The sequence below is a fragment of the Coptis chinensis genome, chromosome 2 (assembly GCF_015680905.1).
Source record: "Coptis chinensis isolate HL-2020 chromosome 2, ASM1568090v1, whole genome shotgun sequence".
NCBI classification, from domain to species: Eukaryota; Viridiplantae; Streptophyta; class Magnoliopsida; order Ranunculales; family Ranunculaceae; genus Coptis; species Coptis chinensis.
The window spans coordinates 30613087-30684839 of NC_141457.1; the positions used below are offsets into that span (position 1 = coordinate 30613087).

Consider the following 71753-nt stretch of genomic DNA (forward strand, 5'->3'; position numbering starts at 1 on the left):
TAGCGGAGCGGGGATATCATCACTACCCCCAATTATTATTTCGCTTTAGTTTGGTCCTCTAAAAGTTTATAAGCCTCCAGGCTCCTTTACTTAAGAAACTACCCCCATTCATAATGTCAAGGACTTCTTTATGGTGATGTTGAAGTCCTTTGAAAAAGGCACCTAACTAACGGTCTTTTGCTAGGTTATGGTGTGGACACTCTATAAGCAGATCGGTGAAACGATTCCAAGCCTCCAAAATGATTCATGAGGATTTTGTCGAAAAGAAATGAATCTTGGAAAGCATCTCATCCGTCTTTAGGGGGGGTAAAATGTTCCATAAACAAATGAACAAGTTTAGCCCACGAGTCCACGTAATTAGCGCTTGGGCAGCTTAACCAAGACGCCTTTATCGCCTAAGGTGAAAGGGAATACCCTTTAATTTAATTTGTTCCGCACCAACCGTAGGGATGGTGGAATGTTGTTAAGACTTGTTCAATCCTACGATGTAGCCGATAAGGTTTTTCATGGTCTAAACCATGAAAAACGGGTAACAAATTAAAATATTTGGAGGGATTCTCAAATCCTCACTGGTCCGCTAAAACGATGCAAGATTGGGGCTATCGCCAAGGCTTTGTAGAAGTCCGGTAGAGGAGTCTCTTTTCTTCCCCATTATATCGGTGGTGGTGTGTGTAAAATAGTAGCTAGAGGTGTAGTGTGTGGTATACTAGATAGATTTGTTTGTTGGTGTTGTTGTGTATTTACGTTAGGTGTTTTGTTCTACCGACCTTAATCTCATGCAAGACTAAGTCGAGAGCTTAACTAAACATGCAACACTCCAAACAATTCGATATACTAGTATAAAACCTCTAACAGAGATCGCGAGGTTTGGAAGGAAGGAATACCTGATTGGTCCTTGCTTCGCTTTATAAATAGCGTCTTGTTTACGCTTTGTTCGTGTATATAGCAGGTTAGAACACTGAAAAATATGAAAGATCAAAGTTCAAATCAAACCGTCGAAAATCCAAAAAATTAACATAGAGGCCAAGATAGAAGCCTTCGCTCGAGGTATTTTCAATTTACATGTTTTTTAGGGCGGTCGCTCACATGGGGCGGGTCGCTCGTCCAAGAACATAGGCTGGTCGCTTCGAGAGGAGGGCCACCGATGTAAATTTTGCTCGGAATTTTTCAACTCTAAAATGGACAGCCACAGTATGATTCAAACAAGGGTGGGTGGGTGAAATGGGACTTTAAAAACAGTACTAACACTATGAAAAGAATACGAAAGTGAAACTAAGACGGCAGCGGCGCCATTTGATAAACGTGAAATGTTTAGTCTACCTACGAAATGAACGATGAATTCACAACGTAAGTAAACTAAAACTGGACTTTACGAATCTATTATCAATCTTATACTCTCGATGCGAATTGTACTAAGTGGAGTAGGAAGTTCGTTCCACTCCTAGTTCCCTAGCATGGATTGTCTTCTAAGTCTAAGAAATCAGCCTTAAGTCAATGAGAGCTTTACTTAAAGGGGGCAACTAAACTATGGTGCAACTACCCACAAGATGCAACTAGTCGACATCGGAGACAACTATGGAATACTACGTTGATTCGATGTTAAGGAGTTAGAGGGGATTGATTCCACCTTAACTCAACTTAATCCACTAGCGGCAATGAAGTCGTCAGAATCCGAATTGAACTCGCTACGCAACAATCGGTTCTTCCTAATCCCTAATTACACATGGCATTTCTACCAATTAATAACTAGCATGTGAACAATTAAACCCATTCTCATGGTGAACTAATTATTTCTCGTGGAATAGAAATTACGGCGACTCTTTCGACGATAAACGGAATCAAGCTTTCATCAAGGCTTCTCAACCCCCTCTAATGGAGGTTTAGCCTTGAATCATTCCGCAAATCATTTCCATTTAAATTAAAACTACACATAATAATAAGCATTAAAATTTACTAATTTAAACAATAATGAAATCTAAATTAATGACTAAAATGAAATAAGAACAAGAATTGAAATTAGATCTAGAAATGGAAATGACAAAATCGAAATTGATAAAAAATACTACTTTATTGATCTAATCAAATGAAGAACAAGATCCAAAGGTTTAATCTAATAAAGGATTTGAAACTAATTAAATAAAATAATTAAATCTAGATCGAGAAGCTATTTTAATGGCTACTTTCTATTCTAAGCTATCTACCTAACCTAACTGCCCTTAACAATGAGTTAAGTTTTTATTCTTATACATTCAGATCCAAAAATCGTGCATGGGCTTGGAGCCATGTTTTGGGCCAGAGAATCAGGCCCAAAACCCAATTCTTTCAGTCCAAAAAGGCCTCTTCAGCTGCAGTTAGCTTCCACAGACTTTTCGTCCACTTCTGCTCCTCTGATTAGGTCAAGGCTTGGACCATTGCAAAGCTCTTTCCGAGCCGGTCGTTTTGACATAAGGTAGGCCTCAATCCGAGGTCTGAGTCCAAAGATATGGCATTCGAAGTTCTCACGACTTTTTTGCTCCTTTATCTCGCTAAAGTGGCACATTTCTGCACATAATGGACTTTGAAGCCTGAAATGCATAAAAACACGTAATCAGTATTAACTCTTACTTATTATTCACATAATTGGTCTAACAGTATGATTATTAAGGGGTTAAAACTACAGTTTTGGGCTCTTATCATGATGTGTAGTTATAATTCAATGGGGAATGATGGGTTGATGACCCAAGGCTAAAACCTCCATTAGAGGGGTTGATGAAGTTTTGATGAAAACTTAGTGGTATAGTGTAGAAACGTTGTAGAATCTATTCCACTCTAGAAGGTCGTGATTCGCCATGAGAATGGGTGGACGATCTCACATGCTAGTTAGTATGTGGTAGAAATGCCATGAACACTAGGGATTAGAACTCGAAATTCTTGTCGTAAGAACGTAAGAATCGAGATACAAGAATCTATACTAGGTTATTAAGTTGGATTCGAGGTGGATTCAATTCCCCTCTAATCCTTTATCTAGATTAAAAAACAATCATATTTCCATAGCATTCGTAGTTTAAATTCAACATAATCAATTTCATATTGTATCGTAATAATAACACCCTTCGTAAAGCTCTCATTAGACTTAAGACCGATTAGTTATCTACGAAAGCATTCCATGCTAGAGAACTAGGAGTGGAACGAATTTGTTACTTCACTCTATTTCGATAGAATTGAGAATAGAAAACTTGATAAATATAGGCTCGTAAAAGGTTTTAGTTTACTTACGTTTTGAGTTCATCGTTCATTTCGTAGGTAAATTATCAATTTTATGTTTTATTAGATCCTAAGGCTGATAAGTTGAAAAAGAGTGTTCCTATACATCTCAAGATGCAAGCATATAATAGGAAAGGTAAGCAGATTTCTTCTGCTGAACTTTCCTCTGAAGCTGGTTTTGGGTATTCTGATAAGGTCTTAGTGGAGAAGATAATGGTAACAGATGAAGGTGATTTGTCGTCTTTGGTTAACGGGCTTATTCCCAATATGGATGTTATATTCTCTGAGGCATCTACTAATGATAACGTGCCATCTGGCAATTTGGTTATTCCTGATCTGACAAAAGATAGTCCTGTGAGAGATCCTCAATGGGAGTGCATCCAAGCTGAGCTGTTAACAAGTGGCACCTCTCTTGTTTCTGGACCAAACCTGGAAAGTGTCTGCTCAGACCCTTCTCCTGGGGATGCAGATCCAGTTTTGGTTCATATGGATCTTGGGCTCCACCCGGATCCCTTGGTTAATGGGCTTTATGAGGACTCAGTTTTTCTTATTTTGTCTGATATGGATGTTGGGCCCCCACCAAAAGTCTGTTACTGGGCCATCTATGTCCAGCATGGAAGTTAACTTTTCTAAACCTTCTTTGGACTCTTTACCTATTTCTATGGACTTTGTGTTTTCCGGCTTGGCTAGGCCCGCTCTAAGCCCAAAGCTTTTTTCTTCTCTTCGGCCCAATCTAAGCCCAAAAGCTAGAAAAAGCCTAGTTTCTCTAGCCAAGCCTCGTATCAGTAAGCATGCAAAACTCCATAATCTTGATCCCTTGGTTTCTGATTCCATATTCCGACCACCCTCAAAAGGAAAGTTGTCAGAAAATCTAGTTGATATTCTCAAAAGCTTTGGTAGCTCTAGGAAGCATGGGGTTTCCAAAAAAAATTCGGGAGTTGGTAGCTTTGTTTTATCTCAAGAATATGAAACGAAAAGTTGCATCTTTGAGACTTCACAAGCATGCATTGACATCTCTGAAGAAGTACATCATTATTCTCACAAAAGAATTGTGGTCTCTACATAAATTTTCACCTCTAAGTTTATAAATTCTAAGAGATAAAAAATGAGTGATAGTTCAGGACCCTCTTAGGGGAAGAGTCCTCTAAAGTTTGTTTCTACTACGGATCATGTTCCCACCTCACCTGACCTCTCCAAAGAGGAGAAAGGTAATGATAAGAAAGAAGCATGTGGGAGTGAGGAAAGGAAGATTTTTGTAAGCTTCAAAAATAAGAGGAAAGTTAATGGTTCTGTTGAGGAAGAGGATACAGTAAAGGGAAAGAGGTTGAAAAAAGATATCATGTCAAGTTCTGATGGTGATGGTTCTATGGGAGTCACTCCTTCCCCTTCTCCTTCTGAGTCAATCAAGAGTGACTCCATTAGTAAGGATTCAAGTAACCCAAGTGTCTTTTCTTATGGTCTAGGAGACTCTGATTCTAGGAGTTCAAAAAGTTTGGTTTCAGCAGATTCTAGTTCTAAAGATTCGGAAAGCTCTGAGTCTCATGACTCTGTCTCGAAGGGTTCTGGGTCTTGTAGTTCTGGTTCTCGGGGTTCTAGTGATAATGCTTATAGGGCTGATGGTTCACAAGGTTCTAGTTCTTTTGACTCTTGCTTTAATACTTCAGATAAGAATGCTGTTTTTTCTGGTTCTGGAGGTTCTTCTGGTTCAAATGGTCTCTCTCTCTCTAATGATGAGTATGATGGTTTTAATAATTCATCTAGTTATTCTGGTCCTGGCACTCCTAGCTCTTAGGGACTTAATGTGGCTGCTTCTAACAATTCAGAAGGGTTCGTGGTGACTAACCCATTTCAATGACCTCTAGAGCCATGACGACAACTGCATGGAATTGTCATGGAATTGGTTCAACTTCGACAATGGTAGCATTTAATAACCTCATTTTGGTTTCAGACCCTCATATAATATGTTTATCTGAAACCAAAGCAACAGGAAAAAAAATGGAGTTAGTTAGTAAGCAAATCAAGTACACTGGCAAATGTATAGTACCTGCAATTGGCATTAGTGGTGGTATGATTGTTTTCTGGAAGGATAATATTCAGCTGGATATTTTGGGAGCTACATCACCTAATCATATTACAGGTAAACTTTCCAATTACCATGCTTATTCTTATTGGTTCTTTTCTTTTATATACGGTAAGCCTCTTTCTTATAAGAGGAAAATAGTCTGGGATGAATTGTGTGACCTTGCTATGCTTATCCCTGGGCCTTGGATTCTCTTTGGTGATGTCAATTCCATTTCATCACCCTTGGAAAAAGTAGGAGGTAATGGTAATCAATATCGAAGTATGAATTCTTTTAATGATTTTATTAATGATCTAGGTCTCATTGATTTAGGTTTTAAAGGTTCCAAGTTCACTTGGTCAAATAAAAAATTCTTTGGTAATCATATTTTAGAGAGGTTGGATAGAGCTCTTGCCACCCCAGATTGGCTCGAGCTGTTTCCCCTTTCCCTCATTCAAAATATCACTATTCTTTCCTCTGATCATCTTTCTCTTTCTATTAATCTTAATCATTCCTTACAAAAAAAGAAAAAAGCTTTTAAATTTTTTGAGATGTGGACTAAGGAACCCTCATGCAAGGATACTATTGAGTTAGCTTGGAATGATATCTCTGGAGGAGATTGCTTTGGTTCTCTTACATTGTCTGTTTTTAATAGGATGAAAAATACCAAAGAAAAATCTTCATAAATGGAATGTGGAGGTTTTGGGGATGTGGAACTAAAGATCAAGAAGGTTAGAAGGGATTTAGATAACATCTTATCGATGATTTGGAGACTGGGAGAATTACAACAAGTTTCTTTCCCTTCAAAGTGATTTGGAGGATCTTTTGGATAAGGAAGCTAGTTTTTGGAAACAAAAAGCCACTTCAAATTGGGTGAAGGATGCTTTGGAAGGAATACTAGATACTTTCATCTTTCTACTATTTACGAAAGAAGAACGAATAGCATTGAAAAACTCAGGGATGATAATAATGGGATTTTGGGACTCGAGGGTTGAGGATGTAGGGCTTAATATAAACTCCTATTTCAAGAATATTTTCTCTTCTTATGAGCCTCCTATCAATAATGACATCCTGAATCTCTTTGAATCATGTATTACACCCAATGAGAATATTCTTCTTACAAAAATCCCCACTGATGATGAAATTTGGGTCACCATTAAAAGTATGGGGGCCCTTAAAGCCCCTAGTCCTGATGGATTTTAGGATATATTTTACCAAAAATATTGGGATATTGTTCATTCTGAGATCTCTAAAGCTGTCAAAGCCTTCTTCACCTTTTCCAGGCTTGCCCTTTGCCTAAATGAAACTTTTATCACTCTCATTCCTAAAGTAGCTAATCCTGAACACATCACTAAATTCAGGCCTATTAGTCTTTGTAATTTCTCCTATAAAATCATTTCTAAGATCATGTCCACCAGGCTTAAACCCCTCCTTCATAAATTCATCTTTCCTCTTCAAGGTGTTTTTGTCAAAGGAAGGTCTATTGAGGATAATATTAGACTGGCAAGTGAGATTTTGTTTAATATGAGAAAGATGAAAAAAACGTAAACAATGATGGATGGCTATCAAGTTAGATATGACCAAAGCATTTGATAGAATAGAATGGAGCTTTGTTGATCAAATTCTGGGAAAACTTGGATACTCTACCAAATGGAGGAAAATGATTCAATAATGCCTTAGCACAGTTTCTTATAATGTGCTTCTCAATGGCTCTCCTCTAGAAAAAGTTTATCCGGAAAGAGGAGTAAGACAGGGGGACCCTTTGTCCCCTTACTTGTTCATCATTATGGCAGAAGCCTTGTCAAGACTCATTGCTCAAGCTGAAGGTTCCAATCTGATTTTTGGGATTAAAATAAGAAGGAAGGCCCCTGGTATCAGCCATCTTTTCTATGCAGATGACTCAATTATCTTTTGTATGGCAAATACTCAGCAATCAGACTATATGATGACTCTCCTTAACACTTACTGTGAAGCTTCTGGTCAAGCAGTAAATTTTGATAAATCCAGGGGCCTATTTCAAATGGGAATGTGGCTATAAGTACTCAAAAGAGCATTATGAAAAAAATGGAAGATGAGAAAGTTTGATGATAAAGAGATCTACTTAGGGGTTCCAATTCTATTAAGCAAGAAAAAAAAGTGAAGATTTTGAGTACTTGATACAGAAGGTTCAAAGAAAGATTTCTGGTTGGAAAGCTAAAGTTTTATCTCTCTCTGGTATAACTACTTTCATCAAGTATGTAGCCCAAGCTATGCCTATATATGCAATGAGTACCTATCTTCTCCTATATAAGATTACTGATAAGCTGGATCAGTTGAAGAAGAATTTCGTGGAATAGCTCGCTAAATCTCAATTCTATCACACCATCACTGGGATTTTCTCGTAGAAGTAAGTCAAATGGTGGTCTGGGCTTTAGGAAATCAAGGGAAATGAATCAAGTTCTTATTAGTAAACACTGCTGGAGAATGCTGAAGGATGAGATTTCTAAATGGGCTCTTCTTTTTAAGAAAACTTATCCAAATTGGCAAAAGATGATTGAGATGGATGTCTTACCTAGGGATACTTCTTATTTCTTTAGAGGCATCATTAGAACTATGAAGGAAATCAAATGAGGCTTTTTATGAAATATTGGAGCTGGCTCTTCCATCTCTATCTTTAATGATCTTTGGCTTCTTTTTATGGGAAAGCCTCTTATCCTAAAAGATCTGCTAGATCCTGGGCCTGATCTTCTTAACCTTAAGGTCAACTCCCTTTTTCCCCCTGCACTTCCCACTTGGAATCAAAATAGATTGGGAGATTTGTTTCCCTTTCAGATTATTCAATCCATTAATAGAGTTCATATCAGACCTTCAAACTGTCCTGACCATATCATCTGACCTTATGCTAAGAATGGGAACATTTCTGTCAGTTTAGCTTACATCTTCCTTTCCAAGCAAGATAATCTCTCCTTCTCCTTCTCTTTCAATCCCCTGATTGTTAAAAAACTGTGGAAGCTAAAGATAGATGTTGCTACACAGCTGTTTATCTGGAAACTTTACTCTGGGGGTCTCCCTACTGGTGATGTTCTTCACAAATGTAAATTTAAAGGGGATATCACTTACTCTTTCTGCCAGAAATGTATTAAGACAACATTACACGCTCTTTTTTCCTGTTATTGGGTGAAGCTGATGTGGAATGTCTCTAATGCTATGCTGGATATTAGCTCTCATGATGATTGGAAAGTGAAGGACTGGCTTAATCTTTTTATCAGTTGGTGTTTTGATAAGGATGAAGACATAAGCAGAAGGGGTTATTTCTGTATTCATTTCCTTTATGAACTTTGGTTGACAAGAAACAAGGCACGAATAGAGCAGAAGCCTATTAATACCAAACTCATTCTGAACTTATCTGAGTTGAAAAGAGATAGGAATCACTTTGTTTTTTTTTATCTTGTCCTCCTTCTGAGCATATAGCCCTTGCATCATAGCCTTTATGTTTTAACTTTAATACCTGGTCTTCTCCTTCTGTTCCATAGGTTAAAGTTAACTTTGATGCTGCTTTTGACAGATCTCATTATAGTGGTGTAGTAGGTGCTATTGCCGAGATTCAAAAGGGTGATACTTGGAGCTACTTTTAGGAGATTTTTGCAAATGATCCTTAACAAGCAGAGGCAATTAAAGCTTGAGGTAGTCGTTCTTTTGGCTTTAAGGCTTGACTTAACACGTGATCTTTGAAGGAGATTGTCAGACTTTGATCTCTGTTTCTAAAGCTTGTAATAGTTCTCTTTTAGGATGGAACTCTTTTTCTGTCTTTTAGTATGTTTACTCTTTAGTTTAGTTACAGGAGTTGAGAGTCATAGTTTTCAGTTGGGTTTGTCTTGCTGGGAATGGCTTAGCCTATGGGCTTGCGCCTAATTCCTGGTGGTCACCCACCATGTAATCTTGAACACGTAAACTCTTTCTTGCGTCTTTTAATGTAATAGGGGATGGTTTTATCGTTAAAAAAAAAGGGTATCCAATTGCAGCGTTTTTCAAGAATTTCGTGGCAAATTGTTTTCCGCGCGTATTTGCTAAAACCCGCATAAATGTTTCATGGCGGCTTAATTTGATTTTCCAGAAAATATCACGGTCTCTTCCTCTCTCCGCTTCCTCCTCGTAGCTGCGAACTTTCCCCACCTCTCTCTTTTTTTTAAAATATTTATTTTTCTACCAATTACATTATTGAAACATTGTTTGGTAGTAGCAATGTCTCTATAGTTTTCTACCAATTTCCTCCATAGTTTTACATCCGACGCCTCTCTTTCTCTGATTTATAATTGTATTTTGGCTTTGGCGGGGAAACTTGAACTACCCAACTGGAAAAAGTGCTAAACCGAAGCAACCCAACTCGAAAAAGGTGCTAACTACGCGTTTGTTTGTTTTCGTTTCGATGAATTTTATACTTGTAGAGAACAACATTTAAAATTTCTTCTCTGTTCTTCATTATTTTGGGGACGTTGTATTTACCAAATCTTGGAGGAGAAGGAGGTGGTTTTGGGAGATTGTTGTTATTGGTGGTTGGGGTTTAGAATTTGGAGTGGTTTTGAGATTTTTGAAAAGAAGGTTTGGAGCCATTGAGGGTTGCTGATGCATAGTACAAAATATCCCGATATATCGCGATATTTGGGGATATCTATCCAAATTTCAAAAAAAGATATATAAATATCACGATATGTTCAGAGATATATACGACTGCAAATATCGACGATATTTAAACGATATTAGCGATATTTGAGATATTTAGAGATATTTAGAGATATTTGGCGATATTTTGTGTATATAACAATTTTATTTAATATTTACCATTATATTTCAAATAAATATAAATAATGTATCATGATATATCAAAAAATATCCACAATATCTACGATATTTGTCGATATTTTAGATATATCCACGATATTTGCATGTGAAACAATGTCAAATATCCTCAAAGAGGGGGATATATCCACGGTACATATCCATAAATTGAATATCGATAAATACTCATATCCTGATATTTTGTACTATGTGCTGATGTATCTAGTTTAAGTTTGGTATGACTGTTATAACAAATGGATAGCATGATCTCCTTCTTCGTTGGAGACAAAAATTCATTTTAGTTTATCTAGAATGTGTAAGTTGGCCTGATATATAACTTGCAAGGAGATGTGGAGATCCTATACAATTTTTTTCTTTGTAAAAGTAAGATTGTAGCCATGCTTGTATAAGTTGTATTGATAGGTTAGGGATTTGGTTCGTTTATTAAAAACATGTCTAGGTGATTGCAAGATCTCTAGATTCTAAAACAAGTATATATGGTTATAATATGAAATGATTATTATTATTATTTTGTCTTCCCATGACCTTTCTATTCAATATGGAAAAGAAGAAGGAACCTTTTTATGTCAGGAATATATGTGTGTGTATGCCTTGGACTCAGTATCTAGCATTGATAATTGAACTGTAGATAATGCTAGTGCAAACTGTATATATAAGTTTTTATTTGTTTTATAGGTCTCATGTCTTTCATCTTATTATTATTGTTGAAAGTTTTATTTTTCATGATTGAGTTTTTACGTGTTATTTACTTACTTCCTTATTCAATCAAGGAGCCAATTAAAAATAGGTTATCATTCAAAGGTATAGTAGTTTTCTTAGTGTTTGATGTGTAAGCATGCATACAGGGCCGGCCCTGAGCAGGTGCAATGTGGGCGACCGCATAGGGCCCCCAATATACAAGGCCCCAAAAATTAGTATTTGTAGAAAAGGCCTATTTGGCAAATCACAAGCCCAAACCAATCAAAAGCCCAAAAAATTGGAAATTTCACAAATCACAATAAACAACGGAAATATCCCCTCATATTCTCTTTCCTCATTAATTATTTTCCTAAAAATAGGAAATAAGATATATAATAAATGATCAGTATCGAAAAAAAGAAAAACATATTTCTTCTCAACGACTAGATACCTTATTAATTATTTGCCTAAATTAGTCAATTACTCAAATACAAAAGAAAGAGTAAAAAAAAAAAAAAAAAAAAACCCTCATTCACCATTTCACCTTCTGATCATCTAGTATCCTCTCATTTTCAAAAATTCTTTCTTTATAATTGTGGATTTGTATTAGTTTTCACTTTGATTATTCACCTAATTTTTTATTATTCTTCAAGTAAGTTAGAGATTAAAATCAATTTTCCCTTTCTTAAATATTATTTTAATAACTCAATTTAATTCCAAAGTAATCTAGTCTAATTTGGTGTTGTATATATATTTTAATTGCAGGCATTACAAATTGTCATGTGAATTGTGAAGTGTGTAGTGACTTCATCAAGGCAGACGCATACCACTATCTTTCGTCTTCATTTAAGCATTAAACATATCAGGTTCTATTGTTCTAACTCAATTTCTTGTTAATTTCATTTTTTTTTAAATGCTTCCTAGAAAGTGTCAATCTGGACATGAAAAACGTAAAAAGAGACAAAGACTTTTAGAACTAACTCAATCTCAAAAAGGAGCCCTTGATAAATTTATTCTTAAAGAACCACAAGGTTTAGGAACAAATTCAGATGAAAATGAAAATGTTGATGATCTAGATAACAATGGAAACGAAAATGTTAGTGATCCTGACCCTATTGAAAGTGATAACAATGAGGATGCTGGTGTTATGGGCCATACTAAAAATGAACAAGTCAGTAATTTTGGCAACGAACAACCAAGTCAATCCATTCCCTTAGACATTTATGACCCAAGAACTTGGGACAATCTTGACACATTGTCTAGAGATTTATTAGTAAAAAGGGGTCCTATAAGGGACCTATTAGTCGGAAAAGGACCTAAAGATAGTTGTTATAGACGTTTCTCTTCAACATTTTATACTCGACATTTACCGAATGGATTTACAGAGGATAGAAAATGGTTAGTATATTGCAAGGCAATGGATAAAGTGTTTTGTTTTTGTTGCAAGTTCTTTAAAAAAGGTTTTCAAAAAGGTTTGTTGGTAAATGAAGGGTATAATGATTGGGGGCATCTTAGTACTAGGCTTCATCAACATGAAACAAGTACAGACCACATCATTAACATGATCACTTGGAATGACTTATGTAAGAGATTGGAAAAAGAAGAAACTATTGATAAATATGTTCAACACCAAATTAACAAAGAGAAAGAACATTGGAAGGCAGTATTACGTAGAATAATATCTGGTGTGAAATATCTTGGTAAATATAACTTGGCATTACGAGGAACAAATGAAAAATTATATGAAAAAAACAATGGAAATTTTTTAGGCATAATTGAAATGATTGCAGAATGGGATCTAATAATGCAAGAACATGTTCGACGCATAGATAATAATGAAATTCATTATCATTATCTTGGTCATAAAATACAAAATGAATTGATAAGTATGTTAGCTTTTGAAATTAAAATTGCAATTATTCAAAAAGTTAAAGAAGCAAAATATTTTTCTGTGATACTTGATTGCACTCCAAATTTTAGTCACCAAGAACAAATGACTTTGATATTGAGATGTGTGGATGTTTCGACTTGTCCAGTAAGAGTAGATGAGTACTTTGTAGAATTTATGGTAGTGAATGATATATCTGGGCAGGGACTTTTTCTATAATTGCAAAATGTGCTTAAAATTCTTAATCTTAATATTGATGATGTACGAGGTCAAGGATATGATAATGGGTCTAATATGAAAGGGAAACACCAAGGTGTACAAAAAAAACTACTAGATATTAACCCTAGAGCATTTTATACTCCTTGTGGTTGTCATAGTCTTAATTTAACACTTTGTGATATGGCTAATTGTTGTAGTAAAGCAAAAGATTTTTTTGGGGTTGTACAACGAATTTATACGTTGTTTTCACAATCTACAAAGCGGTGGCAGATTTTGGAAGAGAATCTGAAAGAGTTTACTCTTAAGTCAGCATCGGCTACCCGTTGGGGAAGTCGTGTTGATAGTGTTAAAGCAATTAGATATCAAGCTCCTGAAATAAGAGAAGTTTTACTTCAGCTAGCTGAAACTGATAATGATTCTAAAATAAAGAGTGAAGCTGATTCTTTAGCTAGACATGGAATTGGAAATTTGGAGTTCTTGTTAGGCATGATTATTTGGTATGAGATATTGTCTACCGTTAATACAATTAGCAAAACCTTACAATCTGAAGACATGCAAATAGATATGGCTATTGATAAAATAAAATGGTTGATTACATATTTTAAAAAGTATAGAGAAACTGGTCTCACACAAGCCATGATAACTGCTAAAGATATTGCTACTGAAATGGAAATTGATCCTGTGTTTCAAGTGAAACGCGTCAAATTCATAGAAAAGAGACATTTTGATGAGAATGCCAATGAGGAGTCAATGCAATCAGCGGAAGACTCATTTAGAAATCAATATTTCTATTTTATTGTAGATCAAGCTATTAGTTCATTAGATAAAAGGTTTGAGCAACTAAAAGCATATGAGGATATTTTTGGTTTTTTGTTTAGATCAGAGAAGTTAAATTCACTAGATGATAATCAGTTGGAAGCATGTTGTGATCGTCTTGAAACTGTTCTAAAACATGAAAACTCTTCTGATCTTGATGGGAAAGACTTATATGGAGAACTAAGAGTTTTAAGAGAGGTGTTACCAAAAGATAAAAATAAAGCTATTGATATATTTGATTTCTTGAAACGACACGATTGTTTTTCTAATGCATGCATAGCTTATAGAATTTTGTTGACTGTTCCCGTTACTGTCGCGTTTGCAGAAAGAAGTTTTTCAAAATTAAAATTATTGAAATCATATCTTAGATCGACTATGTCACAAGAAAGACTAAATGGGCTGGCGTTAATATCTATTGAAAATGAATTTTTAAAGAAAATTAACTTTGAAAGCCTCATTAATGATTTTGCAGCCAAAAATGCGAGAAGGGAAATATTTCGATGATCCTTTATGTTGATGGAAGAGTATTGGAAGAGGACCACATTTCGCTGTTTGCACAGGGCCATTGAAAACTCAGGGACGGCCCTGCTTATAGTGCCTCTATTTACTTCTTTTCAGTAATTAGACACTAGTCAATTTTGTAGGAACCTTTCTTATGTTGTACTTATTACTTCTTAAGGTTTGCTGGGTACTTGCATGAATTTAGAAGCATTTTCTTTTTGTTACTCTCATAACTTGTTACTTACTTTTGCATATATACTCTGGAAATGTAGGAAAATGACAAATGATTACCGAGCTATTACATGAATTTGTTGTATTTTTGCATGAATTTATTATCATATTGGATTGTCTATTGTATACATAGATCGAGAACCATCTAGGAATAGGGATTTAAAGAGACATCAAATTCTTAGGAGGCTTTACATGGAAAGTGATAACAATTGTCATGACATGCTCAGAATGAATAGGCTTGTATTTCATAGGTTGTGTGCACGATTAAAAAGAAAGGGTTTGCAACCTAGTATGTGGGTTGATGTAGAGGAGCAAGTGGCTCTATTTCTTCTCTTTGTTGGCCATAACACACATTTTGTAAATTTGACAGGAGAGAAAGCACTTGCTATAAAATAAGGGAAGATCACTTTCTCTGTACCAATGATTTGCTGAATTTTTAACAATCAAGATAATAAATGAGACTAAACCCCCTATTGAAACCAATTATTTGAAGAGATTGGAGATCAAGTACAACCTGACGACTAAAGACATGCCTTTCTATTTTTAAATATTTTTAGTTGATTTTTGAATTTCAATAAATTTTTATGTAATTCTATTTAAAGTTTAAAATACTTAAAAATTATATGACAAGACCTTGTTTCTTATTTTTATTCTACAACTCTTTTTAAATAAATTGATGTTCTATAATTTTGACAATGCCCATTTTATATGTTAGTTTAGATAAATTATATTGATGATGTCTAATATGTTGTTATGTATGAAATTTGATCTTCATATTTATTGTGTTTTTGAATGACTATTATTTGGTTTTGTGAAATACTTGAGAAAAAAAATTAACAAAAATGGAATTGGAAATTGACGTGAGAATTCTCAGCAGCCAAACAGCACACGTGGGAAATTGACAGTGTCACAATTTGCCAAACAGCCATAATTCTCGGAAACGCACCCTTAAGGTTTATCACTACGACAACAAGTTTTAGAAATGGTGACTCCTATTCCGAGTGATTCTTTCAAATTAGGATTTATCGGAGCGGGAAAGATGGCGGAGAGTATTGCTAGAGGAGTAGTGAAGTCAGGTGTTTTGCCTGCTTCTACTATTCGTACTGCTCATGATGAAGATCATCGTAGGAAAGCCTTTTCTTCTTTTGGTGTTAAGATCTTTGACCGCAATGAACAGGTTTGACTCCTTTGGTAAAAAGTAAAATTTTTTGTTTGTTATTGTTGCTAATTTTGATGCTGTTGGTGTAGGTAGTGGAAGATAGTGACGTGGTGATTTTATCGGTGAAGCCTCAAGTTGGTAATTTTTTTTTTTAACCTTTATTAATAATTCAAAATGTCAAAACTTTAAATCATATGTATTCATCTCGGATTTTTCGGGCGTTGCAGTTAAGAAGGTGCTGTTACAGTTGGGGCCTGTGCTTAATGATAAGACACTGTTGGTATCGGTTGCAGCTGGAATAACATTGAACGATTTACAGGTTCGCACTTTAAAGTTAATTGTTCTTTATGGGCGTTGATCGAAAACGATAATACAATTGGAAGGATAATTATTCTTGGAAAGATTAATGATAGAAACAAATAGAAGTGTAAGGTGTATTATGGAACTTAACTCTAAACTTATTTTAGTTTAGTATAACTTTGATACTGTATTACTGACATACAAATAGGCATTACTAAGTTGAAAATCATGACGATGTTGAACATGAAAAATCATGCTAGATTTAACTTTCAAAGTATTCCAAGTTTCTAACCACTGACCAGAACAACGTTGAACTTCAAAGACTATGGACATCTATGGTACCATACCAAATACTTCAAAGTAGATGCTTCATCTGATTTGATACATCCAGGTTTTGTGTAGCATGATGTATCCATACTTTTGTGTACTTACGATTCTATACACTAATGCTTTATGTCTGAGAATTTGACAATTTCTGTACGTATTAGTAGTGAGTTATGCACTTAGTTACTTCTTTTTTGGTTTCATATGTTCGATCATATCTCTATCTTTATACAAATAAACTAACACTACTTTTTCTGTAGGAATGGTCAGGTTATGGTCGCTTTATTAGGGTAATGCCTAATACTCCAGCAGCTGTTGGTCAAGCAGCATCAGGTAACACTCTTGTTTTTGTTGACAATGGAAAATGGAGTTTTCACGTTTATTTTGATACCGGGACTTTATTTCAAAAGATAATCACCCTGAAGACTTGATAAATTTTTGGAGCTGTTTCATTTCTTCTTCTATGACTGCTATTACTATTTTGGAGTCAATAAAGTCATCCTGCAGGTTTCCCTTTTGTGTAAAATTGGAGATGTTCAAGTATATTAGTTAAGCTGTTTTCTTTTCAGTTACTGTTAATTGTTTAGTGACAAAAAGAAAAATTCCCCAGGTATAACATGGAGAATGTACAGGAACACTAGAAAGGATAGGCCTATATCCCTGCCAATTTGACTTTGACTTTGACTTGCGGTTACTTATGTAGAGGGACAACTTTCAAGAAATGACTAAGTAAATCATTGTGAACGCACCGGTTGGACTTACTTTTGTATTAGGCTCTGTTGATCTGGCTCAAGTCAATTGAGTATCATTTTCATACTCCCTACCTACTTCTCTTCTTTGTGTTTTTTGTCGGTGTGTAATATTTGTCTTCCCTTTATTAACTCCCTAAGACATGCTAATTTAGTCCATTCAGTTCTTTCATGATTACATTTGAAGTTCTTTTTCAATAAGTTGAGATATGATTGTAAGGTTTGGAAAATCTTGAATGGTATTAAACTTCATATATGAAATTTTTTTGTTGCGCACCTTTGATCTTCACATAATCAAGACTTTCTTCCGTTTTATGTTTGTTCCCAATGGAAACCTAAGTGGGCCACATTCTACTTCATACTCTGTGTACTTAAATGATAGGAGTCTCATGAATCTCATATGTTTGCTTTAGTCATGAGCTTGGGTGAAAAGGCTAGTAAAGAGGATGGAGAACTAATAGCTAAACTGTTTGGAGCAATTGGAAAAATATGGACAGTTGATGAGAAACATTTTGATGCAATCACTGGCTTGAGGTATGTGGCTTTTGGTAATAGAAGTCTTGGACAAACCACACACCCCACAGTACATAATATCCTTATTCACATGAAGGATGTATTCTGCTGCTTCTTTTTTCATATAGAATTAAGTCTTATTTATTGTTGAACATGTTCATTGTGTAATTTATAGTGGTAGCGGTCCAGCGTATATATTTCTAGCTATAGAGGCCATGGCTGATGGAGGAGTAGCTGCAGGGCTTCCTCGAGACCTTGCACTCGGCCTAGCTTCTCAGACAGTAAGTATAAACTACTGTTGCTTTTTGTCTCTTTCCCTAAGAAAATAGTGAATGAAAATGTAAAGTGATTCTGTAAAAGACAATCCCTGGCCCTATGGCTATGCTCTTGTTCGCTATTATATTTGTCTTTGTCAATTCTGCTGCTACAGGTTTTGGGAGCAGCAACTATGGCCATTAATTCAGGAAAGCACCCAGGTCAGCTAAAAGATGATGTAGCATCACCTGGGGGTACTACAATTGCTGGAATTCATGAGTTAGAGCGTGGTGGATTTCGTGGATTGTTGATGAATACAATTGTGGCTGCTGCAAACCGTAGTCGAGAGTTTTCAAAGAGGTAGTGATGCTTTAGAGTTTAGACTACTCCAGTCAGGAGCTTGCTCAGGGATGGAATGAAATCACGAGAAGCACTTGAAGATGCCCTCTGAATCAATACACTATCTACAGTTCTTTTACTTGACAGAAGAGGCGTTGATTAGGTTATAAAACCTGGTACTATATTTTTTTTCTCGTCCATATGAAAATTTCTTTGGGTTAAGATCTTTATGTGAATTTCTCCTGTTCTTCACAAACCTTTGGTTGTTGATGGTTTTTCAGTTTGGTTATATCATGGTTTTTGGGAAGTATGGATGCCTTATATGATAAATGTTTATTGTATATATTTTTGCTCAGTTTTCCCTCATGAATGGATCTTGGAGATCTATAGGATCTTCTTATACCTGTCTTTCAGGCAGATTTCTTCATGACATACATTCTAACAGATGGACTGTCTGGGTTTTCCTTGGAAATTCTTCAGTCTGGATTAATGATGTGGGTTTTTTTGAGAGTTCATACTTTTGGACGAGGCACAAATAAGAATTTGTATCTGTTTTCACTACCGTACTATAGAGTTATTCCTCTTGTCTCACTTTCTATATTGATTGGAATGGTATACGTGGTCATTGCACCTTTGCTGCTTCCATTTCTTATTGTGTACTTCTTTCTTGGATATGTGGTGTGCATAAATCAGGTTAGTTGCTTTTCTTCTTACATTTTATGCATTCAAATACTGTATATTTCTTTGTTGTTGCACCATACATGCAATTGCTTGATTAGTCGATATCGTTTTAATACTCTAATACTCTTTATATTTGGATTTGAAGTATTACTTATTTTTCATTGAGATGTAATAGAGTGATAATTTTCGTTAATTTATTCTTATTGTTTTGGTCCACTCATGCATATTTGGCGTTTTCTCTGATAGCCCGACGGCCATATGAGGAAATAAATAATTGAGTGGAGTCAAATTTGGTTGATTGATCTTCATTTTATCCATGGAAGCAGTTATCGTTTTGAAATTTTGGAAACCATAAATCTAAAAGGATATAGGAGTACATTAAGGGATTTTTTGTCCCTCTTAAACTGCACACTTTATGTCAAGGAGAAACCTCAATTGTATTGAACGACTTTCGTTTTCTTGATTTGGTAGCCGTTAAAATAGAAAATATGACTATGTAGAGAAAATGTATACAATTTCTTTCATAAACGAGATTCTTCTTTACTAAGTTGATGGGCACACTACTAGCACATTGGTGTTTTTACTTTCTCGCACGAATTAGGGATTTCAGTCTTCCAGATTCCTGACTGACATAGTTTTTTTTTTCATTTACAGATTCAAGATGTATATGAAACTGTGTATGATACTGGTGCACTGTATTGGCCATATATTCATCATTATGTTATTTTCGCCATTTCTCTTATGCAAATCACTATGATTGGTTTATTTGGTTTGAAATCAAAACCATCTGCATCCATTTCAACAATACCTCTGTTCGTGTTCACTATATTGTTTAACGAGTACTGCAAGATGCTTTCGTCCTACATTCTTCAATTTCTCTATTCAGGTATTTCAATGATGTAATCTGGTTCCAATGATTTAGCTATCTAAAAGACAAACACATACTCTGGAACAATTATATGAAATATAGAGTTGAGTGGCCTCTTAAATTCTATTGTACATTCTTCGAAACATTGATATCAATTCGACAATATGAAATGATAGCACAAGAAATTTAGGGTGAGTGATGGCATGAAGTAATACATACCCTGCAAGGACCACAATGCTGCTCGCATGCAGACACTCTTTGTTTAAGACAGAAAATTGGTGGAGTTCAGTTTTTTTGAACGTCTGTTATGAAATTCGCTGCTAGTTAAAAGTATTCTGGAGTTAACTTCATGTTGATATTTGTCATAGTTTCCTTAAATTCAATTAAACCCCCATGAGACGCTATCTGTGCAGAATGCAGTGGAGAATGATGAAAGTGATGCGATGAATGGCTGGTGGCAGAATGCAAGAGTGAGGCTGCAATTGATGCTTATTTGCCACCGTGTTTGCGACCAATGAATTTTGAAGCATCAACCTCCATTCAGCCATTGGTCAATTCAACGTGATTCGAAATATCTCTGTTAATTGACATCTTTACCTTGAACATTATATTTCAAGGTCTTTGTTTAATTGTTAGTGGAGAGTTGGAGACGTGATCCTTTGCCCATACAGTACACAGCGAACGAAACATGGAGCAACACATCTCTTTGGTCTAAGGAGTCTCATCTCCTGTAAATAACTAGCCATTTGGCCCGGCTTATGGCCAGACTTGCTATATAGATAGCTAATGACTCAAAAGTCTAAAGTCCACTTGAATAAATAATATATGTATATTGATAGCTAATGATTTATTGTATATTTTGTTTGAAGAGTTTATGTTTTTATATATATTTTTAAGAGATTGCAAGTTCTCAAACCTTGATCTAGTAAGTGTAATGCGTACATTTTTTCTGGCTGATGCATAAGTAGTAGTGAAATACAAATCGATGTCAATTTCAAATTTAGATGAATACTATGATATAGGTGACAATGAATGTTTGTTTGTACACTATATTGCACCATTTGTAATATTGAAATATTGAGACATAATAATTATCACAACAAAAATGTAATTTCTTTAGATTCCCAAGTCAATTTGATTATTCAGGTTACCTGCTTTGGAGATTTACATTTGCTCCATCAATTCCTTGTACTTAGGCCTACTTCAGGAAACTGTTATACATGACAACTGAATTCTATAGTCTTTCAAAGTAGATGCAACTTTAAGAGCTTGTCCTTGAGGCAGTTATTTTCGAGACCGGGTTGGGCTAAGATAAGTCACATTTGCACCATACAAATGTTTGTCATCTGAATGTAATTGTAGTTGTGATATTATTCTCTAGTCACTTGGAATGATATGTTGTTGTGAATACCGTCTCATTTATCTATGGGCGTGTCAGAAAATTAGAGTTAGAGACCGTTTGGTTTTTTAGCCTCTAAATGCAATGTGCTTCTCATTTATCTGTGGGCGTGTCTGAAATTTAGAGTTAGGGACCAATTTGGTTTTTTTAGCTTCTGAATGCTGAAATATGAATGTGCCCTCTCCTACATCCGAAAGCCTTTGAATGCAAAACTATGAATGTTGTAAACATGTTTGCTTTGTTTATGTCAACTGAACCTCTTAGTAAATGCCTGGTACAATGTATGATAACTAAAGAAGTTACACAATCGGATGTAACTAAATGAAATAAACAAATAGATGATAAACCTACAATGTAAAACTATTACAGTCTAAAAATAGAGATGAAGAAACAAAGTGCAAGGTTAAGATAAACAAAGTGCAAAGTTAAAAGAAAGGCACTAGAGCGTTAATAGCGTGAAAAGGATATTACCTTGGCACAGTTGACCCAAATGAAAGAGATATGACTTCAAAGTTCTGCAATTGGCAATGAAATCATATTCACCTAAGTGGCCTAAAATGAGGGTACAATCCATTAAGCGCGTATAAATTATAAAAGGATTACAGAAAGGTATAATACCTCAAGTGTAATCAATGTACCTCAATGACATAACTGAAAGCCATACAAAAATATTGACCAAATTGGTATAAATCTTAACACACACGATTATGCAATAAGAAATTAAGTTTATTACAGAGTCCAGGGAACAACATGGATTTAAGAATTTCTTTTTTAGGAAGGGAAGGTATCAAAAGCTAAAAGAGAACAAAGTGATTGACATAGGTAGTTGGAGAATATTTCAATTAAACAGGAATGTATATGTAATATTAGTATAATGATACCATTTTGTAACGCCCCAAATCTCATGCAATTACATACCTAAGATACGTGCCTTTTCTAGTAAAATTTCGACAGAATTTCCTTTGTATATTCGACATTTCATAAATATAAATGTCATAACCTAAAACTTTAATAAGAATACATCCAAACTAAATATAAAACATCATACCTCAGTCGTAAATTCAACTACTAAAAGATATACTGATTCATAGAACCAGCTACTTAACCATCTCGACCAATGACAGTTAAGTTAAGTAACCAATCCTCGAATAAGAAGAAAACTATAAATATACAAACATCCCAGAAATCCTAATACATGACTTATACAGTGCAACTAACATACATACATCTCCACATTATAGATACATTCAAATCTCACCGAAAAAAAACAAACAAACAAAAAATAAAAAAATAAAAATAAAAATCACAGATTACAGATTACAGATTGCGTTGAGCACAAATTACACTTGATCTCACTCACTAACTCACAATTTTATTATTAAGATTGTGCTAGCAGTATCTGTATAGATTACTTTATAAATCAATTTCAAAGAGGAAGCAGATTTTCAGGTAGCAACGGCAGTACCAGCCCCAACCCCAACACTACTTCCAATGCCAATTCCAATACCTCCATCCCCAACGGCAATGTGAGAGGTGTAATAGTCCAGTGAATATATTTGATAATAGTATGCCAAAGTATCGAAGTCAGAACCAGCGACCACCAAAATTAAAACAGACGACTCCTAAACATACGCAATAAATGCATAATTTTAAACCGTTAGATGAAAACAATAAATGCACTAAGTAGCAGTCAAAGGTGTAACATATATCAATTTATTAACTGTGCCTATATTGCTAGCAGCATAGCTATCGAGGATCGGGAACAAATGCAACAAAATATAAGTTACTTGGTCAAGCGGTTTGATCTACAAATCGTGTAAAGCATAATAACTGTTTATATGTATTTGTGGATCATAGAAAGAGTTTTTAGTTATATCAAATTGTGTGCAAATTTGAAAAATATAAATGGAATCTTAAGTCAGTTTGGCCTTCTCAAAATACATACACAGTTCGAATGAACAACTAAGGCGGCATCACAACAAAGAAAAGATGGATTTTAAGGAAACTACATTCTTAGAAAGTCAGAATATATACTATATGGAGCTTGGATCTTTAAGTAGCTAGGCTTACAAATGGATGCCATTAAGCTTAGGAGAAGGTGGGCGAAGGAGAAACCAAACTAATAGAATTTTCTATGAATGACTTTATTTACTGTTTCACCCCTAACACTAGTACAAACATTGTTCACTACTTCACCGACACTACCACCACTCTCAGCACTATTCCCCCTCTCCAATCTTGGCCACCCCCTCTCTTTTTAGGTCTCTTTTCCTTAGAGTAATGAATTTTCTCTCTCCTCTTTCTCTCTCTCTCACTTTTTCCTTTATATCATTCCCTCTCTCCATCCTAGCCTTCCATCTGTCCCTTCATCTCGCGGCCCCCATCTTTCCACGTATAGGGTTTCCCTACCGCGACCCACTGTCCTTGCTTCGATCCTGTGCACCGCGGCTATGTGTCTTACGCTGACATGGGCGCATCCACCCGCTGATCTCCTTGGGCTCTTGTCTTACCACCACAGATGCCCCCTCTCGAGTCAGCGATCCTCTTGCGATTGGGGGGGGGTGGTCGAGTCCGGCGTATTTTAGATGTCGACCGTGGCCTTCCTCCTCCTTTGCATCGTTGGATTCACGCACTCCCCACGTGCCTACGGCCTGCGCCTCTTCGATTCTCATGTCTCCACGCATCATCCCCTGACTGGTCCCTTTGGGGTCTCCTCGATTTCAGCTCCTCCCCAATTACGGTTTTACCCTTCCCTTTTATAAAAGCCCGCTCGATTCTTCCTTCTCTCTCATTTTACTCTCCTCTATATTTATTCTCACCCCCTTTACTCATCTCATCCTTTAGTTGCTCTGATCAAGCGCGTGGTCGTCCCCTCAGTTTTCTTTGTGCTCCAACTCCTATGTCAGCCACTTTCCTTCATTCCCCAGGTTGGTCTTCTTCCCTCTCTATTTCCCTTTTCTTTTGGTACTGTGCATTTCCCCCTTAATTTGCGATTTTCTCTTTCCTCCTTCTCCCACCTGCTGTGATTGTGTGTCTTCTTCCTTGAAGTCCTCCCCAAAATGTCGGATTCCAGATCCGACGACTCTTCTTACTCCCCTTCTCGTAGTGTTGCCTCTCCCCCTCCCCTTGATCCAACCGAGGCCCCCTCCACCTCCGGACAAACCCTTGCCCTTCCGCCGCCTCCACTACGCAGCCGTAGACCTAACCTAGAGGCGGTTAAGGCGGCCTACGGTATTCCTGCTGACATCACCTTAGAACATGTGCCTGACCTAACTTACTATCCCCATTTGGTCCCTTACAAATCGGGGTGTCTCGTGGCCACGGTAGGGCAAATCATTGCTGGGCTTCACTTTCCCCTCACCCGTCTAGACATCGAGGTGTGTAACCACTTTAATATCCCCCCTTGCCAAGGCATCGGCAACTTCTGGAGGGTCATGTATGCCGCGAATCATTACAACAAATCTGGGATTCCCAAGATAACGGTTTGCGATATGATCGCTCACTTTTATATTAAAAAGAGCACGAAGGATGTGAGTGTGGGCTATCATTCCTTCTGTGTCCGCCCTAGAAAACAACATTTTGTCCTCCGTGTCACCTCTTCGGACAAGGTGTGGCACTATTATCCGCTGTATATCTCAGAAAACTTCCTTTCCGCGGATCTTCCTCTTGAACTGAAACTTAATCATCTGGCTTTTCTTCCCAGTGATGAGTCCCCTTTTTATTTATCCTTCGATGTGTAGGTACCTTGGTTCCTCATCTGATATTGTGACTCTTTCTTGCAGGTTGGCGCCCAGACTTGAAGTCGCGACCCTACGACCACATTTCTTCCACCATTTTCCAGAAGCTCCGCGATCTTGGACCCTGTCAATCCGCAGTCCTTGGAATTGACCCCACCACCGCCACTCCGCTGCTATCCGACCCTCAACTGAAGGTCATTGGAGGGTATACTGCCCCCTTTTTTCGCCCCCCTCCACCCAAGGAACGAAAACCTCGAAATTCACCGCCCCTCAAAAAAAGACGCCATCCCAAGAAATCCCAACACCCTACAGTCATTGTACGCCAGCCCCCACCTCCTTCCTCCAACTCCCCCTCTCATTCCGCGACTCACCCCTCTTACCAATCCCTGACCACTTGGGAAGATCAGTACTTGTCCCCTCATTCTCCATCTGCGGCTTCCCCTCCTTCCGACATAGGTACTAACAAACGGAAGCTATTTGACAGCGACTCGGATGAAGATGCTGTCACCGAGGTTGCCCCCTCCACTGTTGCCCGCTCGTCCCCTGGCCCGGCTTCCAAGTGTCCCCGACAATCTACCTACTACAATGCCTGCTGCACCCGCCCGTCCAGAACAGCGGCATGGTAAGGAGCCAGCTCTCAGGTCTAGTAAAGGGGCTTCTGACTCTATCCCTGCTTTTTGCCCCACTTTCAAGGTCCGGAATCGCATCATTAATACCAATGATTCGGCCTTGGAGAACCCCGCAGTGGCCTCCTCCCTGTTCTATGGGTCTCACCTTCCCAAAGACCTTGCTTACGCAGAAGGGGGCTCCTTTGATAACCATAGAACCTCGTTCTATACTGGCTGGGAGAAGGTATTCTTTTCCTTGCACTAGATAACTTTCTTGCTCTTTTCTAGGTTGCATGACCCTTGTTCTCTCTTTCAGATGAGTCTGGATATCTCATACATGATCCGCAGCCTCTTTGGCGCTAGGTCCAAAGTTGAACAACTGGAGACTGAAGTTGCCCGACTTGGACGACTTAGTGAGGCCGCGGAATTGGATAAGCTCCGAGCCCAGGACGAACTCAAGCCCGCTAAGGCCTCCCACCTGGCCTATATGGATAAGGTTAATGACCACCTGAGCAATCAGCGCGAAACCCTCCTATCGCAGCACAATGCAACCATCTCATCTCTCTCCCAGAAACATAAAGAAGATACAGCAGCCCTCCTCAAACAACATGAATCCGACATGGATGAACTCCAGGATCACTTTAGGGCCCAGGCAGACAAGAGGGTGGCTAAGAAGATCAAAGAGGAGTATGACAGGCTCATCAAAGAAGGCCGCCTCCTTCCCAAAGCCCCTGTATCTGCCCCTGGGTTCGAGGTCGCAGTGGCACCCGTGGATGCTACCCCAACTACCGCAGACACCGTTCCCGAGGTGGCGGAATTGGTAGTTGGGGCCATTGATGCGGCTGCGAACGCTATTATTGAGGAGGCCGCTGATGCAGTGATTCAAGAAGAAGTCTAGATGTCCTTTATGTTTAGAATAGTTTCTTTGTGCCTTGTATTTGTTCCTACTACCGTTGTCTTTTGCCACCCTTGTTACGCTACTATTTATTCCCTCTTATTCCCCATCATGATGGTTGATGAGGACTTATTGCCTCCTTTTGCTTGTAATGGTTGTGTTATTTGCCTTGTATAATAATATGTCTTTGTCTATGCTTTATCTCTTTATGGGCTCACTACACAGTAATGCGCTTTTCGTAACGAAACTCATGTTCCCTCATCTACTTCTCCTATGGAAAGCAACTCGATTTGCCTTTTCTCCTTTGGTTCAACAACTTGATTGCCCCCACCTGAGCCGGGAACCCTTGCTCACGGCCCGCGGAAACTCCCTCGCTGCCACTTGCTTAGGATCTCATGTCCGCCGCCCGGGGCCACTCATTTTGCCCCGGTTCGGTTGGGACCTCATACTCATCATGGGGCAACTCATTTTGCCCCAGCTTAGCTCGGACCTCTCGTCCGCGGAGGGCTCATCCTCCTCCATCGCCTTCACTCTGAAGGGCAAGCACAGCTTATGTAACAATGTTCATCTCAAAAGTGCTATGGTTTTATATATGTACAAATAGCTCATGCAGCTGATGGCCTCTCCTATTACATTCACTCATGAAATTTTTTCAATAATCTTACATTCCAAGGCCTCTCTACTATTTTTCCTTCCAGGGTTTGTAACTTGTATGTTCCTGTCCCTCTAACATCCACCACAGCATAGGGTCCCTCCCAGTTTGGACCCAATTTCCCCTCACTCGCTTTCCTTGTGTTGGGGGTCACTCTGTGGAGCACCAGATCTCCTATCTTGAATCTCCTCAATCACACCTTCTTGTTGTACTGCCTTTGGAGGTGGTGATGATACTCTTCTAGTCTTATGCGCGCGGTATCCCTTCTTTCCTCAGCCAAATTCATGTCTTTGGACAGGATGCCTCAGTTGGACCCATTCTTGACAGCTCGAGTTCGAGTGGTAGCCGCCACCATCTCTGATGGTATTACGGCCTCTACGCCGTACGCCAATGAAAAGGGAGTTTCCTTTGTTGTTGTCCGCGGTGTAGTTCGATAAGCCCACAACACATGGTTTAATTCGTCGGCCCATGCCCCTTTTTTATCCTCCAATTTCCTCTTGAGGTTGTTAAGTATGGTTTTATTGGAGGACTTAGCCTGTTCATTGCCCTCGGGGTTGTAAAGGGCCGAGAATCCTTGTTTTACATGATAGGCTTGCAAAAACTTCTTCACCTTAGAACCCGTGAACTGGGTTCCATTGTCCGCGATAATAGCATAGGGCAGCCCGAATCGACATATTATGTTTTCCCACAAGAATTTGATCACATGCACCTCTTTCACTTGCTGCAGCGGCATGGCCTCAATCCATTTTGTAAAGTAGTCGGTCGCGGCCAACATGAATCTTCTCTTACCACTGGCTATGGGTAGCAGTCCTACTATGTCGAGGGCCCACATCGCGAAAGGCCATGGACTAGACACGTTGTGTAGCGGTTTTGCTAGGGCAAATATCAGTTGAGAAAATCTCTGACATTTCTCACATTTTTTTGGCAAACTCCACAGCGTCTCTCTTCATGTGAGGCCAAAAGTATCCTTGCATTAACAGCCGGTGGGCTGTTGTCCTGCCAGCTGAATGGCTCCCACAATCTCCCCCATGTAACTCCCCGAGCACCTTTTGCGCCAGCCTCGGTCCAAGACATTTCAGTAAAGGCTCGTTGAAATTCTTTACGATAATTCTCCCCAACAACAGATACCTGACCTTTGTTCCATCTTCGTTTCTCTCTCGGGTCAATCACCTCAACTCCAGACAAGAATTGCTTAAGAGGCCCTATCCAACCTTCATCCTCCTCTGCGGTGTTCAGTATCTCTAGAGGCTCCTCGATACTCGGTCTTTCTAGTTTCCTTACTTCGATAATCCTTTCCTCAGATCCTGGCATGGCTGCGGCCACATAGGCCAGAGCATCTGCATGGCAGTTTTCCCCGCGGTTTAAGTGTACAAATCGGATCTGTGTGAACTTCGCCGCCCAACTTCGTACGATTCCCAAATATTTCGCCATTCTAGGGCACCTTGCCGTGAACCCGCCGTTTGCTTGACATACCACTAAATTTGAGTAAGAGTAAACGGTAAGTTCCCTCACACCCAAACTCTCAACCATCCTCATGCCCGCAATCACCGCCTCATATTCTGCCTCATTATTTGAAGCCGCGAAGCCCAACTTCATTGTTTGTTCTAGTCTATTGTTATCCGGCGTGACCAGCACCACACCTATTCCACAGATGCATCTCGTTTGCCGATCCATCCGCTAGACCCTCCATCCATTCCTCTCGTCCCACGGATTCAAACGATCCAGTTCCTCTTCTCGCTCAGGCTCCAAGACCATCTCTTCCCCCCAAGTAGGATCTTCCGCAGGGAACTCAACCAAAAACTCCGCCACTGCCTGGGCTTTCTCCGCCATTCTGATCTGATACTGGATCTCATATGAACTCAACATCACGGCCCATTTCAGCATTCTTCCTGATTTCTCCGCTTTCAGAGCTTGTTTGAGGGGCAAATTCGTCACCACGACCACTGCATGAGCCCCGAAATAAGGTTTCAATTTAAGGGCCGAAAATACCAAGGCAAGAGCATACTTCTCCACTCGGCTGTATCTAGTCTCCGCATCTAACAAAGGCTTACTCTGGAAATACACCAGTTTTTCCATTCTATCCACAACGCGAATGAGGACCGAGCTGATAGCATACTCCATGACCCCCAGATACAAATATAATTTCTCTCCTAGTTCGGGTCGCGATAACAAAGGTGTTTCCCCAAGATACCTTTTTAGCTCTTGAAAGGCACTTTCACGCTCTGCTGTCCATGCAAAATCTGTGGTGTTCCTCAGCAATCTGTACAATGGCCTGCACTTGTCGGATGATTTTGAAATGAATCTGTTCAGGGCCGCGACTCGTCCTGCCAACCGCTGCACCTCCTTTACCGTCTGAGGCGATGACATCTCCACCAATAACCTTATCTGTTCGAGGTTTGCCTCTATTCCCCGCTGTGCCACAATATACCCCAGGAATTTCCCAGTGGTGACTCCGAATGTGCACTTCTCTGGGTTGAGTTTCAAGTTGTGTGCCCGCAGTATCCCGAATGTTTCCCTCAACCCCTCCAAGTGCTCTGGCTCTGACATGCTTTTCTCCACCATATCGTTTATGTATATCTCAATTCTCTTTCGAATTTTACTCTCAAACATTTTCTCCCCCAACCGTTAGAAGGTGGCTCCTGCATTTTTTAACCCGAACGACATTCTCATATAGCAGTAAGTACCCCCTTCCATAACGAATGACGTCTTTTCCTAATCAGGTCCATACATCGCAACCTGGTTGTATCCTATGGACGCATCCATAAATGAGAACATTCTGAACCTTGCCGTTCTGTCCACCAACTCATCTACTCGCAGCATAGGATAACTGTCCTTAGGGTACTCCAAGTTTATATCCGTAAAGTCAACACACATCCGCACCTTGCCATTTTTCTTTGGGACCGCGACTATATTGGACAGCCAGTCCGTGAACTCCACCTCTCTTATGATTCCCGCTCCTTTCAACCTGGCAACCTCCTCTCGGATTCCTTCTACATACTTAGGTCTCACACCCCTCATCTTCTGTCTCACTAGTTTCGCACCCTCCCTCATATGCAGTCGGTGACATGCTAAATCAGGGTCCAGCCCGGTGATATCCTCTATTCCCCACGCAAACACATCTCTGTTCTCCGACAAGTATTGTACCAGCTTACTTTTCCACTCCTCCTTCAAGTTAGACCCTACTGAAGTAAACTTCTCTTCTTCGCCCTCTCCCAGATTCACTATCTCAACCTCATCTAAAGTTTTCGAGCCCACCACGGCCTCCTCACCCCCTTCCACTACCCCCGCGACCAGAATTGCCATGCTTTTTTTTTGGGTGGAATGGTTAGCCTCGCCTCCAGCGGACCATCCATCCTTTTAACGGTATCCTGATGACTGTTCCTCGATGCCACCTGATCTCTGCAGACTTCATACATTCCCGTTGGGGTGGGGAATCGAATAACTTGGTAATATGTTGAAGGCACCGCTTTCATCTCATAGATCTACCGCCTCCCTAAGATCGCGTTGTATTGAGAGTTGGAATCGACCACCATAAATCTGGAAAACACAGTCACAGGCCCTGTCGTCATTGGTAATAAAAGCTCTCCCATAGGCTCCATGACGCTTCCATTAAATCCATACAAACTGGACCGCGGCGGCCTTAGTTGCCCCGGATCAATCCTCATTTCCTCTAACGCTCCCCTAAACAACAAGTCCACAGCACTGCCACAATCAATCAGTACCCTTTTGACCATGTAATTACCCATCGCCACCGTAATGACCAACGTATCTTCATGTGGGGTATCGACAGCTCGGAGATCCGCACTAGAAAATGTAATCTTGTCTTCCCCGCCCATTACCTCTCGTGTATCAGATTACGGTCCTCCTCGGTAGACTCATTAACCTGGCTTTGAATACTTGATGTCCTCCTCACCTTGTCTCTCAGGCGCGCTGACTGACTCAAAGACTTCTCCACCGAAAATAACATTAATGGTTCCCAATATTCTCCCGGCGCCGGCACCGGCTCCACATTCGACCTCTCGCTATAAATTCCCTCATCATTCCTTCTACCATCCTCCTGCGGATCAATCATTTCAACGCCAAACAATCATTAGTTTGGTGTTTTTTGCGTACCTAGTGAGTGGTAACGCGATGACGGTTTGTTCGGCATTTTGGCAGGGGCGGTCCGCGGTCCCTCGTACCATTGCATGTTTTTGATCAACGACAATATCTCACTCAATGGCCTATTTAAAGGTGTATGTTCTAGCTCGCAGAATGGCTTCCTTTCTTTTTGCTCTCTTCACGCTACCTCTCTATTCCTTTCCGGCGATGGTGACCGGGGTACCGGTACCGCATTACCTTTGTCCACGCTTTCTCTTCTTTCTGTGATCCCCATTTTCTACCGGATGACACCGCTTTGCTCCCTCTTAGACTCCTTCTGCATGGTATCCTCATATCTGATATACTTCTCTACCCGCGGATATAACTCGTGCAAGGTCGCAATCTCATTATTTGCAACGGATTGATGGACCCCCATACCAGGCCGCAGACCTCTTTCAAATGCTATCACTGCCGTCCTTTTGTCCAAATTCTCCACTTTCAAGGTCTTGGCCTTGAAGCGGCACAGATATTCCCTGACCAATTCCGCAGACCTTTATCTTACATTAAATAAGGTCACGATGTCCACAACCGCTTCTTTTGATGTATAAAATGATCTATAAACGCCTGCTCCAACTCCTAGAAATTAGTGATACTCTTTGAAGGCAACCGATAATACTAGTCCGAAGCTCCCCCTCTAAGCTAGCCGGGAACATCATACACCGCAACCCATCGTACCGCGGCTCTTGCCAGAGTAGCATCTGTTGTCTAAATTGATGAATGTGATCTGCTGGGTCCCCTGTTCTATCATATCTTTCAAACCTTGGTTGATTGAACTGCTTTGGTACCTCTTAAGTCCACATCACATCCGCCAACGGGTTGCGATTCAATCCAGCCACCACCTGGCTGGCCGCGCCCATCTGAGTCTTCATCTGCTAAAGATTCGCCTCATGGTCATTGTTTATCATTTCCTGGACTTGCTCCACTATTAACCCAGCCACTAGGTTTTCCACCAGAGTCGGTCCATGCTCCTCCTCGTCCCCCGATTTCTCACTCTCAGACCCCTCACTTAGCTTTTCCCCAATTTCTTCCTCCGCCCTCTCTCTTTCTCTTCTCAACTCCTCGTTTTCCTCTCTCAGCCTCTCAATCTCTTCTCGTCAGTCCCGTTTCTTCCGCTGCTTCGGCCCTCCTCTCGTTCTTCCCCTTCCTCAATTACTGCTTCTGGCATCGGTTCATGAACCCTCACCTTCTTGGGTCTACCCACTGCCTTTTTTAGTGCCATTTCTATGCTATTCATCCCCACAGACGGCGCCAAATGTTTCACCCCTAACACTAGTACAAACACTATTCACTACTTCACCGACACTACCACCACTCTCAGCACTATCCCCCCTCTCCAATCTTGGCCGCCCCCTCTCTTTTTAGGTCTCCTTTCCTTAGACTAATGAATTTTCTCTCTCCTCTTTCTCTCTCTCACCTTTTCCTTTATATCATTCCCTCTCTCCATCCTAGCCTTCCATCTGTCCCTTCATCTCGCGGCCCCCATCTTTCCACATATAGGGTTTCCGTACCGCGACCCACTGTCCTTGCTTCAATCCTGTGCACCGCGGCTATGTGTCTTACGCTGACCTGGGCGCATCCGCCCACTGATCTCCTTGGGCTCTTATCCTACCACCACATTTACCACCTATTCAACCAAATCCCTCCATTCAAACTCATTGACTCTATATATATAAGCATAAAGGCAGCAGAACTCAATTTGAAAATCACTACAAAAAAAGAATTAAGAAAGATTGGGAAACATATATTTTTTTATATAATTCCATACAATGTAGATCAAAGTTAAAATTTTCTGGTTCACCATGATAAATCATTTCAATGCATGATAACCCATATTGAACGTAGGGAAATACAAACTTTTGTTCTTACCATATTAAACATTTGTTAGAAGACATTCCATTAGAGATAACCCGTTGACTACAACTCCTCCTCATCGAGCTTCGTATTGTGTCTCTATGCTTTCTACAAAATGTGAGTAGACACTGAAACATGATAAAGTCAAGTAACGTTGAGATATGTAGAAAGAGGGAAATTCCTTTTTGCCTTTACAAATTTCTAATTTTCATGAATAAAATTTGTATATGTCAAAACCCTGCATTTCTAGACATTACATCCACCCTCTGAAAGGAATTTTTCCTTTGTAGATCACTTAGGTATTCAATAATCACAGAGTCATCCCTGATGCAGAAGTCCATTAATGAATCCTAAAAACCCGACAAAGTTTAGAGATGTGTGAAGTAATACCTTGCATAAATATTTACTGGATACCAATAATATAAATGTATCTCCAATTATAACCAAATTATTTGCTTAAAATATGAACATCTTTCCAAACTAAACCTAACGTATATAGAATATTGTCTCCTCAAAAGTTTAATTATTAACTAACACCTTAGGGGAGTGAATACTGAGATTTCAAATGACACCTAACTGTAAATCCTCAACACGAACTCCATGGTAGTTATCTAAATCCAACTATTTCCAATAGCAGCACATTTATTCCAGCACGCATAACTAAGTTATTTGTCTTATATCCAATTTGGAATGAAACAAATGTACTATCAAAGAAATGCACTTTGCCTAAGGACGCTTCACAGAACTGCATTGTTCTTCATATCTCTTTAAATTATATGCATTGCAGGTACATTTTAACAGGTCATTCCTATTAGAAGTAAAACCATTTTCTTGCATATATGTATATATACTAAAACAATCGACATAAATTCAAAGTGAAAAAGCATTGTATTCCCCATCTTGCTTTTAAATTATATGCATTGCAGGTACATTTTAACATGTCATCCCTATTAGAAGTAAAACCATTTTCTTGCATATATGTATATATACTAAAACAATCGACATAAATTCAAAGTGAAAAAGCATTGTACTCCCCATCTTGCTTGAATTCAGTAAATTTTATCAAGTATGCAAATTCATTCCAAAATTTAGTGCTAAATTAAGAAAAGTACCTGATATGAAATATTCTTCTAGAAAGGATCAAAAGACAGTTTAGGCATACATATTATCTGTAAAATCAAAAACAAAAACCAAAGAACATATATGCAAATTCAATCAATTTTTTTCTTTATTTCTTTCTTTATGATGTACAACACAGCCGTGTGTAGCAAAAGGAACACTGCTCATATCATTTAAAGCAAGTTAGATTATACACTTATCAACTAAACAAATGAAATAAAAATGAGATGTGCCTCCAGCTAATTCAAATTAGAGAACAGTACGAACCAACTACACCATGGTGTAGCACCAACAACTTTAATAGTAACATGCAGAAAATATTTTCCAAGTTGGGAAGGAATGCCAAGAAGGAACCATGATTAAGGACTTGAAGTCACGGTCGTTAGGGGCCATTACTTTCTCTGCAGCGAGAACGGTTTCGGTTAAAAGAAAATTGAGTAGGAGCAATTTCTAAATTGTGCACTAAGCTATCATTATACCTTGCTCAGATCCAAAGGGACAAACTCTAAACACAATTAGAATTACAAAATCAGGTCGCCACCAATGTAAAACTACCACCAACCCATTGTGTAAGTCTGAAACAGGGTCCTGTAGGTCGAAAAATACTTGTATAGCCTAGGATGTATTTTGTTCAGCCCCCCATAGAATTTAGAGTGGAAGATATACTATGTTTCGACACTCAAATAGATTTTGCAACCTAAGCTGTGCTTTTGTTTATGATAGCGGTAGTAAAAGTTTTTTTTGTGTAATCATCTTCAGATGGATCCCTCTATGTAAGCTGATTATTAACACTCCAGATGTCCATTCCTCTCGCACCATGGGCAAAACCCAATTAACCTAAGGAAGCTCATTAGGTGGCATTCTTATATCAGCATCATAAACGAATTGGAGGACAGGGCCAGAAGTAATACGTAGAAAATATATTAATTGTTTAAAACCGAAATCTACTACAGACGATTGGCTCGATTCCCCATAAAATGGGAGCGAAGGACGTATGATAGCGGTAGTAAAAAAAAAATTGTGTAAGCATCTTCAGATGAATCCCTTTGTGTAAGTTGATTATTAACACTCGATATTCATTCCTCTCGCACCATGAGCAAAACCACCTAAGTAAGCTCATTAGGTGGCATTAACATATCAGCACCATAAACGAATTGGAGGACAGGGCCAGAAGTAATACGTAGCAAATATGTTAATTGTTTAAAACCGAAATCTACTACAGAGCATTGGCTCGAATCCCAATCAAATGGGAGCCAAGGACTTACATGCGAATCACCATTGTTGCAAATGCTTGGGCAATCATATCAAAGACAACTACCAATCAAAATACTATACACACAACATATATAACATGCACATAAATCTAACAGGAATGATATAAAACATGCTGAGTAGCAGAAACCGCAATAAAACTCGACCTTTCTCTTAAAATATGAGTGAGAATATATTAATGACCTGGCTCGTTGTACCGTGCTCTAACCAAAGTTAATGCTTCCATGCTCCATAGACACAGTTGCTTTGTGGGAGAAAATGATAGAAAATAAAACAATCATAGCCTGAAATCAAAATCAGCAAGACAAACCAATAAATAAAGTCAAGGGAAAAAAAACATAACATAATGACAAACACGAAAGTGAATAGATACGATATCGCTGTACTGGACGCAATAAAAAAGGACGCTAGGAAATTCAACATGCAACACATTAGTGCTTCAAGTTTTGATGAATTTGAATTAGTGATTAGTATTCATATTTATTTTTCTTTGGATGCCGAGAGTAATAGTTATTACTTTAGGCTTGCTGGTTTCGTCATTGTAGTAGTGTAATTGTGTAAGCATTTACTTTCATAAGGTGTATGTCAAAGGGAAAAATTTTAAATAGAACTTGCAACTAAAAATATAAGGGTTGTTGTTAGCGAGTACACATATTTTTTGGATTATTTGAATGCTTAAAGCTAAAGTAATTAGAAATTTCATACACAAAACTTGTATAACTATTTACTCACACTGATTATGCTACTAGCATTTAATACCACTGAAGACGATCATAGATGCCCAACTCGTTCAAAACATGATAAAGTTAAGAAGAAAAGGGTATAAAAGTTCAATGCCAGATAAATTAACACAATCTTCGAGTAAGCATAATGATATAAAATAGTATCGACATCAACATGCATACCTTACATAGATTGGATGCACTTATTCGCAAGACATTTTAAGAAAAAGAGAATAGAGTAACAAAGAAAAGGCCTATTGGGAGACTGGGTGGCGAGATGACTTGGAACAACAGCCTTAACCGATTAAAAATTGAAGTGTCAAAGCTTAGGGATTAAGGGAAGCAACCACTGAAGCGGAAAGGCAAACTTTGTTAATTTGATATATTGATATCAATATAATAATATTGTAGAGACACCATGTTAGACACCAAACAGTTCCAAAGTTAATGGCATTACATAGTTCGCAAATAACAATGACATATACTAAATGAAAACAGATCAAGACACTATGTAACGGATGCGCCCTCTTAAGGTTAACATAGTGCATACATAATTGGGTGAATAGCAAGATAAGACAAAAAAATGAGCTAAGAAAATACCTTTCTACTAGTTTCTTTGGCAAACCTAGCAGTCTCATTAGGCGCAATCAGGCAGCATTGTGCGAGGGTGAACGATGGGAAGTCCCTCACTTTACACAGAGTTGTAAATTTTTTTAATTTGGTGCTCTGTTAATGAAATATTCACAAAACTTTTTTTTTAATACATGCATATCATAAACAAACCCTTAGCATCGCCAATAAAATTCATACAAAAAATGCATAAACCAACATACTAATTAAATGAAAGAAGCATTTTTTTTTACGGAAGATACAAACCTGTGAAATTGAAGCTTGTTCCGGCCAATAACAACCTTTAGCTATTGAAGAAAATGGAAGCATGAAATCATATTCTTCTTGTGTGTCCAATCAAAGACTGAACTAGCCATATCTGCAATAAGAACAAAACATATTGTTCTCCATTAAGCCTACAATTCCATCCATCAATTCACATTTAAAATTGTTTGTGACTTTTACTTCTCACAGTAGCAATACCCTACGCCAGTTAGAGGACACACCTCTTATTGAAGAATACACGTTCAATTTATAGTTCTCCAAAGAACACCCTTCTGCCATCTTCAATATCAAGTGTGATTCTAAGATTAAAAGAAGTATGAGTGATAGGTTACTACGTCGAGCTTACTTGGCTTGTCAACTATGTCTTCATTAATTGTACTCAGTTATATCTTCCCTTCAAGAACCCAGATCACATTATTCCTTTCAAATTATCGTCATTAGAAAGCTATTAGAGCAAGACATTAGAACTTGAATACATGAAGCTCCAACAATTTATTGATTGGAAAATATGAATAACCCTAGGGATACAACATCAGCAACTTTGTTGTACCACTGAGAAAAAAATGTAAGAAATAATCCTAAGGATACAACATCAATAACTTTGTTGTAGCCCCCAACTAATATTTCAGGGCTATATAAAATGGACTGCCAACAGTCCCATGCAGGCTTTGCTTTGCTAAATGAAAACCAAATTGCTAAAGAGATGATGCCTATGAATTATAAAGAGCAATGAAAATTAGTCAAAAGTACCTGATTTGATGGAGGTAGCAAGGCCAAATTGTCCACACGTTCCTGAAGTAAATTGTCCAACTTCTTTTTCCTGAACATGACAACCACCATAGCAATAATCAAAGGCTTGTACAAAAAAATATGTCCCAACCAACACAAATGAATAGTAAGAAAAGTAACACTACTTAGTAGTCTATAGAAAGTCTTAGTATGGACTAAGAAGTAAGAAAAGAGAGACTATGGAGAACGTACCTGATCGGGTTCAATATCAACTTTTGCTTTACCCACTGCAACTTTCGGATGCACCAAGCTTTGTTTGCACAATAGTTGCCACAATAAAACCATCTATTGGAAAAGCCTCGCAGAAAATTACATTGAAAAACAAAAATATACTTATTAGTTTTAAATGTTGAATAAGATATAAAAGACGATTCATTAACATTAGTGTCGTGTTCAATAAATAGATGAAACCATGATGACATCATACCAACATCTTCATATTACACTTATTGCCAATCCTAGAACACCCTTAGCCTAATCCTTCAACTATGGCAAAACACATTTTAAAAAAGGGGAAATGCTTATGGATCATGAGGAAGTCTGTGGTTTATATGCTGGCATTAAAAATGAAGTAGAAAACTATATGACCTTATTCAAATATGGCCCTATTCCACATTCGAACAAGTCTCATTATTCTTCATAATCCTTTAAAAACAAATACAAAACTAAATCACTCTAAGAAAACATAAATTTTGAAAGTTTCTTCCGAGAAGCAATCAGATATTTACAAACATCCGAAAAATTAATTGAAAAAAGAAATCTAAAATCCAAAGCGTAAAATCAAAATCAGTAATATTCAACTTACGCACTAAGTTAAACGCTAGCGCAGATTTACTGCACATGGTCTCAAGATAATACTAATAGAATCCAAAACTATCATTAGAAAACACAGAGACATAACTGAAAGTCAGAGGCGTGCCTGAAAATCAACTGTTAAACAATAAAATCATTACAAAATAATTGTCTGCACAAATCGATTTTAGGAAATATTGTACAAAATTAAAACCAAGATTGAGACTGAAATTGAGAAAAAGAAGACACACAGTACACCAATTCTTCACAGAAGACCCTCAACTATAACTACTACTTCCAATTCCAATTTTTCTCCTTCTCAACAAAATCTCAAAACACAATTTATATTCCTTTATTATTATTAGGGTAAAGAAATTGTGGCCATGAAATTTTGGTTGTGAAGAATGGAGGCGAGAATTTCTGTTGAAATGGGAGAGAAAGAGATGTGATGGGAGATGAGAGAAAGAGTTGATTAGCTGTTCGGCTTTTTTTTTTTTTTTTTTTTTTCTTTTATTTTTATTTGGAATTGATTTTTATTGGTATTGAATAGGGTGAACAATTGAAAATTTGATTTGAAGAGAGAGAGTACCTAATTTAAGAACAGACAACAACGTTCGCTTTGTATAATTTCTTCAAAGTTCGTCTTCTGATTCGATTAGAGAATGAAATGGGGTTAGTAGGAGCGAGAAAGAGAGAGATACTTGGAAGGAATGAATCGCTTGTTGGGTTGACTGACTCATCTTTATCAAGGTTAGGTTTTTTTTTTTTTTTTTTTTTTTTTTTTTAAAGGTCAGGGGTGGGGTTTTGAGTTTTGACTAAAACGAAAGGTTTTTTTTCTCTTTTTCTTTTATTTCGGATTGTTTTCGCGAACAGTTCCTAAAACTGGGCGTGAGTTTGTTTGTTTTTTGTTTTTGTTTGTTTTTTTTTGTTTGTTTTTTTTTTTTTTTTTCTGTCGAAGCTGAGGTGTCCACCTCAGAGAAAAAAGGGGCAAACTGGGCATGAGTTTGTTTTTTTTTTTTCCTGCCCAAGCTGAGGTGTCCACCTCAGAGAAAAAAGGGGGCTGAGGTGGCTTCCTGGGAGCATTCGAGGCATACCACTTTTGAGAATTGGGAAAAGACGCTTCATATAATCAACACAAAGAACAGGATAAACAGCATTGTTAATAACACCACTAAGGAATTTTAAAGAACCCATCTGAAAACCCCAAAAGGGACCGAAAGCTTTATCAACCCAAACAACATAACCACCATTATCAGGAAAAGAAGTAGCATGTTCAGCAGTTATTAAATTTCCCTTTTACTTTAAGATCCATCCAGCGGACACATTAGTGAAAAATTGAGTGGGTTTAAAAATATATATATATAGAATTGATTGGGTGGGGTTTTGAGTCATGAATTCAAGTTTGTACCTGATGTCCGCTGCCAAAAGATATCCTTGAGCTGGTTGGTGAGGCAAATCAACCCAGGCCTATGTTCGCACCTTGCTCCAGACCACTGAATGTGTGTGAAGCACTGGGATCAGCTGAAATACATAAATGACAATATCAGCTAAACAACTAGTGATCATTGTCGTAATCAAAGATGATTCCCTAATGATCAACAATGATTCACTCAAGATTAATGACGATTTACTAAAGTAATCAAGGACAATTACTAATTTCTTCTTCTTCAAGCGGTAATTGCCTGTCGAAGGTATGAGCAATGAATCCGGAACTTGCATTATTGCTGCAATCGTAATTTGCTTTTCTAGATAAGCTAGCAAGAGTTTGGAAATTCATCTCTTCGCTTCTAGAGAAAACTAAGGTGGGAACTCAAACTCAGCTTTAAAAACCTTTCTATACATCTTCATCATATTTTCATCTTGAAATGGAAGAAATCCAGCTAGTAAAGCAAACAGAATCACTCAACATGACCATATATCTGCCTTCGATCCATCATAACTTTTTTTCCTCAAAACCTCTGGGGCTACATAAGCTGGTGTACCAATCCATCAATACGAAGCTGTTTCGGTAAAGCGGACAATCCGAAATCTGAAATTTTAAGATTCTCATTCTCATTTAATAGTAAATTCTCTAGCTTCAAATCACGGTGGGAAGCACCACGACTGTGACAGAAATCTGTGTGATGGGGGGAAAGGCAACCCATAGTCAATTCAAAATTAGTGTGAAAAGAACAATTAATAAAAAGACTAACACAAACTTGTTAATATTGTCAAGAGTAAGCTCATCGTTGAACAGCTTTGCAAATCCTAAAATCTCCTCATTTGAAACACGGGTTCCTTTCCTGACCTACTGGTAGACACAACCCAATATTTCGGGATGGCCTTTTTTTACAACCTTTTTGTTAATTAACTATTTTTGCATTTGTTTTACCAGTTCCATATTTTTATATTTCTCTGTTTTATATTACAAACATTTCTCTCCAGCTTTGTAGGCTGTCCCTTTGTCTACCTTTACAGAAATTCTAACGGTCAATTATAGCATCTCACTTAATATACCAGAGTGTAACTGTACAAGTTCTTTTCAGAAAGACATAGTGACATACTGACTGAAATAGTGAAAGTTGTTATATAAACCATAGTAAAAAATATCCCGATATATCGCGATATTTGGGGATATCTATCCATATTTTAGAAAAAGATATATAAATATCACGATATGTTAAGAGATATATACGACTGTAAATATCTACGATATTTTGACGATATTTGCGATATTTGTGATATTTGAGGATATTTGGAGATATTTTGTGTATATAACAATTTTATTTAATATTTACCATTATATTTTAAATAAATATAAATAATGTATCATAATATATCAAGAAATATCCACAATATCTACGATATTTGTCGATATTTTAGATATATCCACGATATTTGCATGTGAAACAATATCAAATATCCCCAAAGAGAGGGATATATCCACGATACATATCCAGAAATTGAGTATCGATAAATACCCATATCCTGATATTTTGTACTATGATATAAACTCCACTTAAAATGACTCCAAATTTACTCCACCACTAAACATAATGAATTGAAAACTGATTTTTGTGTGGAGATGTTCTCCACACAATACCAAAACCATATCAACAGATTGACCATATTCACCATGATGGTATGGAAATAACTATCACTGAGAGGAAATCTAATGAGGTTGAAAAACATGCCTCGATAATGTAGAAATCCACATCAGCATTAGAGATGATCTTTCCATCACTGTCAACAGCGTGTGTCTTGTGCTTGTAAGTGAGTAAAATTGACCTGTGTGAATGTGAATCACAATAGCTCAGAATCACGAACAGTAAGAAAGGAAATTAGAAAGTTGAAATAGAACTCTTGTCCAAGTGCAGACAACACTAACCTCACAGTTGGTTCATCCACTTCCATATATGTTCACTACAAAAAGAACGACTTTACCCGATTGACTATGGCTTTCGCGAAAGGTATTACCCGACAGACCAAAACTGCCGCAAGGCCGTCGGAAAATGCTCGGTCGGCATAGGCTTCCGACGGTTTTTATTGGTCAAAACAGGCCGTCGGGGTTGAAGATCTTTGCCGACGGACATTCCTACTGTTAATAACCGTCAGATATGCCGGTTGTCAAAAACCGTCGGATAGTTGCTTCTCATCCAAAGACCGTCGGATATTCCTACCGCTAAAACCGTCGGATAGTTCTCATTGTTATGAAATAATCGGATAGACCGACTATCACCACCCGTCGGATATGCCCTACTACTAGCCGTCGGGTAGTTTGCTATTAGAGGCGGTTTTTATCCGTTCTGTATTAGTTCTTTATTTAAAAATATATATTTCTTATAATAATTGTTTCGTATCCCAACATTACATTCTTTCCTCGCACCAATTACATTCTTGCAAGTTCCTACTCAAATGCTACAAACGCTAATGTATTCATAAAGAAACAATGTGTTCATAAAAAAAAACAAGAATAAGACATGTCGTTCACTAAGTATACATATTACTTCATTCAGAAACCAAAAATCAGCACCACACTATCTGTCTAGCAACCAGTCCTAGTAATCTCTAGTACCCTAACAATGACTAAGCACCAATTGTTTAGCAACCTGCTGAAATTCAAAATTAGGACTGGTCAGCTTTAAAGCACATAGTAACGCCACCATTGAATGTCTAACCAGCTTGGATCTCTGACATGGGCCAATAGATCACTTGACTATCACACGATTACTAGTAACGTCTCCTGGGAGAGGTATTTGATATGCCTCTAATAGAAATCTACCTACTGATCATGGAGGGAAACATAATTTCTTATGAATGAAAGTAAATCGACTAGAAATCGCCTTTCCTGTTGAGCCTTGCCTAATATGCCATTTCTCCAATCCATATGCCATTTCTCCAATCCATCTGGCAATGCTCAATCTTCAACACATGACACAGGATTGCAATGATGAGCACCATGAAAGGTGGAAAATCAAACTTCCACGTAAGAGCGAGCAACATGAAACCAAACAAATGATGAAAATCATGGTGAGAAGGCAAGAACAGACAACTTGATGATAGAAATCTAAAAAGACTCCTATCTAGTATGCCTACTCTTTTTCCAGATTACAGTACTCAAAGGATGCAAGTGAATAACCTAAGACTACTAGGAAGCTTACCACAATATGAATTGTGATGGAAACTGCATATATTTGCAACCACCAAAAACGTTATCAAGAAAAGAAAACACAAAACATGATCTAGTTTTCATTTCATTTACTATCCAAAAACAAAAAAAGCAATCAATCAAATTGCGCGGTGAAAGGATAAATGTAAAGTATAGCTAATCCATACTAGACCATGAACGAATAAAAAATCACCGTATAGTTTTTCATCCTCCGAAAGATTGCTCTCATCGGTCAATACAAAGACCGATGATGACACTTAGGCCAGGTTCTGTCGGGGACAATGTCGGAAGCACTACGAGCAGCATCGGTTGAATCAGCGATTGCTATTCCAATGTCGGCCTTCTTAAAGGGGCGGGAGCATCATTCATTCCATCACCAGTCATTCCACATATATGTTTCCTCGCTTGCAAGCATTTCACAATCTCATATTTGTGCTCTAAAACAATAAAACGCAATGAGACGCAAACTTTAAGCCCCATAAGACAATTTGACACCTTATACGATGATAGTGAACCATACCGGGAAGACACCAAAGAAAACCATCGACTTTCTCTATAGATCATCAATAGGCAAGGCTGCAATTGATTCATCCTTGTTCTGACCTAGTAGAGCAGATGAAGGGTGCATATTCGTTCCCATTCCCAGATGGCGACCTGGATAATACCTTACACAAATAGCAATGATGATCATTAGATTGGAAAGCATGCAGTTTTTTTTTTTTTTTGGTCTTCTAGCTTTTCCTTCCTTCATCGAATTGATACTCTACAAAGGCACACAAGCGACAACAAAATAATCTATCAAAGCTAAAGAAAGAACTTGAAAATGTGAAAAGATTAATTTACCGAGCTATTCTAGAAGGCCTTAAAATACTTTAGAAACAAAAGCACCACTTCTACAAACCTAGGACTACCCAAAAAAATTTCTCTTGCATCAACGTGTACTAACAAGTCAATGTACCCAACATAACCCTAAAAAGCAGGGGAACAAAATAAAGTTTGAAGTAGGTTGACCTACTTGTACTAAGAGAAATTCCCGCATAATTAATATATGTAAAGTATGCATTCCAGCCTTCCAGGACTATATGTTTGTACTAGTGCAAGCAGAATGAAACATAACGTATGTGTCTGTGCCTGCCCTTGCTTGGGATTTGCTTACAAAGCTTTGTACTCTTACTACATTTGACGGCATAAAGACTTGTCATAAAATGATAAGAATCTCAAAGATGCATAAATTCATCAGAGTTATACCACACAAAAGATAAAGGATTCTTTAACTAGTAAGCTATATTACCTTGAATTTTTCCCTTTGAAACCAATCACAAATAAACACCCCCTTTGTCTTGTTTCAATTCACTATAATGGTCTCGTCGTGCCACTCCATTTTTGGAACTCTCTGGTGTGAGTTGAAAGGATACCTGAAACTCATATATATGAATTTTATAGGGTGTGCAAAAATCATCAGCTAGATAAAAGAGTTCTTTAAGCAGAAAAAAACTACAGTAAAATGCAAGCCAGATTGACGAATACATACTACAAGGAAGTAACTTAGACATTCCCATAGAAAATTATACTATGCCCAAGTACATAGTCTAATCCTAAACAATTACGATATTGGTTAACAATGACCACAGATGGACTTCGACATGTAAAAATAAATTTAAGTGGCTATTTCAAGTCTAAACATTAAAATTTTGCAAATAATCTATAACTATCATGTGATCACGACTAAAGCAATCTGGGCTTCAGTATAATGTTTTATAACTATACATTAGATAGCTTAGGCATGCACAACTACAATCACTGGAAGTTTTATACATGTGAGTCAAGAAACTTCAACGATTTAATCAGGAGGGACCCTACATAAAATGGCTAGCTATTGACAGTACAAACACATTAAAGCAGCTAGTGGCCTAGTGCATTAACTCACAAATGTGAACGAGTATGCTGAGAACTATGAAAATCACAAAAAAAGACAACACGTTAATACTTAATAAGTTAATATGCACCTTCTAGTCCATCTTAGCACACGCCTCCTTAGAATATTTTTTGGGTGTTCAAAGTTAGCACGTCAGAGTGACGTCAAATTCTTTTTTGTGTCAAATAATCAGACGGAAAATCTGTATAAGATGCACTCAGGGATCCTGGTATAACCCCCATCTTAAAAAAATTGCACAATGTATGACGTCTCCATATAGATGGGGAATAAAGAAATGAGAGTTAGCAATTTAGAATCTGCGCATAATATTATAGCCTGTATAAACTAATACACTGTAAATCCCCTTACCATTACTATAGGGGTGATAAAGTGGACCATCCTCTATCCTCACAGTTCCAGTTCTATCTAAATCAGATCATAATATCTCAAAAGACATACTGTTACCGAACATTATTTTCAAATAAGAAGTCTAATGATTGGACTAAGTCAAGAAAAAATAACACTACATCAATTATAACATTAATAAAGTATCAAACCCATAGAACCTCTTACTTGACATACATAAATGCAATTCATATAACAATGTAATTTCCCAAATATTCATCATTTATTGTACAAGTGAATATTCATTCATAATCCATGACGCGCTAATACATTTATACTTCAATTCAATTACTTTTTTCCAACCCCAAATATTACTTCTTATTAGAATAACTAACAAGCTAGTTCTAAGCTTACACCACAAAACAAAGAAAAAATTAACGAATACGCAACGAAATAGTTATACCTTCATAAAGAGACTGAGTTGGCCCCAAAATCATGACATTAAAATACTGCATAGTTTCTTCAAAAGGTGAAGCACTAATTCCAGGAGCATGCATACCACTATCTACGCCATGACCAGCAGCCTCCACCCTGATCAACCTCACATCACTGTCATCAACAAACTCATGGAATAGACCCATAACATTAGAACCTCCACCAACACAGGCAACTAGCACATCAGGTTTTCCACCCCATTTCTCAGTAGCCTATTTCCTAGTTTCTTTGTCGATCACTGCATGGAACTCTCTCACCATCATGGGATATGGATGTGGACCTGCAACTGACCCCAGAATATAATGAGTTGACTCTAGTACTCTACATTAGTTACCCAATCCGTTATAGCCTTTGATGTTGCATCCTTCAGTGTGGTTGTTCCCGAATGGACTGCTCTAACCTGCTCATGAAAATATCCAGAATATTCACATTTGGCAACAAAACAACTAACTGACAACACAAACAAATAATCACCAATAGATATCAAAAACAATAACAACAAACCTCAAGGTCTTTGAAAGTCGCATTCTAAAAACATTAAGCGACTGCCTCTCCATATCCCGAGCCCCCAAATAGATAATGCACTCCAATCCGAACCTAGCACAAACAAGAGTGCGGTTGCAACTCCATGTTGACCAGCTCCAGTCTCTGCAAATGATTCGTTTCTTCCCCAACCTCTTAGCCAACAATGCTTGAGCAACAACATTGTTAATCTTATGAGCTCCAAAGATGGTTCAAATCTTCTCTTTTCAGATAAATATCCGGACCCTCACCATTGGGTCCCTTATAATGCTTTCGGTCGATCTCTCCAAGAAAGTATAACAGACTCTCTACCAACATAGTCAATCTTACAAAGATATTTTACAAAATTTCAAAAAAGATCACTTTTTTTATTAAATACCAACTCTAACATTTTCACTATTTCAATACCCATATCACCATTAACAAAAAAAAAAGTTTACCTGGTTCACTTATGAGCTGCTGCTTTTCTTGATCAATCACAAAAAAACGATTATATAAAAAGAAATTGAAGGATGGATTGAGAAAAGAATTAAAGAAAACAAACCTTGCGGATTCTTCGTGGTAGATTGTTGTTCGTCATTGAAATCTTAGAGAGAGAGAGACGAGGTGGGGGTAAGCAAGGAGACAGTCTGTTTTTGGGAGTGGGGAGTGGGGATGTGTTTTGGACTTTTGGTTTTTAGGTTTCGAGAACGCGACATCTCAATTTTTTTATTTTGATTTTTTCAATAGCGCGGCAACTGTTTAGTAGTGGGAAGAGATATGCAGACCGTTAACAACTCTAGTAGAACCGTCGGGTGCCCAGGGAGATTACCCAACAGTTGGTCAGATTATACCCGACGAACAAAATGTGTTGGGAACTTCCTATAGATAGAATCCGTTGGGTATTCTTTATGTCGTCTGTCGGGTAAACTCGTTTTTTTGGTAGTGGTTGCAAGTTTCCCGATTGAAATTGTCGAGTACAACTTCAAGAAGCTTCGAACTCCTGATAACAACTGTTGTTGCTTCACCTCATAAAGAAATAGCTTCAGCTGAAGCCTATAAGCATCCTGCGACAAGGAATAACTAAAATTTTAGATTCCCCATTAAAGGATTCGGTGCAGGAACATATAACATATAACATTATATTTTTTATTTTTTCCCTTGAATGATGCAAAGCTCATTCACATTTATATGTGAGATCATCATCAATGAATAGATTAATCAACCCCTTTAATAACCATGCCCGAAATCAAAATACAATGAAATCAGTACTTTGCTTAAAAAGTCATCCAGATCTTCAGCAGTCTTCTTAATTTTTCTAGAATGCGAATTTTGAACTTCTTTTGCCATTTCTTTGTCCGTATCCTGTAAAAACTTTGCATATTCTATCCTTGCAGTAAGTTAGGGTTTCCTGAGTTACTACTTTGGAGAGCTCTCACTTTTCAGGTTCTTTTTGTTTAAGAATGGAGATTTGAGGAAGAGAGAGGTTTTTATTTTGGACTTTCTATTTTTTTGTTTTTTTTACGAACAATTGAAAATGGCATGGATTTGCTTTTTTTTTTTGCGGAGGGTGACGTGTCTCTATTAGAGTAAAAAGGGGGCTGAAGTGTTTCACTGGGAGCATTCTCAACTACTCAATATTCATGGTCTTTGATATCTTTTATACACAGAATACTAGATTACTAGTTGTCTTTTTTCTGAAATACTAGTTGTCTTGACTCATGTGATCATAATTAATTTAATGGATAATTTTGCTTAGATCCAAGTTAAAGTAACTATTTTTTATTTTTTTTTCTTGATAATTACCCATCATATTAATATTAAGCTGAAACCAAATAATTAACACCATTAAGCTGAAACCAAAGAATTAACACCATTCATAGTCTAATAGGGAAGAGGACTAATAACAACATAATGTAGAGCCCATTTACATAGTTCATCAGCCTCCTGCTGTTAACTCTTCTAAACCAAAAGAACAAAATATTACATAAAGAGCTTACAAAGTATTGATTGAACAAGACATTAATTCTAGGAATAAAATTGTCAGGCTCCCAACTTGAACTATCTCCATTGCTTCTGAGATTATGCATAAGCTCTTTGCAATCACCTAAAATCAATACCTTATCCAGCTTTAGTCTACTCAACAAGATAGCAACTAATTCTACACCATGACATTCTGCCTCATAAGGATTGTGTGCTGAAATTTTTCTATATACCGAACCCAGTAGCTTGCCGTCAGCATCTCTGCAGATTGCTGTTGCTGGCCCTTTATTAGCCACCCTGTTAAATGATCCATCAAAGCTGATCTTATTCCAACCACCATAGTACTCATTACCTAAATTGTTCAAAGATATATGGTAATCAATTGTATCAGGATCATTTCGTAAAGTATTATCTCGAGTAGCTTCTTCATTCTTGTATGCCTCAAGTGTGCTTCCTACTTTCCTTCTAGCATTTCTAATCATCTTGTCCATGTTAGGTTTAATCATCTCAAATCTCAGATTGTTCCTGCATATCCATATTTCATTTAACATCACTTGGAAGTAGGGTGGGCAATGGGTCGGGTTGGGCTAGCCTGGCCCTAAATATTTAAAGCCCTCCATATATTAAAGTCGGGTCGGGTCGGGTCAGGCCGGGTTACAAGTCTAAATCTCAAGCCCTGACCTTACCCTAAGCCCTCTTTAAAGGCTTTAGGGCCGCGCCTATATATTTTCTTCTTTTTACTACATCAGTTTAGGCTATTGCTCATTGTTCTTCATGGTTGCTAGGTTGACAAGTTTTTGTTATATATGACAAGTTATTGGAAGTACCCTTGGGTGTAAGTGATAAATTACAAAGGATAATATTATTTTAATTTAAAATATTTAACAAAGAGTTGGACAATTATGGTATGTGTATTTATAGTGAAAGTGTGAAACTATAATTAAGGTTTGGTTAGGGTCGGGCTAATGAGGGCTGAATTAGGGTCAGACCTATGTTTCAGAACTTTAGCCTTAGCCGTAGAAAGCATTAGGGCCGAGCCAGCCCTGCCCCTAAACTCTATGAGGGCTTTAGTTGTGAGGGTTTTATAGGGCTTAGGGTCGGGTCAGTCAAGGCCGGGTTAGGGTCATTAGGGCCAAATTCCCACCCCTACTTGGAAGTAGGTGCTTGCATATCTCATCACCTCATTATCTTCAGTAGCTTCAATATTATTCCAACAAATGGCTTCTCCTATCCAATCCTTCAAAGTCTTTCCTTCATGCTCATCCAATCTTATGTTTAGATCACATCCAAACCATAAACATCTTATCCATTCACAATTCAAAAACAAATGCTCAGCAGTTTCAATTTGTTTTTGACATAAAATGCAAGATATATCACCTTTAAACTTTTGTCTTCTTAGAGTATCTCCTGTAAGCAATCCTCCATTATACACAAAGAGTTGAACGCTAGCCTCCAACTTGGTCTTCCACATCTTCTTGACAGCTTGCACATTAGAATCAGAACTTTCTCCCATGCTTGCAGTCATAGTCAGAAAATGATAAAAAGATTTAACAGTAGTAATGCCCTTAGTATTGATAGACCAGGCCAAACAATTTTTATTTGCAAAATTAGGATTGATGACAATTTGGTTTATGCTACTAACAAAGGAAGGGAACAATTCTCCTAACCTATTTTGATCCCAATTGTAGGTGTCTTGGTTTATAAGATGGCTGACAAGAGTGTAGTTAGGATTTGTATTGCAAACAGGGCTTACCAACTCTTTAAGACAAACAGATTTATTCATAAAAGAGAACCAAGGCTGAGTGTATATTTCAAGATTGGAACCATCCCCTAACTTCCATATGAAACCTAGTCTTATGGCATCCATAGTTCTTTTAATTCTTCTCTAGAAATAAGAACAAGGACAACTTTTTTTTCTTCTTTACCACCACTAACCCAGACCATTTATAAATACTCTTGAAAATCTTGGACCAAATAGTCTCTTCCTTTTGTAATAATCTCCAACAATGTTTAGAGATCATAGCTTGGTTCATTTCCTTGGCCTTTCTAAAACCCAATCCACCCTCATCTTTTGACTTACATAATTTCTCCCAGCTTAGAGTATGATTTGAACTAGACTCTAAAGCCCCATTCCACCAAAATTTTCTATTTAGTTGGTCTCACTTGTCTGTGATCTTATTAGGCAACATATAAGTACTCATCGCATAAAGAGTCACAGCTTGCCCAACAGTTTTAATTAGAGTGGTTCTAACAGCTTGAGATAAGACTTTGGCCTTCCACCCGATCACCTTTCTTTGTAAATTATCCACAATGTAATCAAAATTTTCACTTTTTTTATTGGTAACACTATTACAGAAAAGCTCATATACCACTGTTATTTACAGTGGTAAAAAGCCTTTAGCCACTGTTTTCATACCGTGGTAACAACCACCGTGACAAATACTTCTAACAAAACCGTGGGGAAAAGTATCTCTTATATACCACGGTTTTGATACAAACCGTGGTATTAGGATTTACAAACCGTGGTTAATAGTCCGAAAAGTTCACTCTTATATTTACAAACCGTGGGAAATAGTGATGATATATACGACGGTTGGATACAAACCGTGTGTTATATAAACTAATTATACCTCGGTTCTTATCAAACCGTGGTGTATAGTCATTACAAACCGTGGGTTATATAAACTGCTTATACCTCGGTTCTTATCAAACCGTGGTTTATAGTCTTTTTTTTTTTTAAATAAAAACCCCTAATTATTTGATTCTAATCATATTCATTCAACCTGCAACCTGCCCATTTTCACCATATATATCCACACTTTGGATTTAAAAACACATTGCTCAAATAAACAATTCATAGTGCAACACAAACAAAAGAAATAAATTTACACATCCAACACAAAGACATTGAATTGCTAAAAGAATTTTGAACTTTTTGAGTCATCAATAATGAAAGAAACATCCAAATTTACTTGTTATATCAAAATAATAATGACCTAACTTGTTGCATCATAAAAAAAAACAATATATTTGTTCTATCTAAAATATCAAAAAAAAAAAAAAAAGGTGAGACCAAGCACCACACCTTAACTAGAAAGGGTCAAAACCTAGCTAACACTTTCGGCCGCTTGGCTCGAACGGCTCCATTATCTTTGGATGAATCTAAGAATTTCAAGTCGAACAACATCAAGTTCCTCTTGTGTGTATGTATCTTTGAGGGATAGATTTGTCATCTGCACGATCAAAAATAAAAAAGTATATAATAACTAAATAATGGAATAACACAAGATAGGTAATGCTAGTGTATGACGAATTATACCTTATTTTCAAAAGAATTATCTGAACAAGCTTCCATTATTTCTCTCATAAACTTCATTACGTAATACCCACACTCTTTACTATCTTGTTGGTACGGGCCCTAAGTACAAACATGGAAAATATTCATAAGCATATATTTTTCCAAACACACAGTATGTATGCACAAGAATTTGTTTATTACCATAATCTTCTCAAACAAATTAACAAAGTGCCTACGTGTATGTATATAAATGTCGAGACAGACAATGTACTCACCAATTGTTCTCTAATATCAAAATCCAAATCCCGCCTTGCACGTCACCGTGGTTATACACTTTACACCTATTCACACCACACAACTATTTATACATTATATAGTTTATTTATAAATAGTTTATTTACCATTAATCATAAACACTATGGCATCAAGATAAAATCTTCTATCTATATGTCTGCATACAGTACACACTTATTCAATCGGTGGAGGCCACGAGTGAAAGTGGATTATATTGAAAAACCTCCTCTGGTTCTGGTCGATTGATTGGTTTACATTAGATAACGAATGCGTGACCAATTTTTTTAATTCCTCTTAGTAAAAGGGTGGATTGACACCAATCGGTTTTATATTCTGAAACAAGAGATTTTCAAGTCGGCATCAATGCATGGTTCTAGTGACGCTACATGACAAACACTTTCCCGAGGATCAAATTAATTCAAGTTGCTACTGAAGTTGATCTTAGAAGTTGACCAACCAATAGTTTCTAAACAGCGAATGCTTATTAATCTAATTCTAGACATGAGTAGAAGTTTCCAATCCTAATATCACTGAAATAGTTCAACCTTATACATGGAATTAGACAAAATACAATAAACAGAAGATATATGTATGACAAACCTACAGGCGGTTACAAGAAACAAAGAAAAGCCATTGTTTAAGTAATGATAGCTATACTGACTTCGGATAATTTTCCCCTTTAAAACCCTCTTCAATAAAGAATCATGAACTCGATTCGATAAGAGCCCCGGCCCGATTTGGAAATGTTCATGTTTCTTAAGAAAATGCAAAGCAAGTGTCTCGAAAAACAATCCAAACTCCACAAAGTTTTGGAAATTGAGTATTGATGACCTAAGATTCATGTATTTCTAACACATTAAAATTGCCACTAGAAAACAAAAGTTAACTAATTCTACAAACTTAGAAACCTCATAATACTTAAACGAATTAAAACCAATGCCCGAATGTCTATTTGAAAACAAAAAAAGTATGTAAGTCAAATTCTCACACTTACACACAAAGATGAATGAGTACATTTATCCCCAAATACAAATTTGTAATTTATCTTATTTTTGCTTTTTCATACGCATTAAAGGGACTGATTAATGAAAAAGACCATTTTTCAGAAATTGCATTGACAATTAAATAAGGTCAAAATACTAGATAAAATGAAAAAAGTACCTCTCCTAGTGCTTGTATGGAAAGAGCCTCTAAAACGCCCTCCTGACAATCCTTCGGCAACTTATTCCTAGGAATGTAAATTTCAATTTCAATCATCAGCTGGAAAGGAAGCTAAGGTACTACATAAACTGAAAGGCTCAACAAACATACTTAATATCCGGTGGAAGACAAATCAGTATATCCCGAAAGTAGAACTCCAAGTATCCTACTGCCTTAATTAACAAATCAATAGCATCCTTCTTGGAATCTGCCAAATGTATGTTTACTGTCCAACGGTTAACACGCAGTTCACTAAACCAACATATAACACAAATTCAAGATCAATATGTATACTAAACACAAACCCTCTGATACAGTCCTCTTGCTTGCATCCATGGGATTATTAGGAAGAAGCAATGAGTTAGCCTCTAATAGTGATAGAATTGCCATCATATATACAACACATAGCACTTCAAACCATGAGCTTACTATACATGTTTCCTATTTGTGAAATTCAAATTCTAAAATCAGATGACATATCAATTTGAAACAATATGATTGACTATACTATGAACTATCTATCTAGTCTTTTAAAGTTCTTCCATCTGAATTCCACCTTGTCCTCAATACTATATACTGTTCAATCACAAAACAGCATAAACATAAAAAATGTTCTTTTATGAAGTAAGGCATGAAGCTAAGGTGATTTCTCAAACCTTTTTTGGTTAATCCAAGGACAACAGGCAAGTATCTTTCAAGAGCTCCATTCAGTTGAGTATAAGCAGATCCACCTGCAAGCAAGTTAGCCTTAAAGTTCCTCGAATATTTGAAAAGAAAGATTTATTCAGTTGTAATAAGGACATACCAGTATCTTCTGCAAGTAACGAAATTTGACTCCTAAGTGTCGATAGCTTATCAACAAGATCTCGAGGAATAATTCCTTTGAGAGCTCTTTGAAGATCAGTATCAACCAGAATTCTCATTGTCGGAACAAACACTATGACTTCGGGTATAAGACTGTTCAGCAACAGCACTGGATCTAAAATCAATAGTAGCTTCTTCTAGCAATGCTGATTTTTCATCTTCGTTACACTGTTCTACGCACATTTACTGCAGCATACTATACATATTCCACTCCCTTCTCAAACTTTGACCGGTTATCAATTGGAACTCATGCATCACATAACAAAGAAAAATCAGATTAAAAATATGAAAGACCAAAAATATAGTTGAAATAAAAGTCCGCCTACTTATTCAAATAAATGAGTCAAGCCAGACTACGATTCTTGGAGACTGAATGAGAGAAGTTCTAACCTTAGAAGTCTTCAGCCTTCCAAAATCAGTTTCAATTCTTAAACCAGAAGTCTTATTAGAGCTACAACTAGGCGCCTGATTGTCAGTTGGAAATGCAGCCCCATCATGAGCATTGAGAATTACACAATAGCATTGATTGTCAGTTGGAAATGCAGCCCCATCATAGACAGTCTTTACAACCTACAGTATATAAAACAAGATCATCTGCATGCTGCAATCTTGTTGATCAACTAGCAACTAGGTACTTAATGGATACTGCAACAGTTCTATAATTGGAGCTACTAGAAACTCTGAAAGAGAATAAGATAGGAGTATACTTAGGCCATTTACACTTGTTAGTAGGAACTTTGTAAATCTAGCAATTGTAAAAAACATTTTTTTTCCTTTCTTAGTTGGATTTTCAAGATTTAAGAAAGAAGCTTAAAAAATAAAATGATCATAACCTCTCATAAATATTACTTAGGTAATCTTTTAGTAGCTAAGAATTAGTACCTTGCTTTTGTTGTAAACAAAACTACCATCAACTGCTTTAAAGTTCAGATATTTAGTAACATCAGTATGAATGAGAACACCTAACCAAAGCAACATTGGCCATCATAAATTGCAATACCACAGAGAAAATTACATTAGAACCAAATCAGGACTAAGTAGAGCCTTTTTAAATGACATTGATTCCTCTGTTGCAATTGCAAAGACTTGTGAATGTTTTCTTCTGGATTTAACAGCAGTGATCATTAACAGCTAAAATAATACCTTAGGTATCATATCGACATTGTATTCCTTGCTGGAGCCCAGCTGCTCTGGAGGCTTGTTATCACCCCTAAATCTCTTCCACAGCTACAAGCAATAAGTAGCAAAAAATAATGATTAACACAAGGCCGGATATATATATATATATATATATATATATATATATATATATATATATATATATATATATATATATATATATATAGTTTGATTCTTGAAAAATAAATGCACTTCCTCAAAAGTATTACTACATTCATACCTGAACAAGATTAAGCGAGGATGACTCTCCTCCATAATAGTCATTTCTATCCATATGCAATACCTGTTTCCCAGAGGAAAGGATGAGTATTTATGTATCGCCCAGCTGAGGAATACAAATTATGACATGGGCAATATGAATTGCCTAACATATATATATGGGCAAACTCCCTAAGATATGAAGCAGAAAGACTCTATTGTCTTGCGTATGTGGAGGCATCTTTACCTGATCAATAGTCAATCTAAGGTCATTTTAATTAACAATGTTCCCAAAATAGATAGGAGGAACTTTTTTTATCTGAGTACCTAGAGAGTGGATGGGGTTATGTATTATTACCTAGTATGGTGCATCCAGCAGCTCCAGGACAATATCATCCATAGTAGGTCTCTGTTCTGGTATCATAGCACAGCACCTCATAGCCAGACGAAATAACATTTCAAATTGTTGCCTGTTGATCTGCTTGAGTACACTCTCCGATCTCCCAGCTGCGTAAGGTTCCAGGACTGTTCATCCCTTTGAATTTTCGGTCAAGGGTTTGTTCATCTACGATATTCATCTTTCCATCCTCTCCTAGAATGATTTCTAGGATGACTATTCCAGAGAAAAGACCAACCTTGCATCTGTATCCAGAGAAAGATAGATCAACCTTGTCCGAAATGAAGAACGCAACTTGAAGAAATCTAAGATGGAGATAGAGCAGAAACCCTTTTAACAATTGAAAAGAGGGAGTTTCATCGCATAGAATTTCTTTCAAATATTGACATAGTTTCAATATTTATTTTCAATCGTTTTTGCCCTATTTTCAGTTTTGTGTTTCTAGCGAGTGGTTTTGGAAACCCTTTTATCCACGGTAGGTTTGATTTTACGAAAAACATAAACCACCTTTTTTCGAAAAACAGTGGGGTATATGAATACCCAAAAACAAACTACCGATATTAGGTGATTACCGTGGTATATGGCATATTAAATACCACTGTATACTGTAAATAGTGGTATTTGCTTGCACCTAAATTGGGAATGCAAACTGTACCGTGGTAAATGACTATTAGCCACCGTTATTGGAAAAACAGTGGTATATACCATTTAACCAACCGTGGTTAATGACCATTTTTGTAGTAGTGTAAGAAGTATAGGCACCCCTAAATAATTCTCTCTTTCATCAAACTTTCTCTCCCCCCCCCCCCCCAAAAAAAATCTTCATGAGCATTTTCTGATGTCTATGATGTACATTACTGTTGAAAAAAGTACTAGTTTTTTTTTTTTTTTTTTTTTTTTTTTTTTTTTTAAAGTACTATGCAGGTGCCCGACTAACAAAGTCGGTAAAATCTTTGGGTGATGATACCAGAGGCTTGGGGCTCGAACCCCGCCAACATCAAAGAGTTACTGATCTCATTTAAAACAAGCTTACCAAAAAAAAAATAAACAAAATACTAGATAGACTTCCCCACACTGACCTCCTGTCCACATGCCTTGCAATATAAATCCACTAATCCTTTCACTTTAACTGCCTCCACCAAGCTAGCTTTACAGAAAATGATTAAATCATCGATATACAACAGATGACTAATGGGTGGGGAGTTTCTTCTCACCTTGATACCACCTATACTCTTGTCTCCTTCACCTGTATGCAGCATTCTTGATAGTGTTTCGGTTACAAGGACAAATAGATAGGGGGACAAAGAGTCTCCCTGTCTTAATCCTCTTTGAGGTATAAAGTTGTCCAATGGGGCACCATTTAGAAGTACTTGAAATGAAACAGTCTCTAAGCATTTTTTGATTAATTTTATCCACTTGCTTCCAAATCCCAGTCTTCTCATAATTTGATACAAAAAATCCCATTCTACTTGATCATAATTAAGCCTTTTTCATATCCAACTTTACTGCCATCCAATCCTGTTTTTTCTTTTTCATCATCTTCATGTTATAAAATATTTCACTTGTAAACCCTATATTAACCCTAATATTCCGCCCCTTATCAAATGCCCCCTGAAAGGGCGAGACAATATGATGAAGATAGATGTGTTTTGGGTCTGTTAGCAAGAAATTTAGAAATAATCTTGTAAACGAAGTTACAAAGACTAATAGGTCGAAACTTAGCTATGTGATCTGGATTAGGTATTTTTGGTACGAGAGATATAAATGTTTCATTTAAATTGGGTTCAAAAATTCCAAACAGAAAAAAAAAAAAAAAAAAAAAAAAAAAAAAAATCTTTACAATATCAATAACAATCTCTCCAACTATCTCCTAACAACTCTGGAAAAAAACATCCTGAAATCCATCTAGACCAGGTACTTTTAGGGCTCCCATCTTCTTTACAACATCCCAAATCTCACCAGCAAAAGGTGTTGCAATTAGGATATTATTCCCTCTATCTGTAATTATAGGTTTAAACAAATTGAGAATTTCATTGTTGGGTTCAAGGCTACTTGTAGTAAAAAGTTCTAAAAAAAACTCATTGATTGTCTCCCCAACGTTCTCCCTCCCCTCTCTCCATACACCTTCATCATCTTTCAATTTACTTATGTTATTATTACTTCTTCTATATATTGTAGACAAATGAAAATATTTTGTGTTTCTAGCAGTCTTTTATCCAATTATTTCCCGACTTTTGCCTCCATAAACTAGCTTTTCTAGTTAATAGTTCCTCAAGCCTTGTTCTTAGTTCCATTGTCTTATTATATTTCCATTCGTTTATTTCTCCCATCATCATTTTTTCTAACTGCTTCTTGACTCTTCTAATTTCTGAAAAAACATTCCCAAAGATTTTCCTGTTCCAGTCTTATAGCTTATCTCTTGTAACTCTCATCTTCTTTGTGACACCGTCCCTCCAATCATCTTCCCTGTCTACAGAGCACCATTCATTTTGAATAACCTCTTTGCAAGTCCCATCTCTCAACCACATACATCTCACAAAACCTAAAAGGTTTCTTAGGGGATGGTTCCACATTACTCAAACAAATAAGAGCATCTTTAATGGTGAGACCTGAAAAACACCAAATATTTGTGAGCAAACCAACACCAAACCAAAAAAACACCACACAACTTCAGTGGAAACATCAAAGAGTAAGCACCAAATGTACACTGCGGTGTTTCCAAAACCGCGCCAAATAAATCCCAACACAGCCGCTGCTTTCGAAACACTGTACCGCGAGAGAAAAGCCCATAATTAATAAAGGCTTGTTTTTGTTCAGAAATGAGAAAGTGTTTTTGCCCATGCGGTGTTAGGAAAGTCACGCGGTGTTTCAAACACCGCGTCATACATTTGGTTCAGCACTAAAGCAAACACCAAATTCCAGCCAATTTGGTGTTTGGTTTGGTGGTTTTTTGGTTTGGTATCCAAGAGGTCTCACCATTAAAGATGAAAAACACCAAATTTTCATCTTGGTTTTTTGGTTTGGTATCCAAGAATTTAGTGTTTGGTGCTCAAGAGGTCTCACCATTAAAGATGCTCTAATTAAAACCAAATGATCTGAAGACACATTGTGAATTGTTTTTACACTAGCATGGGGGAAAGTAGCAAACCAAGAACCAAAAGCAAGTGCACGATCAAGTCTTTCAAGAATAAGATTATTAAAAGACCTATTATTAGACCAAGTAAACTTAGGACCCCTTAAACCTAAGTCAATCAATCCCAAGTCACTTATAAAATCATTAAAATCATGCATATTATTATTCAATACACTATTGTTAGAACTTTTCTCTTTAAAGTGTACCTACATAGATCATACACATTATACAATTATTAATTGTTGAACTACGTCCGAGTGACATTGGGAAGCCTCACTAAACTGTGCTCTTAAAGTAACATGACCAAGTCATTAACGAACATGTCTCAAATCACACATGTCAGGTTATGACACGTGTATAAAATGAGTATGGGCTTAACTATATGTGCAGATACTTTTTGGGCTTAAGTGTATTTCTATTATCATGATATGCTATAATAGAAATACACCCATAATATATAAGTTGAGGTCCCCATCCCAAATCCTAAATTTATTCTCATAGTTTTTCCATCAATTGTGAAAGAACACAAGAAGAGTTTTGGAGTGGAAGACTGGAAGACCACAACATTCTGCTGCTTATAGGATTTGCTTGGTCACCCGCTAGCTATGACTTTAGGTATGTCCTATTTTAATTCGTTTTCTTTATTGATTGATATGTGATTCTGCTGTTATGGAGAAATCCTTACAATTGGTATTGGTATCAGTCGCCTACATGAAGAGAACATACACTTTAATTGTGAGTAAAAATTGATTTTTTTTAAGCTGCACTTACATGAAGAGAACATGCACTTTAATTGTGAGTAAAAATTGAGTTTTTTTTTAAGCTGCGCAGTTTGCGAAATATTTTCGTTTATTATCGAATCACCGAATCTGTTCCGGTAAAAAGTTTTATACAGTGGCAAGTTCATTATCCAAGAATCATATTCATAAAGTGGATGACCGATTTCGATCAATATGCTTTGATTCGTTGCCGATAACCCGTTAAAAATTAGATTTTTCTTGACTTTAAATCCATGGAAATTTGGAACCTATCCTTGGATTGTGTTGAAATTTGGTGGGTAGGGTCGTACTACACTCTAGATTATATCAGTGTGGTTGGATTTGTGTTTGTATCATCTAGTAGTAGGCGTTCATGGATGGCAGTAAGGTTGCCGACGAAAAAGGGTTTGTTTTCTATTATTGTTGGTACAAGCTTGAGGTTGGTGATGATTAGTTGTCTTTGAGCCAACTCATTGATCCCAATACAGAGTTTTAATTCCGACTCAAATAGTTTGAAAAAGAAAATAGACCATAAAGTAAGGCCTGCCACACAAAGCCCAAACTAAAGGAAAGCCCACTTAAAAAGAAATTTTGTTTTATTAAGGCCTGGCCTATAAAACCCAATATCTAATCTGACCCATGAGGTCATGAACCTACTGGGCTTGGGTCTGACCCATGTGTGCTAGGTCTGACTTTGCAAACAAAGTCTGACTACGTTGACGGGGTCTGACTCAAGCTGACTGGACCTAGTTTGACCCTTTTTTGGGCCTATTTGGTATTTTTTATTGGCCCAATTAACTTATTTCTATGTATATAATTTGATTTAAGTCCATTTTGGGCAGTTAAATAGTCAAATCGAAGAGTTTTTCGAGCTCAATAAAGTAGGTGGACTTTAATTTCAGTTTGATCATGTTTGGATTTCTTAAGTTTGCTATTGGAATTTGTTTCTTTTCTATTATTATCATGTTGTATAGTAGAATTGCATGATAGCATGATCCAAATATTTGAAAAATTAACAATCTAAACCATGAAATTTGGATAAGTTCAAAGTGATACACTGCCTAAGTGGCCTCTTTCATGGAAAATTTATTTGGGTTTAATGGCAAAGTTTATTGGATTGTATATGGTTGCGTTTTAATCAATGCAAGTAATAATCGGCCCAAAGGAAGTTTATTATTTTGGCCGGATTAAAGACGGTATAAGGTAATTAATATATGTAAGATAATTTTAGTAGTTACTTATGCATTCAATAGTCGGCCTTAAGGAAGACTTATTGTTTGGTTAAGCCTAACTTTGTTTTACATATGTCGATTAGCCTTATGTGTTTAGAGAGAACCACTTACACGTTAAATGCTTGTCCAAAGACTTGAATTATAATGGTGTGTTAGGTTTCTCATTAAGGCCCACTACTAAAGTTTTATAAAATGTTTTATATCTTGTCATTTGTCTACTTGATTATTAATTTTCATTTAGACTAATGAATGCATGACAATATTCTAGTTTATTATTGTCAATACATTGTAGTAGATGACATATTGACATATATAGTAATGTGAGATATCTTTTATGTTATGCTTCAATAAATGCATATTCTATATTTGCCAATTTGAATAACAGTTTAGTTCTTAGTTGTTCCAGCTTTGCTAATAGCAAGAGCATCTTATAATCGTTCTTGGATGTATGGTTTTGGGATTATGCTATGTATGTTGATTTGCCTCCTAAGCTTTATTGGTACTAGTTCTGCTGATCGACTACCTAGGAAAAGTGGGAGCGCTCTAATAGGTTTAGTCTTTTGATAAGGAAGTACTCTATTTCTGAATTCTTTGTGCAATGCCTATGATAGAAAATGCCAAGAAATTTTTAGCCAAGTTGTATACCGATGTTGCATCGGAAAAGGTGGAGGCAAGTAAGCTTCTTAGTAAACTTGTCACCTTACGGTATACTGGAATATGAATATTTAGAGAGCACGTTATGGAAATGTCTAATCTTGTTGCTAAATTGAGGACACTAAAGTTGGAGTTTCTAATAATCTCCATGTGCACCTCATTCTAGTTTCTCTTTTAGCACAATTTGGTCCCATTGAGATGAAGTATAATACTTAAAGGAATTTAGTGAGTTTATTGCTCAATATGTGCAATTAGAGAAATGTTGAATCAAGATAAGACTAAGAGTTTATTGCCAAGAGTGCTTACTTGGCAACTTTCTGGAATGGCAATTTGGGCACTGAGAAAAGAAAATGGAATAATAAGGGTAAAAATATAGCAAATAATGTGACTTCTCAGGTAAATGTACGTGCAAGATAAACATGATAAGGTTATCTTATGTTATTTTTGCAAGAAACATGTAGGTCACATTTTATAAGAATAGCCAAAATATCATAAGTGACTCGCAAAGAAAGGTAATGAATTTAAGTTTTTGTTTGTTCTAAATTTAATCTAGCTGAAGTACCATCTAAGTCATAGTGGATAGATACAGTTGTAACTATTCATATTAGTGTTTTTATGCAAAGTTGTTTAAGGAGCCGAAAGCCCAGTGATACCCAAATGTTTCATTTTCATGGGAAATGGCCATAAAGATTGTGTTGAGGACATCATATATAGTCTTTAGATTAAAATTAGAGTATGGCTTTTGTTTGGATTTTAATGAGACTATTAAGTAACTTTAATTTCCTATTATAACAAATCCAGTTATACTTGTTTGTTTTGGAAAAAGAATATTTAGTCTCTCCAAAAATTCAAAATTTTTCCAGTACATGCTCTACGGATAATCTATATAAGTTAGACTTGGATGCCTCTCACTTAAGGTCAAAAGAAACTTTGTATGTTATTAACAATGGTACTCAGTGTGGATTAATCAATAAGAACTCCTTTACATTCTGACACGAGCATGTCATATCTCTCATTTGAGAATTGAAAAACATGTGTCAAATGGAGTTCTTGGTCCCCTTGATTTTCTAGACTTTTAAAGTTTGTATTGAATGAGTAAAGGGGAAAACAAACAAACATATGGGAGTTTGGTGCCAATAGGAGAATTTTAGGTGTCTTAGATTTGGTACGTATATACCGCTATATGTGATTCATTCCGTACGGTTTCATGGAATAATTAATGGTATTGTATCACTGTTATAGATGATTTTTTCTATGGGTATCCATGCTTAATTAATGAAAAATCATAGTCATTGCATGTGTTTAAGACCTATAAAGTTAAACCATCAAACCAACCGAAGTTGTCACACCCTGAATTTCAACCAAATCCGAAAAACAATATTTGTTTCCGAATCTTCGATTTTCGAGGTGTGATACACTTTCCACTTCCAGAAACCCATAATCTATTTAATTATTCTAATAATTTGAAACAAATAAATTTTTTAAATAAACAAAAGTACTCTTCATTTCAAAAATTCACAAATATGATTAAGTTACAAATTTCCTTTCAACAACTCTTTAATTAATTACAACTGAAAATACAAAAACATTGTCTCAACTGAAAATCTATTGTACTTTACGGGAAAACAAAACATATCCTATAATGCGACGCTAACGCAAACCACAAGCAACAACCAACCGTCTTCAATACTAATTCTATCAAGACTTATCAACTAGGTTCATTTTATGAACACACCCGACAAGCAAACATGCAAATCGGGTCAGCATTATAAACAATGCTGGTATGAGTAGCCCTAAAATACAAAATATACTTATACATATATATACACAATAAATAAGGCAGTTAGTTCCTCCATTGAGGTGTCTTAACTTCCAACGGCTAATACAACATTCTTAATTACAATAATTTAAGGCAGGTAGTTCTTCCACTGAGGCACCTTAGCTTCCAATTCAATAATAGTAAGACATTTAGTTCCTCCACCGAGGCGCCTTAGCTTCAAACCGTACAAAATCAACTACATCTAATAATAAAATAACAAAACATAAACTTACTCTATACTTACACTGGTACAGGTCTAATCACAGAGTGGGTCATACCTGCATAAATAATCAATTGAACCCACCCTTCTGCAGAACCGTTGTGAATGCAGCATAAATTACAATAAATCATTTATTAGAGATTTAACGTACACTTTGTTATATCTTCAAAATTATTGTTTAAAGTTTCTTCAAGTGTCTCTAGAATCACGTCGTCTCTATGTCTTACCTAGTTTCCTTGGCTACCACAATCGCTTCCCAACGCCGAACATGTATATCCACATGCCTCCCCTCACGTAAGGAACCACTCCGTGCGTAATTACCCTAAGCGGGATATCGCATACCAGGTAACCCCCACACAAACGTCATTACGCAGGTACTGCCACTATTCGGCATAAAATATCGCGCGTCTCATTCTACTTTTGCAAACGAGATAATCAGACCACTATTCGGCTACATCAGAAGGGTCATTCAGATTCATTGAAACACCAGAAGGGCCAATCAAATCACATACACCCTTCACATGGGCCAATCACATGAGTTGTGGTAGTTAGGTTCCAGGATTTCCGTTACGTAATTTAATCAGGTATCATACATATATATCTCATAACAACTTTCATTCTTTCGCGTGCCAAATAAATTATTGCACTAAGCCACAATCCCGTGGGAAATATCCATAAATAATATACTACCTCATAGTAGCATCTCACAGACATAATGATGGAGCGTTTACATTTATTTCTCAAAGATATTGCATTTAATAAACATCCTAACGTATTATATCAGTTAACAGAACAACAATTTCAACATACCACATAAAGTCACCATTACTCCAAACGTATCGCATAACATTTTTATAGCGTTTTAGGAATATCATATCTCCTAAATTTCAATCTCATCATGTGTCAATAATTGTACAATATCAACGTCAAATCTTTCTTAGATAATGACAACCAAATTTATACAAGCTTCCACAACATTCTATCATTAGATTAGTCCATAAAATCTAATATATAAAAAATGTAACACAATAAACAATCAACAATTAACGATCAACAAGTCAAGCCCAACAGTCAACAGTCCTAAACCGGTGTTCGTCCATACAGGTCCTAACCCAAACCTGTATGTAAAACAACTCAACCCATTGTCCTAATCCAATTAAACAAGACAAAGCCCCAAAATCAAGGCCCAAAACCAAGGCCCAAAAGTCTAAAAACTAAAGACTCGCCTTGACCCATTTTAAGTCAAATGGGTCAGCCCAAAATAAAAATAGAAACTGGCCCAAACCAAAAATAAAAACTGGCTTAAAGAACTAATAGATTTCGGGCCAATAGCAACTAATAAGCTAAGGCCCAAAAACAAAAAAAATGAAACTAAAACTAGCCCAACAACAAAACTAAACAAATTTCGGCCAAAGGCCCAACCAAAAACAGAAACAGTATTGTCTCCCATACCTCACCAGCACACTCTTCCACCACCAGCTCGAGTTCCTGCCACCAACTCTCCTCCTCCTCCCCTCTCATCCCAGCGGTTTTGATCATGATGAAAAACCCAACAATTTGATCCTATCAAAATTCAAAACCCTTGCTGCTCCAAAACTTGATCGTGCCGCCATTAACGAGTCTTCAAGCTCCCAACAACACCTCTGCCAACCCCCAACCACCACCAAACGGTTGGGTTTTGATCCCCATCAAAACCAAACCTTTGGGGTATAATCAAAACCCATAAACCCTCACTGCTCACAGATGTCGACTCCATTACAACCTTTTTCAAAGCTTCAACAGCACTCTCCGGTACTCCAACACACCCACTACAACTAACCCTCAGTCACTCAAAACCGATACAGCCCAAAACAACCAAAACAACATTCAATCAACCAAAACAAATAATCACCTGCAAAGTTAAAACAATAGACCTAACGATTTTTCTTGGGCTCGCGCCATCATAACAGTTATGCCAAAGTTTCAACAGTCATTGCATGTGTTTAAGGCCTATAAAGTTAAACTATCAAACCAACCGAAGTTGTCACACCCTGAATTTCGACCAAATCTGAAAAACAATATTTGTTCCCGAATCTTCGATTTTCGAGGTATGATACACTCTCTACTTCCAGAAACCCATAATCTATTTAATTATTCTAATAATTTGAAACCAATAAATTTTTTAAATAAACAAAAGTCTCTAGAATCACGTCGTCTATATGTCTTACCTAGTTTTCCTGGCTACCACAATCGCTTCCCAACGCCGAACATGTACATCCACATGCCTCCTCTCACGTAAGGAATCACTCCGTGCATAATTACCCTAAACGGGATATCGCATACCAGATAACCCCCATACGAACGTCATTATGCGGGTACTGCCACTATTCGGCATAAAATATCGCGCGTCTCGTTCTAGTTTTGCGAACAAGATAATCAAGCCACTATTAGCTACGTCGGAAGGGCCATTCAAATTCACTGAAATACCAGAAGGGCCAATCAAATCACATACGCCCTTCACATGGGCCAATCACATGAGTTGTGGTAGTTAGGTTCTATGATTTCCGTTACGTAATTTATTCAGGTATCATACGTATATATCTCATAACAACTTTTATTCTTTCGCGTGCCAAATAAATTATTGCACTAAGCCACAATCCCGTGGGAAATATCCACAAATATTATACTACCTCATAGTAGCATCTCACAGATATAATGATGGAACGTTTACATTTATTTCTCAAAGATATTGCATTTAATATACATCCTAACGTATTATATCAGTTAACATAACAACAATTTCAACATACCACATAAACTCACCATTACTCCAAACGTATCGCATAACATTTTTATAGTGTTTTAGGAATATCATATCTCCTAAATTTCAATCTCGTCACGTGTCAATAATTGCACAATATCAACGTCAAATCTTTCTTAGATAATAACAACCAAGTTTATACAAGCTTCCACAGCATTCTATCATTAGATTAGTCCAAAAAAATCTAATATATAAAAAATGTAACACAATAAACAATAAATAATCAACGGTCAACAGATCAAGTCCAACAGTCAACAGTCCTACACCGGTGTTCGTCCATACAAGTCCTAACCTAAATCCTTATGTAAAACAACTCAACCCATTGTCCTAATCCAATTAAACAAGACAAAGCCCCAAAATCAAGGCTCAAAACCAAGGCCCAAAAGTCTAAAAACTAAAGACTCACCTTGACCCATTTTAAGTCAAATGGGTTGGCCCAAGATAAAGATAGAAACTGGCCCAAACCAAAAATAGAAACTGGCCTAAAAAACTAATAGATTTCGGCCCAACAACAACTAATAAGCTTAGGCCCAAAAACAAAAAAAATGAAACTGAAACTGGCCCAACAACAAAACTAAACAAATTTTGGCCCAAGGCCCAACCAAAAATAGAAACAGTATTGTCTCCTTCACCTCACCAGCGCTCTCCTCCACCACCAGCTCGAGTTTCAGCCACCAACTTTCCTCTTCCTCCCCTCTCATCCCAGCGGTTTTGATCCTGATGAAAAACCCAACAATTTGATCCCATCAAAACTCAAAACCCTCGCTGCTCCAAAACTCGATTGCGTCGCCATTAACAAGTCTTCAAGCTCCCAACAACACCTCTGCCAACCCCCAACCACCACCAAACGGTTGGGTTTTGATCCCCATCAAAACCAAACCTTTGGGGTATAATCAAAACCCATAAACCTTCACTGCTCACAGATGTCGACTCCATTACAACCTTTTTCAAAGCTTCAACATCACTCTCCGGTACTCCAACACACCCACTACAACTAACCCTCAGTCACCCAAAACCGATACAACCCAAAATAACCAAAACAACATTCAATCAACCAAAAGAAATAGTCACCTGCAAAGTTAAAATAATAGACCTAACGATTTTTCTTGGGCTCGCGCCATCATAATAGTTACGCCAGAGTTTCAATAGTTTAATAGCAGAGTTTCAATAGTTTATAATCAATATAGCAACAGTGAACCAGTTTTAACTATTTAACAAGGCTGCAGAATAAGTACAGAAGAACTAAGCATAAAAATACTAAACGAAAAAACTTGGACAATAAAGCTTTTTCTTTATACACGTGAAATAGAAAAATGTAACTACTCACCTTGTATCGCAAAAAAACGTATCTAGAATATGAAAGAAAATCGATTCCAAGCCAGCTAGAAGACGCACGATCCGTGCTCCGTTCTTCTTTGTTTTAACTTTTCTTGTTCTAATGAAAAATTAGTTTTCTTAAAAATCATCCATTTTTGAAAAACCATCCCATTCTAAAGAATTCTGCCATATTTTACTTTAAGAAACTTTCCATATTTTCTCCCATAAATTACGTAATTATTCTCTCCATGTTTCCTTATTAGTAAAATCCCTACACTTTATTTTAAAACTTAAAAACTTTCCTATTAAATCATTTTCAAACTAAACAGACTATTTTCCGTCTTTTATTTTTTTCCAAAAAGTCAAGCCCACATTTACTAGCCCGTTGACCAAGAAATAATATCTAAATTCCGAAAATTCTAAATATTGTTATGAAATAATGTAAAAATAATTTGGGGTCTTACATAAGTGGTAAATACTATGGTAGATATGATGGATCAGGCTAACATCCAAGACTATTTGCGAGGATACTTGAAGAAATGTGACATCGTTCTTTAGTACACCATGCCAGGGACCCTGGGTCAAAATGGTGTATTTGAGATGAAATTTGACCTTAAAGGACATGGTTATTAGAACGACAAATCATACTTCTAACCAGAGTCTCTATAGGTGAAACCTTAAAGACTGCAATATACATCCTTAGTCGAGTACCTAGTGAAGTAGTAACTAAAACCCCATAGGATGAACTACGGACTGGAAAGAAACCCAGTATAAGGGATTTACATATTTGAGGTTGTCCAGCTAATGCTAGGACTTACAGGCCTAATAAAAGGAATCTGGACTAAAAAACTATTAGTTACTAATTTATTAGCTATTTGGAAAGGTATAGGGGTTTCAAGTTTTGTTTCCCCTGTTCAAATACCCTATTTATTTGTGATGGATAATGCCATATTTATTGAGGATATTTAGAATAGTGGGAGTACACAACCTAGGAATAATGCTTTGAAGAAAGAACACGATGTTCCTTTAATGGATTGATCACACCTGTCTTTGGACAGTATGCGGTTGAAAATCAACCAAGTATTATATTCCTGAGTTGCCTCCTACTTTTACAGAAAAACCTCAACAAACTCAATTAGAAGTGCCCATTAAAGAATTCACATAAAGGGGAGGAGACTAGCTATTTCAAGTGATTATATAGTGTATCTCCAAGAGCATGAATTTGATATAGGAATTGAAAATAATCCCATTATTTTCGTTCAAGCCAAACAAAGTACCCACTCCTTAGATTGGATGAATGCTATGTTAGATGAGTTAAAGTTTGTGAAAGACAGTGATATCTACTTGTATAGTTGCATAAGGGAGTCAAACTAATTAGCTTGCTAATGAGATTGCAAAACCAATCATGACTCGAAAAGGCAACATCAACAAATATAAAACATGTCTTGTCTCAAAAGACTTTACTCACAAGGAATGCATTTATTATAAAGAGAAGACTTATTATGGCACTTGTAGCTCATTATGATTTAGAGTTACACCAGATGGATATTAAGATTGGTTTTCTGAATGACAACATTCAGGATACTTTTTATAGTAGAAATCTCAGGGTTTTGAGTCCAAAGACACAGAACATTTGATTGCAAGTTGAAGAATCCATCTATGGCTTAAAGCAGACATCTCGTCAGTGGTACTTAAAGTTTGATCACGTTGCCTATTTTAGTTTTAAGTTAAATTAACATAGATCAATGTCTTATATCATAAGATTAGTGGGAGCAAATGTATTTATTATGGGAATATATGTTGATGATATCCTACTAGCAAGAAGTGACATACGGTGTAACAATTTTGTTACACGCATAAAGAGCTAAGTAGTTCCAACATGCACAACAATTTACCAGGTAATGCACATTTTGGTAATGGTGATAAGTTAAATTTGCTTACCTATTCAAAGAACGATTTATAAATAACAATTGAAAGATATCCCATATGTGTTAGCAGTAGGGAGTCTCATATATGCTCAAGTTTGTACGCCTCCAGTTACTGCACACGTAGTTGGAATGCTTGGCAGATACTTAATCTAGGAATGGATATGGAAGCGGCTAAAAGATGTATGCAGTATTTGCAAAGAACAAAAGATTTCACACTCACATGCCGAAGAACAAATCATTTGGTAACCGATTGGATATTCAGATTCTGGTATTATGTTGTTAGTTTCATTTAGAAACTGTTAAAGATTTATTGTGATACTAAAGCCACTAAAATTTTTCTTTGAGAATGACAAGAGTTCATTAGCGTCCTGTAGGACACTGATATAAAGTTTCTTGACATGAAGAAAGGGTTCAAAATTATCATTTATCATTTGACAGTTGAGCATGTTAGTACTGATCTCCAAAATATAGATTTACTTACTAAAGGCTTACCACTTAAGGCATTTAAAAGAGCTTATAGCTTGTAAACAAGTGGTTAATTAGTAAGGCAGGAAATGGAGCGGGTTCGGGTCGAATTCTCACTCAAAACTCTTTACCATATCTCGATCCATCTGGATTCGGGTTGGATTTCGAATATCCATATCCACTAAAAACACACAAAAAAATACACTATTTTAATGATTTTCATATATAAATGTAAGATATAAATTATTTTTAGGCATCAAAATATGAATCTTGTTAAAATAGTTCGGGTTTTCAGATAATTTAGATTCGGATATGGTCTATTCGGATAAAAATGAATTCGAATATGGGTCGGATTCGAGTTGATCTCGTACCATTCCCAGCCATGTTAATTAGTCCTTGTGATATTTCATTTTGATGGGGGTCTGTATTAGTAAGTAACTCTGGCTTGTCACTTAGTAATTGATGATTATTTTCACTACACCAGATTTTCTAACAATTGCAATTTCATATTTGTAATACATATACGTCCGTTAGAAAATTTTGTGATGTTTATCGAGATATTAGCTGACAGAAGTAAAAGTGTGACCAATTTTAAAATGTAAATAGAAAATTTGAGAACGAATTATAAAAAACCAAAAGAAAAAGAAAAATAAAAATTTAGCGGGATGTTTTTCACCTCGCGCTCAGTCAAGGGGTCAATTAGGTCTCGAGTAAGCAAAAGGGGAAAAATGGGTGAAGTGTTGGTGCTGGTTCTCGCTGCCGCTACCAAGAGCCAGATGAGGGCTTTTTTCCTTCATATATTTTCCTTCTCTTTTCTCCTCTATCTTTCTCAATTCATGACTGATGAGATTTATTTTTTGGTCGATCTGCTAGGGTTCTTCAAGTTAGTTGCTCGGGCATCCAAAAGGACAAACCTTTATTCATTATTTTAACACAAAATTGCTCAATCTATGGAAGAAAGCCTGCTTTAACCAAGGTAAAACAAATATTTAGGGTTTCAATTTGGTTTTGGCTAAGCATACAAGTGTGTGATTTGGTTCATTTTAAATAGTTTTTGTTGTTATTTAACCTTATACTCGATCATTAATTATCAGTTGAGATCGTGTTTACTTCGAATTAGTTCAAAATATAATAATTATTATTATGCTTTAGTGTTTGATTTTCTGGTTTTAATGGTGTTCTTGTATTTATCCTGTAAAGCATGTAAAGAAACCAACAAAGATAATTCCATACAACAAGCATAATACAGGAACATTATGCATGAACAAGAAAAACGTATCTTCTGGTCGTGGGAGTTAATTTGCAGTCTCGTTTAGGCACACAAAGTCCAATTCTAGCATCAAGTTAATGCATGTTAGTTCATGATCAAGACACTTTATTGGAGAATTTTCTGATAAACATTCTAAGATGTCAATGTCAGTAGATTCCAGAAGTCCTTTTCCATTGTCAGTTAGGTTATTATTTTGGGTCCAGTGTCGATACTCAATCTTTTCTATAAGATTAAACTCTTCTACTGTTGATGGACCTTTGCAGCATTCCAAACCAGTCTCATTCACTTCCAGAAGTGGATATCTAATAGGT

At 36.9% G+C, this 71753-nt stretch overlaps 8 protein-coding genes across 17 annotated transcripts in view; 6 read left to right on the top strand and 2 right to left on the bottom strand.

Moving 5' to 3' along the window:
* Nucleotides 1-5109: 5109 nt before the first annotated feature.
* LOC147515736 (uncharacterized) lies at nt 5110-5988 on the top strand. Its single transcript, XM_086593035.1, has one exon. The coding sequence runs from the start codon at nt 5110-5112 to the stop codon at nt 5986-5988; it is 879 nt and encodes a 292-aa protein (XP_086449161.1).
* Nucleotides 5989-11729: 5741 nt separating this feature from the next.
* Nucleotides 11730-12923, top strand: LOC147515737 (uncharacterized). Its single transcript, XM_086593036.1, has one exon. It carries the CDS (start codon nt 11730-11732, stop codon nt 12921-12923), a length of 1194 nt encoding a protein of 397 aa, XP_086449162.1.
* A 180-nt stretch (nt 12924-13103) lies between these two features.
* LOC147515738 (uncharacterized) lies at nt 13104-14243 on the top strand. The gene has a single exon (XM_086593037.1). The coding sequence runs from the start codon at nt 13104-13106 to the stop codon at nt 14241-14243; it is 1140 nt and encodes a 379-aa protein (XP_086449163.1).
* Nucleotides 14244-14788: 545 nt separating this feature from the next.
* Nucleotides 14789-18417, top strand: LOC147515739 (pyrroline-5-carboxylate reductase-like). Its single transcript, XM_086588565.1, has 7 exons — nt 14789-15648; nt 15720-15768; nt 15858-15949; nt 16515-16587; nt 17417-17537; nt 17692-17797; nt 17947-18417. The coding sequence occupies exons 1-7, from the start codon at nt 15454-15456 to the stop codon at nt 18133-18135; spliced, it is 825 nt and encodes a 274-aa protein (XP_086444691.1). The 5' UTR covers nt 14789-15453; the 3' UTR covers nt 18136-18417.
* A 119-nt stretch (nt 18418-18536) lies between these two features.
* LOC147515740 (hyperosmolality-gated Ca2+ permeable channel 2.5-like) lies at nt 18537-20585 on the top strand. The gene is made up of 3 exons (XM_086588566.1): nt 18537-18803; nt 19446-19677; nt 20073-20585. Exons 1-3 carry the CDS (start codon nt 18537-18539, stop codon nt 20087-20089), a joined length of 516 nt encoding a protein of 171 aa, XP_086444692.1. The 3' UTR covers nt 20090-20585.
* A 1642-nt stretch (nt 20586-22227) lies between these two features.
* LOC147515741 (uncharacterized) lies at nt 22228-47876 on the bottom strand. 6 transcript variants are annotated; one of them, XR_015210792.1, is made up of 12 exons: nt 47706-47876; nt 40728-40816; nt 40183-40645; nt 37930-40050; nt 37699-37768; nt 37170-37247; nt 36931-37042; nt 36655-36780; nt 35516-35616; nt 34054-34110; nt 32957-33069; nt 22228-22680 (listed from the first exon to the last, which is right to left on the bottom strand). XR_015210792.1 is itself a non-coding variant. In XM_086588568.1 (11 exons), the coding sequence occupies exons 5-8, from the start codon at nt 38020-38022 to the stop codon at nt 36972-36974; spliced, it is 312 nt and encodes a 103-aa protein (XP_086444694.1). In that variant the 5' UTR covers nt 39938-40050; nt 40183-40645; nt 40728-40816; nt 47706-47876; the 3' UTR covers nt 22228-22680; nt 32957-35616; nt 36655-36780; nt 36931-36971. The 6 variants fall into 6 exon arrangements, 2 of the variants coding, with proteins under 2 accessions (XP_086444694.1, XP_086444693.1); XR_015210789.1 differs by having other exon boundaries at nt 32957-34110; XM_086588568.1 differs by having other exon boundaries at nt 32957-35616; nt 37930-38022; nt 39938-40050.
* A 3686-nt stretch (nt 47877-51562) lies between these two features.
* LOC147515742 (uncharacterized) lies at nt 51563-56331 on the bottom strand. The gene is made up of 9 exons (XM_086588569.1): nt 55808-56331; nt 55472-55534; nt 55216-55299; nt 54014-54642; nt 53865-53939; nt 53320-53416; nt 53170-53236; nt 51736-51834; nt 51563-51649 (listed from the first exon to the last, which is right to left on the bottom strand). The coding sequence occupies exons 4-9, from the start codon at nt 54129-54131 to the stop codon at nt 51563-51565; spliced, it is 543 nt and encodes a 180-aa protein (XP_086444695.1). The 5' UTR covers nt 54132-54642; nt 55216-55299; nt 55472-55534; nt 55808-56331.
* Nucleotides 56332-70759: 14428 nt separating this feature from the next.
* Nucleotides 70760-71753, top strand: part of LOC147515743 (110 kDa U5 small nuclear ribonucleoprotein component CLO-like) — a 5744-nt gene continuing 4750 nt past the window's right edge. For 4 of the 5 annotated variants that reach the window (XR_015210794.1, XM_086588571.1, XM_086588570.1 and 1 more), the window contains exon 1: nt 70760-71148. The gene's annotated coding sequence lies outside the window, so the exon portion shown is untranslated. The remainder of the gene's footprint in view (nt 71149-71753) is intronic. The other variant, XM_086588573.1, reaches the window with a different exon arrangement.

Excerpts from the sequence above, each read along its gene's own strand:
- LOC147515736 (XM_086593035.1), top strand. The coding sequence starts at position 5,110 with ATGACGACAACTGCATGGAATTGTCATGGAATTGGTTCAACTTCGACA.
- LOC147515737 (XM_086593036.1), top strand. The coding sequence starts at position 11,730 with ATGCTTCCTAGAAAGTGTCAATCTGGACATGAAAAACGTAAAAAGAGA.
- LOC147515738 (XM_086593037.1), top strand. The coding sequence starts at position 13,104 with ATGGCTAATTGTTGTAGTAAAGCAAAAGATTTTTTTGGGGTTGTACAA.
- LOC147515739 (XM_086588565.1), top strand. The coding sequence starts at position 15,454 with ATGGTGACTCCTATTCCGAGTGATTCTTTCAAATTAGGATTTATCGGA. Across the intron at positions 15,769-15,857 it reads ATCGGTGAAGCCTCAAGTTG|TTAAGAAGGTGCTGTTACAG; the intron begins GTAATTTTTTTT and ends CGGGCGTTGCAG. Across the intron at positions 17,538-17,691 it reads GATGCAATCACTGGCTTGAG|TGGTAGCGGTCCAGCGTATA; the intron begins GTATGTGGCTTT and ends TGTAATTTATAG.
- LOC147515740 (XM_086588566.1), top strand. The coding sequence starts at position 18,537 with ATGACATACATTCTAACAGATGGACTGTCTGGGTTTTCCTTGGAAATT. Across the intron at positions 18,804-19,445 it reads ATGTGGTGTGCATAAATCAG|ATTCAAGATGTATATGAAAC; the intron begins GTTAGTTGCTTT and ends TTTCATTTACAG.
- LOC147515741 (XM_086588568.1), bottom strand. The coding sequence starts at position 38,022 with ATGGTTTTATTGTGGCAACTATTGTGCAAACAAAGCTTGGTGCATCCG. Across the intron at positions 37,769-37,929 it reads TTGATATTGAACCCGATCAG|GAAAAAGAAGTTGGACAATT; the intron begins GTACGTTCTCCA and ends TGTCATGTTCAG. Across the intron at positions 37,043-37,169 it reads CGTGTATTCTTCAATAAGAG|ATATGGCTAGTTCAGTCTTT; the intron begins GTGTGTCCTCTA and ends TTCTTATTGCAG.
- LOC147515742 (XM_086588569.1), bottom strand. The coding sequence starts at position 54,131 with ATGAGAATTCTGGTTGATACTGATCTTCAAAGAGCTCTCAAAGGAATT. Across the intron at positions 53,417-53,864 it reads CCTTGGATTAACCAAAAAAG|ATTCCAAGAAGGATGCTATT; the intron begins GTTTGAGAAATC and ends TACATTTGGCAG. Across the intron at positions 51,835-53,169 it reads CCATACAAGCACTAGGAGAG|GGCCCGTACCAACAAGATAG; the intron begins GTACTTTTTTCA and ends GTTTGTACTTAG.